Raw genomic sequence first — 72,089 nt, 5'->3', positions numbered from 1 at the left:
TATATGACAGGATATGGGTTAGGGTTATATGACACCTGCAGCGAGATCATTTATTGAATAGAACAATCAAACTTTCAAAACCAGAAAAATAAAAAAAGCGATCAAAACCAGAAAAATAACAAACAATGCGTATAGAATATGCGTATAATGCGGTCAACAAAAATACATCGCTCCCCTTTCTCTCCACTACCGCCATGCAAGATGCGCAGGTGCTTAAATTACCTTGCAATATCACCCCCCATAACCATATGACTTCTCAATACGGTGATCAAGGCAATAAACAAACAATCAAAGTAAACTCACAATAAACCCATTAGCCTGTTATACTAAATACCCCCCTACAACACCTCAGGCAGACTGAAAGGACACACATTGCCTATTTCATTACTTTTCTCCATATAACGTCGTCGGATGGGAGGGATGGGAGTTAGAATCGGTGGTCTATTATTCTACCTAGCCCAGAGTCCCCGGATGAGTGCCTCCAAAACTGAACTCGTATTTTGAGTAAAACTGAATTGTATTTAGAGAACTGAATTGTATTTTGAGAAAAAACGAATTGTATTTAGAGAAACTGAATTTGAAAACTGAATGAAAAGAATGAAAACTGAATTGAATACAATTCAGTTTGTGCTCAGATTCAATTCAATCTGTCAAATACAATTCAGATCTGTGAAATACAATTCAATTTGTGCTTATATTCAATTCAATCTGTCAAATACAATTCAATTTCTGATGGCACTAAAATAGCTCCATATACCTAGCCTATAGCAGCAGCCTAACGTTAGCATTAGCTAGCATTTTGACGACAGGTTTGCTAGCAAGCTGAGATCGGATGATGAGAGACCAGTAGCCTACTACAAAATATAATGTTACAGCTAAAACGTTTTAACCACTAGCACAACACCGTAGCCTATATGTAGCTATGCAAAAGTCTAACGTTATTAATGGTACTCACTAGGGATGCACGATATGCATTTTTCCCAACCGATACCGATACCGATGTTTACCCGCTTCTCGTGGCCGATAACCGATATGATAACCGATATTTTTTTTCTTTTTTTCTTTCCTAGCACCAGGGGAGCCCCCCCTCCCACATTTCGTTGTTTGGTACCTGTACTATATCAATGACAATAAAGACCATTCAGATATAATTTCACAGTTGATAACCTGTAGTTCATGCACACCTGAAGGTAAGAAAGGCTATGTAGTGAGCAAAGATTGATGATTTAATATTCCATAGTGATCTCACCAAATCTAACTTACATCACTATTGTTAACACAACAAAGAGAACACTTCTGACTCTTCAAATGTTCATTTATTATTTCCTCTAACAAACAGAATCTGTTATAGACAGTGCACAATGCTTTTTTTAGCCAAGATCTGGCCTCCTTTTATGAAAACAAAAAAGGCTCACCTAAGAGTAATTTATTACCGCGGATGGCTGTCGCAGTATGCGAACCGGAGAACTCCTGCGCATGCAGCAGTGTCTTCTTCATATTGAAGTCCTCATCCAGCCACTGGGCCGTCAAACTAAGCATACTGACTGGACTAACGTCAGAAGTCCATATGTCCGTGGTAAAACTTATCTGGCTTACGCTAGTATCGATCAGACTATGGATGTGTGTGGCGACTGTATCATACATAGCAGGCAGGCACACGTCTGCAAAATAGCGGCGACTTGGGAGTGTATACCGGGGCTCTAAATGTGAAATTAGCTGGCGAAATCCTTTATCTTCTACTACAGAGAAAGGCTGGTCGTCGAGGGCCATCAACTCCATTATTTTTTCATTGATTGCTTGAGCCTTTGAGCTGTCTCGAGTGAACTTCCTGCAGTTTTCAAATGCGTGTTCAATAGGCACAGCAGTTTTTTTTTTCGCGGCTAGGCTACCTTGTTCTGCTACTACTAGTGCTTGATATTCCTTCCATACAGTGTGCTTGCAATGGTGAATCTTAAGGTGACTTAAGAGATTCGTTGTGTTGTAACTCGTAGACCTTTGCCCTCCTCTCCGAACTTTTGTCGAACATGTATTGCAAATTGCAAACGCTGAACCTGCACTATCTGCCTCAGAAACTGTGAAGAATGTCCACACCGGGGAAGGCATGTTTCGCTCTCGTCTCGTCTATACACTGCGTGCCTGTACGCAGGCGCAGCAGCATGAGCGCCGAAACCGGAAGCAGAAATATTTCCGGCTTCATATTATCGGCTCTATATCGGCTACAATTTTATAAAACCGATAAATACCGATAAACATTAATTTCCCATTATCGGGCCGATAAATATCGGTGCCGATAATATCGTGCATCCCTAGTACTCACGTTTCTTCAGGAGTGCCAAGACCAGCACACCTCACCGCTGATCAAAAATGTGTTCTTCTGTTCGAAAAGTTCGTCTCGTGGCGCGAAGTGGCCTCTGCTCTGAGTGACTAGGCAGATAGCCAATCAATCAGGGTGGCACCTAGGGTGGCCAAGCAGATTTCAGGGGTGGCACGTGCTACCCCGGGCCACCCCCTGGACACGCCCCTGAATCTAGCAGACACATCACTGTAGGAAGAGGAGAATCTAGCAGACACATCGCTGTAGGAAGAGGAGAATCTAGCAGACACATCGCTGTAGGAAGAGGAGAATCTAGCAGACACATCGCTGTAGGAAGAGGAGAATCTAGCAGACACATCGCTGTAGGAAGAGGAGAATCTAGCAGACACATCGCTGTAGGAAGAGGAGAATCTAGCAGACACATCGCTGTAGGAAGAGGAGAATCTAGCAGACACATCGCTGTAGGAAGAGGAGAATCTAGCAGCCTTCCGTTGGAATGGGTGAACGCGGTTCGGGATTCCTCAATGTAATCAAAGCCATGTAATCACTTACCCAGTAGCCTATAGCAGACGATAGAGTTGATCCAATTCTCAAATTATAAGTATTTAGTGATCCTAAAACTGTTGTTGTTTGTTATATGGAGTTGGCACTTCAACACTTAATGTGAGGGTAGAGTGTATTTTGGGTTTCACTATGCTGCAGCAGCATCAGATGCAGATGATCAATAGCCTAGGTGCACAAGATGGCGTCGTTTGACTTCCGGCGTACGTCTACTGATGTAAGAACTTCCGGTCTGGTTTGTTGTTACAGAAAGAGATGGCTTTTTACACTGCTGTTTACAGGATCTCCCCAAAAAAATCACGGTCGATGACGTACATCGAATCGTTAGCGCTTCCTCTGTAGCCCATTCTAGCAAAAAATAAAAGGGATTCAAGATGTATATTTCGAGCTACCTCCACAACTATGAGGGTGAGTAACAGCATCAACTGCTACTTCCGGTGGCGCTGCTCTGTAGCGACTCAGGCCGGTGATACTGGTTTGCTTCAAGTGTTTTTATTTGTTTTGTTCGTTTTGTGTTTTGTGTAATATGTCTATCGGCAAAATTCTACTGCTGGTCTTAATTATCAGCGACCGTCTCCGCTGCCGTGCGACCAACACGCAGGGGGAATATGGAACTATACAGCACATCACATACTCCAGGGAAACGCTGCTGTCTCTCCGAGCACCTCAGCCACTACCGGACTTTGTGCTGAACTCCACCCAGCCAACAGACACCGGGCCACGGCCACAACGCAGGCGAGGTCGCCGGGGAGGCGTACGTGAACGCCTCCGTCGGCGAAACAACAAACCACCGCTGCCGTCAATAATCCTCAGCAATGTGCGGTCCCTGCTGCCTAAAATGGACGAGCTACGTGTCAACATGAAGGGCTGCTTTGAATACCGAGGCGAATCTCTTGGTTCTGACCGAGACGTGGCTCCACCAGGGAATCCCAGACTCGCTGATCAACCTGGATGACTACTCGTCCGTGCGCGCAGACCGCACCGCTGCAGCTGGGAAAGGACACGGCGGGGGGCTGTGTGTGTACGTGAGTGACCGGTGGAGCAGCCAATGCACAGTGAGAGACACCGTATGCACTCCAGACGTCGAGCTGCTTTGTCTGTCCTTGAGAGCCCACTATCTACCACGGGAGTTCGGTAACATCATCATAACCGCCGTCTATGTACCACCCAGCGGAAATGCAGGCAGAGCAGCCGCCCGTGTTGCGGAATGTGCCCATGAACAGCATGATGCTACTGAGACACTTAAGGGTAGCTTTCTGTGCACAGACTGGTCCATATTCCACGCACTAGAGCTGGATGAGGCCACTGTTACCATAACAGACTATATAAGATTCTGTGTTGACAATGTTGTCCCAAAGAAGGAAATAGTAGTTTATCCTAATAACAAACCATATATCACCAAAGAAATCAAAGATTGCATAAATAGGAAAAAACAGGCATTCAGAAATAAGGACAGGGCAGGACTGTCAGTGGTCCAGAAAGAACTAAAACAACTGCTTGTTAGTGCAAGGAAAAAACACAGGGACACAATGGAACAAAGTTTTTTGACTTCCAACTCTAAAAAACTATGGGACACAATGAAATCAGTGACCAACATGAACCCAACAAAAAGACAGATCATGACCCTAGACGAACAACAAAAAGCAAACGAGCTGAATGACTTCTGTTGTGTACCTACTGTGGTTAGTAGGCTACTCAAATAAACACGGAGAAACGGACTGTAGTTTACTAGTTTCTTTACTTGGAGAAATGGCCACGTTACATTGCATGTCACTTCCTACATAGGAATGCTGGGAGGTACGTCCAACAGGTACGTAATCACGTAGTGACGTAACATACTCAGGCCAGGTAGAATAAACAATGCTAGAGCAATAGATGCAAACCCAAATACTCTACAACTCCTCCCCTTCTAGATAACAACAACATTAACACCATAGCATTTACTAGGTTGAACATAACTAACAATACCCTTGCTTTAAACGGATAACTAAACACACTAGTGTCTTATTCAGAGAGATAGTTTGTCTGGAGGTCTGTGGGTGCGTGTTGGATAACGTCTCTCCTCCGGGGGTGTGACCCCCGGGCTCGCACCACCAGCAGGGAGACCCAGGCGTGGGGTCAGGGGCCGACCAGGGCTAGGCAGACACCCCGTTACACGGTCGGAGGTCGGCAGGCCCAGGCTCTCCTGAGCAGTGTTGGAGGTAGGCAGGCTCAGGCTCTCCTGAGCAGCGGTGATACGTGCAGCAGGATCCACCACCTCTTCTGCAGTGCGTACCTCTGACCTCCGTAGTTGGTCAAGGTGGCGTCGCCAGACAGTGTCAGGAGCTACTTCTACAGTGTAGGACAAGGGCCCTTGTCTTTCTTTGATTATGCCGGGCACCCACTTGTGTTCTCCACGGTAATCCCTGGCCAGCACAGTCTGTCCAATCTCTAGTTGACGTGTTTCCCTGTCGTGCGCCCTTAGACCCTGTCTGATCTGCCGATCCATTACAGTCCGCCGCAGATTTGGCTTAAGCAAGTCCAGTCTTGAGCGTAACCCACGTCCCAGGAACAGCATGGCGGGTGTCCGGTTGGTAGTAGTGTGAGTGGCGTTACGGTAGGCAAACAGGACATTGGCCAGCTTCTGACGTAGAGAGAGAGAGGCATCTGCCATAGCTCGCAGACCTTGTTTTAGGGTTTGTACGAACCTCTCGGCGAGCCCGTTGGTAGCCGGATGATAGGGGGCTGATGTTATGTGGCGAATTCCATTGAGCTTCAGGAACATCTGGAATTCATTAGCCGTGAATTGAGGACCATTGTCACTCACCAACTGTTCGGGAATACCAGTTCTTGCAAAGAGGCTTCTCAACACGTCGATCGTGTGGGCTGTTGTCGTGGAGCTCATGGTGAACACTTCTGGCCACTTTGAACATGCATCGACCACCACTAGGAATGTTGTCCCCATGAATGGACCGGCGAAATCAATGTGGATACGTTGCCATGGGGATGCAGGCCATTCCCAGGCATGGAGAGGTGCAACTGTCGGCTCATTCTGTACACGCTGGCAGCCAGAGCAATGCATGGCGAGCTGTTCTATCTGTTGGTCAATCCCCGGCCACCAGACGTAGCTCCTGGCGAGTGCTTTCATCTTCACCACTCCCAGATGGCCACTGTGTAGCTCTTCCAGCACCCTGGACCTGAGCTTGGTGGGGATGACGATCCTCATTCCCCACATAAGGCATCCAGAGTAAATGGTGAGCTCGTCCCTACGTCGGTAATAGGGAGTGAGGGGAGACCCTTCGTGGGTTGTCCAGCCAGTCTGCGTTGCTCTGTACACTTGTGAGAGAGTTGCATCTTTCCGGGTCTCTCTCTCAATCATTTCCGCCGTCACCGGGAGGCTTTCGAGTTGCATGAGTGTGAACATCTCCACCGGTTCCTTGTCCCCCTTTGTCGTTGTTGCTGTGTCAAGTGGCAGCCGGGACAACCCGTCTGCGTTGGCGTGTTGCAGTGTTCTCTTGAATTCGATCTTGTACCGGTGCCCTCCTAGGAACAGGGCCCAGCGTTGCATCCGTGCTGCAGCTGTCACGGGAATCGCCTTCTGGGGGTTGAATATCGAGACCAGCGGTTGATGGTCAGTCACCAGGATGAACTCCCTGCCGTACAGGTACTGGTTAAACCGTTTTACGCCCCAGACCAGGCCCAACGCCTCCTTGTCTATTTGAGAGTAATTCTTCTCGGCCGGGGCCAGGGAGCGTGAGGCGAACGCTATTGGTCTTTCGGTCCCATCCCGCATCACATGTGACATAACGGCTCCTATACCATACGGCGAAGCGTCGCATGCTAACTTCACAGGCAAGGAGGGGTCGTAGTGTGTGAGTACTGTCTCCGATGTCACAAGCTTCTTCACTTCCTGGAAGGCCTGTTCACATTCTGTGGTCCATTTCCATTTCCGTTCTGCCTGAAGTAGTTGGTTCAACGGGTAGAGCACCGTGGACAGGTTAGGCATGAACCGGTTGTAGTAGTTGATGAATCCGAGAAACGACCTCAGCTGCTGTACATCCTGTGGCTGAGGAGCCTCCATGACAGCCTCGATTTTCTCTTTGCATCTATGCAAGCCCTGTGCATCAATGGTGTGGCCACAGTATGTGATACATGATTTAAAAAACTCACACTTGTCACGTCTGGCCCGGAGTCCGTAGTCTTGAAGTCTCTGTAAGACCTTCTGGAGGTTCTCCAGGTGTTCGTTATCGTTGGCCCCCGTCACAATGATATCATCTAAGTAGCACTGTGTGCCTGGAATCCCTTGTAACACCTGATCCATGGCTCGCTGCCATATGGCCGGGGCAGAGGCCACTCCGAAGACCAGCCTGTTGTATCGGTACAGGCCTTTCAAAGTGTTTATCGTCAGGAACATCTTTGAGTCTTCTTCTATCTCCATCTGTAGATAGGCTTCAGCCAGGTCCACCTTGGTGAACCGTTTTCCACCGGCCAGGTTTGCGAAGATGTCCTCAATCCTGGGTAATGGATATTGTTCTGCTTGTAGCACAGGATTGATGGTGATCTTGAAGTCTCCACACAGCCTCACTGCCCCTGACTTCTTTGCTACTGGGACAACGGGTGTGGCCCATGGACTCCAGTCTACCTTGGACAGGATCCCATCAGCTTCCAGGCGGTCCAGCTCAGCTTCCACTTTCTGTCGTATGGCGTATGGAACTGGGCGTGCTTTGTGGAAACGTGGGTTGGCTCCGTCTTGGAGAACGATTTTTCCTTTGATGTGTTTTAATGTCCCGATGCCGTCTTGGAATACAGGTGCTGCGGCATCCAAGACTTTCTCCAGTTTCACCTCTGTGGACTTGTGAGTGGGGTTTGGCGCCACCTGCAGGCTCTTAATGGATTTCCAGTCCAGCTGCAGCTTCCTCAGCCAGTCTCGCCCCCACAACGCTGGTCCTCCTCTTCTTACGACGTACAAGTCCAAAATGCGTTGTTGACCATTGTGTTGTACATCCACAGGCAGTACTCCGAGGGGCTTGATTTTCTCTCCAGTGTATGTTTTTAGGAGGATAGATGATGGGTTCAGCTTCTGGTCTCCAAAGTACTTCACAAAGTCAATGTGTGCCATCACTGACACTGCAGAGCCGGTATCCAGTTCCATTTGTACTTGTTTGCCATTCACCTGTGGTGCAAGCCAGATAGCTTCCCTGCCGCCTCCTTTGACATGGTAAACATCCAAGCTATTGGTATGTTCACTCTCCTCGTCTGACTCGTCGTCTGCAGCCTCCTCCATGTTGTGCACTTTCCTGTTCTTTTGCGCACTCCACTGTGTCTTTTTTTCATTTTTGTACACTCTTGATTTTCCAGAGCGACACATCCTCTGGATATGTCCAGTTTTGTTACATAGTCTGCAGACTTCGTCTTTAAACCTACACTGTGATGGGGAATGTGAGCCCCTCCCACACCTGTAACACAGTTCTTGCTCTCTTGTTTGTGTGACGGTTGCCATTTTGTTTACATTTACTGCCTTTACTCCTGTCTGCAGTTCAACAGCATCCCTGGCTGCTGTTTCCATTGAGACTGCGATTTCCACTGCCCTTTTGAACGTGAGGCCGGCCTCTGTTAGCAGTCTCTTCTGTATGGCCTCACCAAGAATGCCACATACCAAACGGTCTCTCAACGCATCATTCAGTCCATTTGCAAATTCACAATGTTCAGTGAGTCTCTTCAGCTCAGCCACGTAACTGACTATGGATTCACCCTCATGTTGATTTCGTCTATGGAATCTGAAACGTTCAGCAATTAGTAGTGGTTTTGGGGATAAATGTTCTTTCATTACCTCCACCAGTTGCTGGAATGTTTTTACGGAAGGCTTTTCTGGGGCAGTTAAGCTGCGCAACAGGCCATATGATTTCCCCCCCATTGCACTCAGCAACACTGCAACATGTTTGTCATCCTCAATGTCATTTGCCTTGAAATACTGTGAAATGCGTTCCGTATATTCGACCCAGTCATCCGTCGCGCCGTCAAACGGGTCAATTGATCCAATTCTAGCCATCTTGCCACGCTGTATAACTGGATACTTTCACTACTCACGTCGGAGTCTCCGTTTGTTGTTCCCGCGAAACAAGTTCGGTCATATCAGAGACAGGGTTCACTTTCCAACCACCTCGTCGCCACTGTTGTGTACCTACTGTGGTTAGTAGGCTACTCAAATAAACACGGAGAAACGGACTGTAGTTTACTAGTTTCTTTACTTGGAGAAATGGCCACGTTACATTGCATGTCACTTCCTACATAGGAATGCTGGGAGGTACGTCCAACAGGTATGTAATCACGTAGTGACGTAACATACTCAGGCCAGGTAGAATAAACAATGCTAGAGCAATAGATGCAAACCCAAATACTCTACAACTTCTACCTGAGGTTTGACACACGGAACTCTCAGGAGTGTGACCGTGTGTTGCAGACCCTGCCAGAGACTGATGCCAACTGCTGGTTGGAGGTAAATCCTACCAGCATTCAACGTCTCTTTAGCAGGGTGTCTACCAACAGGTCCACAGGTCCAGACGGTCTATCAGCTTCTCTTCTCAAAAACTGTGCAGAAGAACTAACAACAGCATGGTGTCCGCTATTTGAAAAGTCCCAGAATACCGAGGTTCCAGCTCTGTGGAGGAAGTCAATTATAATCCATGTGCCGAAAAAACCTTGTGCCATGGAGAATAATGACTTCCGCCCCATTGCTCTAACTTCCATTGTGATTAAATGTTTTGAACGATATGTACTGTCTCTGCTTAGAAAACACATTGACCCACTGCTAGATGTTTTTCAATTTGCCTATAAACAGAACCGTAGCACGGAGGATGCTATTCTCTATATCACACATTCTGTATCCAAGCACCTCGAGAACAAAAAGGCCTATGCCCGAATTATGTTTGTTGACTTTAGTTCCGCCTTTAATACGGTACAACCCCACGTGCTCTTAGGAAAGCTCAAAGACATGGGTGTCAATTAGGGATGCACCGAAATGAAAATTCTTGGCTGAGGCCGAAGCCGAATTTAAGGAAACACTTGGCCGAATACCGAATACCGAATGTGTATCGGCAGTTTTTAATTTTATCATTGCATAAACTAAATACATTTTGCTTTTTATTCATGCTTCTCAAAGAAAGAAATTGAGATTGAAAAAAAATAACTTTTATTGAACATTCCAGCAGACATCAGTCTATACCAACAAAGCACAATAAATAAAATAAAGATGGCTGCGAAAAAGATGAGTATCTAAGAACTCTCCCACACTCTCACTGTAAACACTCATAATGGGTGTAAAAGGTGTCCTTTGTTTATTTATATATCTATATATTTATATCACTGAATATCTTCAACAAATTGCACTTCGTGTTCACACTGTAGAGAAAAAATCCAGTGCTACAAAAAGAATAATGAACGAATCTAACTCAATGAAATGTCCGTGTTCAGTTTATGAGAGATCCAGATCGGATCAGTATAGGTATTATCTTCGCCACTAGATGGCGCTGGAACTTCATCAAAACACGCCCACTATTCGGTGGTAAACATTCGGTGTTTTCACACATTCGGCCGAATACCGAATGTGCTTTATTTTGCGATATTCGGCCGAATACATTCGGTGGCCGAATGTTCGGTGCATCCCTAGTGTCAATAGTACTTTAATCAAATGGATCCATTCCTTCATGTTAGAAAGAGAACAGCAAGTGAAAGTCAATGGAACACTGTCAGTGACTAAACACTGCAGTACAGGTGTCCCCCAAGGTTGCGTTCTGTCCCCATATCTTTTCTCAGTATACACCAACGACTGTAAAAGTAACCACCCAAGCAACCATATTATAAAATATGCTGACGACACTGCAATTCTAAGTCTCCTTGATAAAGATACAGACCCCTCGGTGCTCCATGATGAGATTAACATATTCACTAAATGGTGTGACAGCAACCATCTCATCTTAAACCTCACCAAAACTCAGGAGGTTGTGTTAGACCCAAGGCAGGTAACTGACCATGAGCCTGTGGTCGTTAAAGACCAAACAATCATCCAGGTGCCCTCTTATAAGTACTTAGGTATTCAATTAGACAACCATCTCTGCTGGAATACACACTTAGACAGCTTATGTAACAAACTACAGCAGAGGCTTTATCACCTGAGGCGACTCAGACTTTATGGGGTGAGAAAGCAGATCATGAGAATTTTCTATCAGTCCACTGTTGAAAGTGTAATCAGATATGGAATAATTGTGTGGTTTGGCAACTTAACTGTACAACAAAAAAACAGACTAGTCAGCATTCACAAAACAGCTATGAAAATTGTAGGTGAAAGAGACTATGTGATCCTAAATAAACTATATGAAAAAGCTGTCCTGGACAAGGCTAACAAGATAATCGCAGACCCCCAACATCCGCTCTCCACAGAATACGAAGTTCTCCCCCTAGGTAGAAGGCTTCGCATGCCAAGATGTAATTATAAGCTCTTAAAACGATCATTTGTCCCATTCTCCATTAAACTAATCAATTCGCTCAAGCAGAAACGATGATTAGGACATGATCACCAGCACCTGCACTTTATCTTAGACACCACTTGAAGGGCCATGTGCAATATTCGAAAACACCACTTGAAGGGTTATGTGCAATATATATTTATACCAAATGATGCCATGTCCATGTGGAAACTGCTGCCAATGTCACTCAATGGAATGGAATGGAATGGACTTTATTTGTCATTGCTACAGTACAGGTACCAAACAACGAAATTTAGGAGGGGTGGCTCCCCTGGTGTTAGGAAAGGATTTTTTTTATTTTTTTTTTTAGAAAAAGCATAAAATCACAAGAAGGTAAGGAGCTGGTTTACATAAATAAAGGCTATGTACACAATCCACTGTACTATACTGCACAGATAGTCAACTAGGGTTGTCATATTGCACAAAAGTATTTTTTCACGTTATTTTAAAGTGTCACAGTTTGCAGGCTTGAAATGTACATGTTTGTGCCTCAGCACTAGCTGCCATACAATCCGTCCGGACTGTCCTGGGCCCAGAACTTAGGCCTTTGCTGTGTTCAGGGCCTTGACGGCCCTGTGGTAGAAGCAGTTCTTCAGTCTGTTTGTCTTAGCAATGTTTGTTGCTGTCCTGTTGTTTACTTTGTCTACTGTATGTTGTATGTATCGTCTCTGTTGCACTTGAAGCATGAAAGTACCATGCCCAAGACAAATTTCCCCTCGGGGACAATCAAGTATAATCAATCAATCATTAGTTAGAATACTAGCTAGCTAGCACTAACGTTAGCTTTTTAGCTGTGTTGCAACTACCTTGCTACTTTGTACTAGCCAGCTACATTCAAAACACAATATCAGTAACGTTACATTCTTGATTAACATTAACGTTATTATCTGTCTCTTTTTCAGTATCAAACAAAGATACAAGTGATTCAACACTGGTATCAACAGAATGAACGATTACCTAAGACTTTACGCTGTAAATGCATGCACTAATCTGCTACAGAAGAAGTATCAGATATAAAAGAATACTCAAAAATTTTTAGACAGTCTCCAGTTTTCCAAAACTACTCTCTCTTCATTGACCAGAAGCCAATCTCTTTCCCGCAATGGGCTGACAAAGGTATTCATATATTCCAAGACATATTAGGACAGCAAGGTCTCCGTGAATTCCATGATTTATAAAGATCTTATCATCTCCAGGGTACTTCCTTTTTCTTTTATTTACAATTGCGGTCAGCAATGCGCTCCCAGGGTGCCTCATGGGGAACGGATTTGGAAACTCACCCGCTCCGCTCCATCTGATCCTCAGCACAAAAGGCAAAAACAATGGTGTTGTCTCTGACCTGTATACATTTATAACTACTGCCTCATATAAACCTCTGCCACTTGACAGACTATGGGATATTAATACCTCCTCAGATTTGGATTGGCATACTATTTGGTTAAACGTCTCCCTGGCATCCAGGAATCCAAACCACCAAATGATACACTATAAATGTATCCATAGATCTTATCTAACGCCCCGAAGATTACAACAAATGAAACTTAGAGATAATCCATATTGCAACTTTTGCCCAGACAACACCATTGGCACTTTTAAACATATGGTTTGGCAATGCCCGGAGGTTAACAGATTTTGGGAAGAGGTGGCAAGCACTGTGTCCAACATTCTGGAGAGATCCATCCCTTGTACACAACGCTTGCAATTACTTAATGACACCTCCACTATGAAGTTGTCGACTAGTGACAGAGGGAATGGCTCTTTTCTTATCGCGATATCGCACAGCTGGAGCTTTCCACAGCGAGATTACATTATGCCAAAACAAAAAAATGTGACTTCATGTCTCGAGACAAGGTGATGGCTGGGTATGTTGCTGGTCCAAGTTATTGGAAAGAATTATGAATATTCCATTTTTATCTATCTATTTATTTTATTGCACTTACTATTCTCTTTTAAAATTATTATTATTATTATTTATCTTTTTCCTTAATCATATATGTGCAAGTTTGTGAATATGCGGACCTGTTTCAAACATGACACATAGCTTATGCTTATGTATATTATTTTGGTAGTTTCATGTGTATACATATATGTTATGTAGGAACTGCATTCAATCTGTCGATCCCATCATCGATGGGGGAGGATACAGTTATTTGGCTGTTCTATATGAGGCTATATCTGCTCATATTCACAAGGGTCAGGGGTCCACCCTGGGTGGGGTGGGGAGTTTTTTTTGTGTTGCCTTTTGTTGTTGTTGTTTTTGTTGTTGCTGCTGTTTGTTTATGTATTATGGGGGGGGTATTATGTGGAAGGTAAAAATAAAAGTATTTATTATTTGTTTTTAAAAGTTAATGCTTTCTCATTTAAAGGGTCAATCAGTAATTGGTTTAAAAACATTCACTTTCTAAATTAAGGATTTATAGCCATTGATTCTGGAAGAATATAACTTATAGATCAACCATCAGAACCCAACATGTTAATGTTAACCACTTAACATTGTTACCCCCCCAAAAAACTAAATCCTGTCCTGAGCAGACCATACATGAAAGCAATGATCCCTGAGTGAAGTCCCTGAGTAGGTACTTGTGTCTGCTACCACAGCCCATCACCATCATTTCTTCCCACTGAAGCCCAACAGCTGGCAGGATCCCCAAAGGACTTTCAATAACTCTGATGGACAGCAGAGAGATCAGGAAAAGAAAATGATTCAATTCATAGCTGTGAGCAAATATGGTTGTGAATATGAAGTTTAAAAGAACATATTGAAAAGTAGAGTAGGGACTTGCGCTGTGGTACTGATGTGGCCGGGTGTGTCACTGAGTAGGAAACGTTGAGTGTGCAGGCCAGCCCCAAGGTGCCCAGGAGGTGTGTGTGTCAGTCAGCTGATGGCCTGGGGCATATATACTCATCTCAGGAGAGAGAGAACACACTTTTCTGGACAAAACATACTGTATAGCTATGCAGAATAACCCTTATGCACCAGCACAACATGACACGCATGCACAAACACACACACACACACACACACACACACACACACACACACACACACACACACACACACACTCCAACCTGCCCCACCTTGCTCATCAACCAGGGCTGCCCTGCCTTGCTCATAGGAAAGCCACCTACAAAAACAAAACAGACATTATGTGGATTACATTGTTGCTAAACGCGTACACCTGTGTTGTTACCACACATGCCTGGGCAATGCAACCGGAAGGAAAGAGGGAAAGAGAGTGTATTAGGAGTTGGAGTGAAATGAGCTCTGGCATTCCCATGTCCATATTCCATATTATTTCATCCGGCGCTTGTGACGTGTCAATCAATTATGAATGAATGAATGGTCTTTATTGTCATTAATACAGTACAGGTACCATACAACGACATTTAGGATGGGGGGGGGGCTCCCTTGTTTTTTTTTTTTTTTTTTTACTAAAAACAAGGAGGGAAAAGAGCTGGTTTACATAAATAAGGCTATACACTATCCACTATACTATACTACTATACTATACAAATAAAACACTGTGCTGTACTCTATGCTATGCTATAAATATCCTAACATTTCCTATATCTGAACCTTCCCAGGTGTCTGTATCCAATCCAGGCTTCTTTGCAAGATTACAGACATTCGGTCGAAATCTATTCTTGACTTCTTTCTTCCTAAAAGACAAAAAACGGGCACGGGGGGCAGCTCATAAAGAAACGCCCCGAATTGCGGTCTGCAAGTCCACTCATCTCGACGGGGGTGGTGGTGGGTACAGATCCAGGGACCAGCGACACCCACCGGAAACCACCGTGTCTGCAGCGCCAGCGAAAAATGACATGGAATGAAACCTGATTTTTTTTACATTTATTTTTTGTATCTGTTTTTCGCTGTAATTTTTCGCACAAATGTACATCTGGCGCTTTCAGAATTTGCCCGATATTACTGGCAAATCCCTCGGTGTTATTGGTCTCTGCTACTACGCGTGATTTGGTTAAGTAGCTAGAGTGTTTAGGAAGCCTCGCCGAGGCTGTGTGGGAGGGAGGGAGGGGGCAGAGACACACACACACACACACACACACACACACACACACCCGGTTCATCCATGATCTGTTTCAAATCTTCCGTCGCCGGCGAGAAAATACACATCTAAACACCATGGAACAGTATCACGAGTATTCTTAAGAAACTAGTGTTACTCAACCAGGACCAGATCAGTTAGCTAACGGTTTCAGTATGCCCGATCGGCGAGGCTTTACATCGCCTCAATGACAGTGATCCAGGCCTGCTTTTCTCTCTCTGGAAACCTCCTGACGGGAGAAAGCCTCTAACAGGGCTGTCTGTCCTGGCTGACTAGCTAGCTCACCTAGCCACAACCAGGCTGTTCGCTGCATCCCCGGTGCTAACGATGCATTGAGTTTGGATGACGATCTCAGCTTCTTTTAGTAGATCAATCTAAGGACTATTTTACAGTATATTTTATGGGATTATCAGACAGAGACGAGCGGGTTTAAAAAGCAAACATGGTGAATTGGAGGCGGCTGCTGCGGGTGTCGAACCGCTCCTTCCTGGCCTTCATTTTCTTCTTCTCCATGTCTACGACATGCCTCTACTTCATCTATGTGGCCCCGGGGATAGGTGAGCTCCTCTGAAACACTACATGTTATCACTGAAATGACGAATGTAAATGGTTGATTAACACGATCAGCAAGCATTGCCTGGCATTATGTGTGCCAATACAGTATCCTCCCAACATCTCTGCCTGGCTGCCAACCAGCTGTGAAGCTAATCATCAGAGTTGACCACTACTTATCTTGCTGACAGTTATGGTTTTAGCATTTCGTGACGTTAGAATTATACGGTTCTATCTCCATTTTTGTCAAAATTGAGTTTTTTTACATAATCTGATCCATTAGGTGTTTATTAATGCCTGTGTGGTGTTATTTTTTTAAATGTTGACATTTTGAGTTAGTAATTCATAAAATACAAAGGTTCCATCTCACAAAACAACATAATGGAATGTAAAAACTTTGACGCTCAATATCTCTGAACTACCCTACACGGAGATAGAACCTTATAATTCTGAGCTCACGATTTGATGTAAGCACTAACCATGCCATGTTAGTTTGGGAAGATGTGTGGTGGTGGTCATAGGCTAATTGCTGCAGGCCACATGATGACTTCTGATACTAGTTGTGTTGTATGAGATATCTAGCTATGTCAAGTTATTTAGATTAATGTTTATTTCACCTGAAGCAACCCCACAAGTAGGCTTGTGTAGCCATAGTCTATAGTCTCACGTGGATAATTATATCCAATATCTATCAATAAAGGTATTGCCCAGGTAACTGGCTTTCAATCCTTTGCCAGACTTTCTCTGAGGCAAGAAAGAAAGGTTATGATGAGGCTATCTCCTCTTACAAATGTATGAAACTTAATATTGGGTCACAAGAATCACCACGAGATGTAATGACTTGCAGACAAGGACCACAACATGCATGTATGTTCTGTTTTACTAAGCCTTTGTTTCACCAGAGACAGGATGGAGAATGTGTCGATGTAAACTAAGGGCCTAAGGCCTTAAGAACCTGCTCACACTCCAAATATAGCTACTAGTTTCATTAGCAGAATTGACCGTCTTAGCCAGAGATATATCAGTAAATGCTCTGTTAATTGTATGTCCTTTGGCTGTATGTCCCTCCCACATACGCCCCTTAGTAACTGTGTGTACTCTAGGCATGTTTGTTTGTTTGTCCCATAAGTTGAAACCTAACCCTTGCCTTTCTTTCTTTGGACACGCCATCTCTGAGCAGCCAGTTCTCAGCCCTGGCCACAAGTGTACAATTTCAGCCAAGTGAACCTAATAGGCCAATTTGTAATTTTTAAACGGAGAGCAAAATCACCTGGTTGCTGCAGACGTAGCGTGGCCCGAGTTAGGTCTGCTCTTGGAAAATTACTTATTTTGAATTCACACACAAATAGGGGACTGTGTGACTGAATGTTGTGGGTTACTGTCTATTAGCAGGCTCTCTGTGGCTGGAAAGGCACGATAGAATCTCACTTCTTAACTCGAGTATTAAGCGGCAAGGTTAGGAGGATGTCAACAGGTAATAGCAGAAGCTTGACTAATGAAGTGAAGTGTTTTGTGGCTGTTAAGTTATTGTTCTGAACAAATGTTTTGGATGTAGGCCTATAGTAACTTTAGGAGAGATTAGACTTTGGATAGGCCAATTTCAATTACAGTTATAATGGTAACCTGTCTTGTATGCAGTTTGCAAGACCTTGGATTGGATTAATATCATGGAGAAGTCTGGAGATTTGAGATTTTATCCCCATGACCTATAGAATACCGGCATTATCTTGTATTCCAGGCTATCCTGTGTATGGTCAGGGTGTACCTACCTACCTTGTTTTATTTTGTGTGTTCTAGGCTCTGGTAGAGGCAGTTTGTCCAGGGATTGCTATGCATCTGTGACAGGATTGGATGAGGCAGGATTATATGGTCGCAGTTGGTATTATGGTCAGGCATGGTCAGCAGCAGCGGTCTCTCTGTCTGCTGTGTGTGCACGCGTTAGAGAGAGAGAGTGTGTTTGACTGCTGGAACCACCACATATTGCCTACACATAAACTCTCCACTGGAGTGTGTCTGTGCATCAATAAGTGCCTTAAATGCCATGACAGGCTACTCCGCTATGGGTGTTAAGTTGGCACTTGGCATTATTTTGCCTCTCTGTGTCTCTAAATTTATGAAATTGATATTACTGTTTAATTGTAACAGCCTGCAGAATGAGCTTGGACATGACCAATCAACCCCTCCCTTCATCCAAGGTAGTCTGGCTGCTTTCTGATAAGACCCTTATCGCCTTTGAGCACTCTCTCTATCTAGTGGAGTAGACGCACACATACACATGTGTATTTAGTAATGTGTTTGGCCTAGCACTGACTAGCAGACACAGAGAGGTGGGCTATTCTCTGGTATCTGTCATTCAACACTCCCATTGTATGCCTAGCACTCCTATTCAGCCTGAGATCAAAGAGCTGACACACTACGAGATCAACATGAGGTCCTCTGTACATGTGTTAGAGTAAGGCATGAAGGTATGGGGGTGGGAGTATCAGTCCCCTTAGTTTAGCTTTGTTCGTGTGTATGTATAGTTTGTGTGTAAGGTGAAAAGATGTGCATGTGTGTAAATGGAAGAGCCGTGTGTGCAGTGTGCACCCTGGTTTAGTGCAGTGGTGGTGATAAATGATTCAGGGGCTCTAGCTGTGTTTGGCGCTGGCCCTGCTGTCTGTAGCCATTGGAGACAGTGATTTCCTGCCTAGCGGGGGACTCTTATCTCGCTGTTTTGTCGTCTGAGTTAAACAGTGGCATTGGTTGACAGCTAAGGTTGTTCCTTGGCTTTTATGGCCAAGAGGGGCAAAGCTTTTACACTGATGACATGAGAACATGGTTAATTTACTGGTACCGAGCTTAGTCACTATACTGTTACGTGAGAGGGGTGTAATTGAACGAGTGACTAAACTTCTCTCTTTCTCTCTCTCTCTCAGCCAACACATACTTCTTCATGGTGCAAGCCCAGGGCATCATGCTGAGGGAAAATGTGAGGACCATTGGCCAGATGATTAGATTGTACACCAATAAGAACAGCACCCTCAACGGCACAGGTGAGTGAGACACTCCCAGACCTCACTGGGACCTCACTACTCCCCCTTACAGCTTCCATCTGAACTCTCCCCTCGCTAAAAACTCACCCACCACTAATGTGACTTCTAATGGCTCTTCCTGGTCTTCAAAGGAAGACTGAAAGGTATTGACTTTATAAGTACTCTTGTTGATTGTTTTCTTGTTTGTTCTCAGATTATCCAGACGGCAATAACTCCAGTGAATATCTGGTCCAGCCAACCACATACCTCCCTGAGAACTTCACCTACGCCCAGAACCTCCCCTGCCCCGAACGCTTACCTTCTATGAGTGCGTATGCCATGACAAGCCAAGCATTTCCCTTCTTACTGGCAGGGCTCAAAATGAACCTTTCCCACTTGGGAACAACAGTGCTCCCAAACTAGAACATTTAGGAGCACCTCGCAACTTTTAGGAGCACTTCCTAAACACAGGGGTTTGAGTAAACAATACTATACAGAGGTGTAGTAGATTGTTATAGGCCTGCTATAGAGTGCTATAAATAAGTATTTAACTCATCACCAATTTTGTCAGTCAAAGTCAGCTTTATTGTCAATCCAATATATGTACAGACATACAGAGGGCTGAAATTGCGTTTCCCTCTCATCCACGGTGCCTATAGTAAACAAAAACAATAAATAACAATATAATACGACAAGATTAAAAAATAACTATATATACAAAAATACTAGATAAAAGATGTGAAATGTGTGGTACAATGTACAGGGGTGGAATACAATATGAACAATGACAATAGTGCAATAGTGGTGATTGGCTCAGTATAATAGAGTAAAGTGGCATAAGTACAGGTATGCTAAAGTACAGGTTCAACATACATTAATTCAACATACACTGAACAAAAATATAAACGCAGCAATTGCACGCTCCCTCAAAACTTGCGACATCTGTGTATAAATATAATTCCACAACTGGATACTACCGGTACTTCATTTCCAGTCATAGTTAGCTAGCTTACTTACTTATCAAATGTACATTTTGTGATATAGACGCATTACGGAGCAGTGAGCACACACACCATCTCCTCCCACAGCTGTGCTGCATCGCGCAATCAGCTTGTATTATGCTTACCGTCACCAAGTTCTCCCATACTGTGCTTTTGGACTAGAATAGTATGTTTATATCAACGGTAATCAAGTGCTTTAGTTGGCGAGCGAACTTCTTAATGGTAAGCATAATACGAGTTGACTCGCTGTTAATTTAATGTGAGAAATATGATAAATACATATAAAACGGAGGTATGATATATTACATATATGTCGCAGTCTCACACGCCTGTCTCGTTCGAATTCACGTCTACTACGTTCCAGTTCTGCATCCAGTTGAACGCGTGATTCAAGTAGCTTGTGCAAACCCGGGACGTTTGCACAAGCGGGACGGGACGGGACAGACAAACCCAGTGTGGAATTTAATCTTCCGCCATTTAGCTCTATGAACGGCGAAAATCACTGGCGGATTCCATGTAATTTACAGGGTACTACGTGTAAAGTAGTGTTTAGTTAACTAGGTAGGAGTGGGGATTACTCACCGAATCCATTGCATTGCAATATTTTGGCTTGACTAGCGATGTTGAAATGTATTTCAGTTTTTCTAAATAAAAGTGAACATTTTCATTGGTTGCCAACCTGTTCCTCCTTTCTCCAGCCGCTGTCACATATGTGACACGCTCTAATGCTTTGGTCCTCATATCGGCAACCAATCAAAATGTTCAGACTTTTCATTTGAAACATGGAACTACGTTTCAACGTTGTTGAGAATCACAACACAAACTCGCTAGCCAAAATACTGCAACGCAATGGATTCAGTGAGTAATCCCCACTGCTACCTAGGTAACTATAACCAGGGGTGCACATAACTGGTGCGCCAGTGCGCATGCGTCGCCAAAATGCATGCTGCGCGGCAGATCAGCGGCATGAACGCGCTCTTGCGAACCAAAAGCTGGAAGCGCTGGGAGAGGAATTTACTTCCTCAAAATACAACTGCTGACTGCTGACTGCTGCATCACTGCAAGCCCCACTAAGTAACTATTTGCCGTCCCCTCAGCAATCCATCACAACAGTCGACTGACGACGACCACGGCGACTCCCCTCACGAAAACATTCGGAAAGTATCGTAACTCGTACTTTCATTCCGCGTATCGCACGGTTATCACGGTTATCACGGTTATCACGCCGCACGTGAAAATTCAGTCCCGAACGACTCGTCGCTAAAAGGAAAAACAACACCAAGGGACTTCACGTTTCTTTTCTCTGAAGCTTTCAAACGTTCAGACGTTTGTTTTACAGCTTCATTATCGCACCTCGACCCCTGACCCAGGGAATATGGTTGGGAATTCTATTAGAAGAAAAAAAAAAAACTTTGTTGCACAATCAAAATAATGAGCTATTTAAAGTGATAGCCTACAACATCCTCTACCATGGTTGAAATTGAGGACAGTATTAACAGCAGTCAAGAGAGCAGTGATGATGATGATGATTAAGCTTGTAGCATAAATAAATGCTTAGGCTGTAACTTTTTGTTGAAAAGTTGATTTCGGTGTTTACAGAACAGAGCAGTGCTTAAAGAGATGTCAGTTGATTTCATTGTGTTTAAAGAACAGACATTCAGTTAGTGCTTAAAGAGATGTCAGTTGATTTCATTGTGTTTAAAGAACAGACATTCAGTTAGTGCTTAAAGAGATGTCAGTTGATTTCATTGTGTTTAAAGGAGTCTGACAGACTTTAATGCTTAAAGAGCAGTCATTTGATTTTGCATTTGTTTCTTTTGTTTTGCACACAATCATTTGTTCGTTCATCTTTATTTATGAACAAATGTCGTTTTGCTAATATAAGTTATCCATGTATCCCTTTTTCATCCATCCTGTGGGACGGGTCGTGACTCGCGAGCTCGGGGAGCACCAAGCAGCATCCCTAGGTGCTCCTCTGAGCACTGGCCCCAAAAAGTTATGTGCACCCCTGACTATAACACTACTTTACATTGTTAGCAGGCTCACAAAACAAGCTGCCCCTAACAATTGGACAGATTATGGCCGTTTTCATAGATGCCTTCAGTCATAAACTCTATATTGTGATTGTTTTCGAAATGTTGCCTCTGCCGACGACTGTTTGTTGTGAATGAGAAGTTGTGTGAAACGCTTTCTCAAAAAAGAATACCTCCAAAAGTATACCTAAAATAGTTTGCTTACAAAGGTTTAGTACCAAGTTGCACTGCACATTTTTGGGTTGCAATTTAGAGCCCTGCCTTTGGGTTACCTGGTAGACATTGTGCTTAATCTCCCTTTCAGGATTAGCCTAGAGCACTGATTGGATTTCAATAGAACGCTTTCTAATCCTATGAAGCCCTAACATAGTTTACGATCAGGTCATATTATTACGTAACGACTCCATGGGTGCTGCCTTCACTCATCTGATTAGGTCTGTCTCTCTCTCGCTCTCTCTTACACACTTCCTCTCGCTCAGGGTTTGTTTCCTTATCACAATGGGACCATTGGCTACGTTTAACTGTATTGTATTACCCATAATCCCTGTTCTATCAGTGAAATCTGAAGACAAACTGAAGGGCTGTTCTAGTGAAGTGGGATAGGGTTTTTAAAGATCTGTTTGGTTGGCCCAGACTGAAGAGAGACACACCATATGATCAGACCTCTCTTTGTCTGCCTGCCTGGGCCATTCACTTCTGTTCCAGCTCCATCTGATCAGATAGTATTTAATTGGAAATCACTCAGTCTTTTCCAGCACTATCCGCTTGTTAAGTCGTGACGTGTTTCCGGGTCCAACGTTGGCTGAGGCGCTGTCTTCGAAATGCCGAAATAATAATAATAATAAATTATATTTATATAGCGCTTTTCCGAGGCTCAAATACCCTGACAATATGGAGAAAACGGGAAAGTATTGTGTCCCTTGTTGTATGAACAGATCCGAGTCTAAAAAACGATTGAACTGTCATTCTACCGCTGTAGTTCACAGGTATTCTGGTGCGGGGAATTTCTGGTTTGGACTCGGAAATGGCTAAACGTCACTTGACGTCAGACTTAACAAGCGGATAGACTAGATTCTTTGTATCTGTCCACCTCTTGTCTCCAGACCTCCCCCCTCTGTATGTCCCAAACCATCACTGCATTTAAAGGTCCCATATTATGAAAAACTCAGTGCTTGTGCTCTACATTTGGGTATCTGATGACCCTACTGACACAGAAAGTGTGAAATGAAGGAATTCGGTCAGGTTTTTTGTGGGCTGCCTATTTCGAAAAACATGCGATTCAACAAGCCATTCAGATTGTCTGCCCCCTGCTACGTAGTGTGGGGTCTCATGGGGAGCGGCTACGTAGTGTGGGGTCTCATGGGGAGCGGCTACGTAGTGTGGGGTCTCATGGGGCTACGTAGTGTGGGGTCTCATGGGGCTACGTAGTGTGGGGTCTCATGGGGCTACGTAGTGTGGGGTCTCATGGGGAACGGCTACGTAGTGTGGGGTCTCATGGGGAACGGCTACGTAGTGTGGGGTCTCATGGGGCTACGTAGTGTGGGGTCTCATGGGGCTACGTAGTGTGGGGTCTCATGGGGCTACGTAGTGTGGGGTCTCATGGGGAACGGCTACGTAGTGTGGGGTCTCATGGGGCTACGTAGTGTGGGGTCTCATGGGGCTACGTAGTGTGGGGTCTCATGGGGAACGGCTACGTAGTGTGGGGTCTCCTGGGGAGCTTGATTGAACATTTCCCCTGCCGTGCATTCATACATTCGAAGGGAAACTCTGATCGTTTCCATTTAAATGGTTTGGGATGACTTGTTTTGTGGGGAACACAGGGATATTTTGTTTTGAATTTTATTCCCCCGGAATGTGTTTTTTGTTTTTTTTTACGCTTTGCCACACAGCGAATCTGCAGAAAACCGCAGATGATTTCCCAATTTGCGTGTATCCGCATCCATGGGGAATACATGGATATTTATTTTTACATTCCCCTGTGAACGGTGTGTTTTTTCGCCACGCTGCCACACAGCAAACCACTGATGATTTCCCGACCCGTGAAACAGCCTGTCCAGAAAAGGAGTGAAACAGAAACAGAGGCGCTTAGAGGCATGCTGGAATGCCTTTAGATTACAATCTGAGTGGTATTTTCAGCAAAAACGTGTTTTGGGGACCCTAGAGACTTGTGGAACAAGAGCATAATAACTCTCCTTTAAGTCTGGGCTAGACACATTCTTTATTAACAGGCTTTCGTTAAAATGCAGTCTTTTTGTTGTGGTCTTTTGTTTGTCCTATGCAATGTTTCTAGTCCTACTATACTTTGTTTGCCTCCTTTTTAGGCTATGATTTATTGTAGTATAGTCCCCTATCTGTTTTTAATATCTTGCTTAAAGCTTTTAGCCTCTTTAAAAAAAGAAAAAATAATGTTTTCCCCTAGAAATCCTTTTTGATACACAAAGCTTTTGATTACTTTATGAAATGAAAGGCGCTCTACATATAAAATATATAATAATTATTGTTACTATTATTGTTATTATCTGCGTACCCTTTACTAACAGGGTATGAAAATATATTATTGATGAAAGCTTGTCATCTGTAGTAACAGAAGACTGCTAAATACAGTGCGGCTCAGATGCGTTTGCTGATGTGCTGTTTCTGTCTTGTGTGGCGCCTTTGTGTAGAGGGTCTTATGGATGTTAACATGACTGAGGTTCCCATGGAGGAGATCGACCTGAAGTTCTCCAAGTATCTGGACGTTCAGTTCGGGGGCCACTGGAAACCGAAAGACTGCAAACCACGTTGGAAGGTTGTGTCTGTGTGTCTGTCTGTCTGTCTGTCTGTCTGTCAGTCAGTCATTGGTTTTAGTGTCCTCCTTTTAATAACATTGTTCTTAAGTTATGAAGTGTGTTTTGGAAATCATGTGAAATGTACTCAAGATGAAGTTTGAGTATTTAGTTAGTAGTAGTACGTGCGTACATGTATTAAGCGCACATGGGCTTCTACTTACTGTAGTTGTGTGGGGATGTCTCCCCTCTGTCGTTTCCTCTCTTATCTTTAGGTGGCCATTCTCATTCCGTTCCGCAACCGCCATGAGCACCTGCCCATCCTGTTCCAGCACCTCACCCCCATGCTCCAGAGACAGAGGCTGCAATTCGCCTACTACGTCATCGAGCAGGTACAGCTGTGTGTGTGTGTGTGTGTGTGTGTGCGTGCCACCCACCCACTGGTGAGATACAGTAGCGTGCCATTTAATGTCTGTGCGTATACAGTGGGGGAAATAAGTATTCAACACATCAACAATTTGTTAATTCAACATATTTCCATTGCAGCTATTCACATGACATTTAGACCAGACATTGGTATTAACTCAATAAAACTACACAGCTAAAGAAATTGTAACATTCCAATCCATATTTTTTTTTATGTGCAATAAAGGGGAATGACACAGGAAAGAAGTATTGAACACACTAAATGAAATGTATACTTGGTGGAGAAGACTTTGTTTCCAATGACAGCTGCAAGAAGCTTCCTGTATGAAAAAACTAATCTCTCGCAGTGATCAGGCGGGATTCTGGCCCATTCTTCATCACAGGCAGTCTGAGGATTCTGGGCGGCCCGCGGGTGCATCTTGATCTTCAGTTCCTTCCACAAATGTTCTATTGGATTTAAGTCTGCCGATTGACTAGGCCAGTCCAACACTGTGTCTTCTTCTTGAACCAGTTGAGAGTCTCCCTTGTAGGATGTTTTGTATCGTTCCCCTGCTGTCCCACCCTCGTCTCATCCTCATCATTCTGTTGGATGGCATCAGATTCTTCTCAAGAATTTCCCGGTACATGGCTCCATTCATTTTCCCTTCGATATTTTGGATTCCACCAGTACCATGTGAAGAGAAACAATCACATACCATGTCCAAGATGGCGCCGTCCATGGCAGCTGTGGTACTGTGGAGTGTTGTTTGGTGTGTCTGTATGTCTGGATTTGTGTTCTGTGACATCTCTTATACAAGAGAAGAACTCTTATGTCTCAGGGATTCCACCCCCTTGGACATTGTTCCTATTTTTCTCACCCGATCTACGGAAGTGCTGGATATCCTGATCCGAGGAACCGCAATCTTCACCCAGGCTGTGAGGTGGCTGAGACGACAGCGGGGGAAGAGAGCTGGGGCTCTCGCTAGACTGAGAAGACGCGGCTCCCGCACTCCACTCCCAGGAATATTTCTAGCCAATGTGAACTCCTTATGTAATAAAATGGACGAACTCCGGTGCCTGGTAGCGAAAAGCAAGGACTACAACTCTTCAGCAGCTTATGCCATCACGGAGACCTGGCTCTCTGAGGACGTCCCAGACGCAGCAGTACAACTGGAGGGCTTCCAGCTGTACCGAGCCGACAGGGACACACTTTCGTCCGGAAAAGTCTGCGGAGGTGGGGTATGTTTTTTCGTTAACGAGTCCTGGTGTACTGACGTGACAGTGATTAAACAACACTGCTCGACTGCCCTAGAACTCATCATCATTAACTGTCGCCCGTTTTACTCGCCCCGTGAGTTCAGCTCTTTTATTCTTGCTTGTGTGTACATCCCACCAGACGCTGCTGTCGAAGAGGCACAGAGCGCATTAGCTGAGCATATTATGGAGACTGAACGTTTATATCCGGACAGTGCTGTGATTGTGTTGGGGGATTTTAATAAAGCAAATCTGAGCCGGGCTCTGCCCAAATATCGGCAGCAGGTCAAATGCCCCACTCGGGGGGAGAGGACGCTAGACCACTGCTACTGTACCATCAAGAACGCCTACCACGCTGTCTCCCGAGCTGCGCTGGGCAAATCTGACCACGACATTGTCCATCTGATCCCATCCTACAGGCAGAGACTAAAAGTGTCAAAACCTGTAGTTAAGTCGTTCAGAACATGGGACAGCGAGGCTAAGGAGAAAACCAGCGCCTGGTTAGAGCGGGCTGGCTGTGACGAGGGCTATGTGGAGTGGGCGGGGGCTGAGGCCGGTAACGACTTGGATGCGTACACTGACACTGTGACGTCATTCGTCAGCTACTGCGAGGAAGCGTGTGTTCCAACTCGGACCAGGGTCAGTTATAATAATGACAAACCCTGGTTCACAGCCCAGCTCAGAAGGCTGAGGTTGGAGAAGGAGGATGCCTGGCAGAGGGGTGACAAGAACAGGTTTAGAGACGCCAGGTACAAGTTCGAGGCAGCTGTTAAGCAAGCAAAACATCGCTACTCTGAGAAACTGCAACAACAATTCTCAGATGGCAACGCTTCGCCCCGCTCCCCTCAGGCAGGAGGGTGCGGTCCCTAAATACTGTGAAGGCCCGACATACAAACAGCTTTTTCCCCACAGCCATCCGGCTCCTAAATGCCGCTGGCCCCCCCCCACCCCCCCCTGACCTGACCCCTATCTATCTACCCTCCCTCCACCCCCACCCAGAGAGCTTTGGACTGTCTGGATATGAACACTTGAACACTTGATCTTTGCACTTTATATTTATATTAATTATGACTCTTGCACTTTGATGTTGGTTTGCACTGTCTTGTCCTGTCTTGCACCTGTCCTGCTGTAAACCGTGCTCCATGGTACCAAACCAAATTCCTAACATGTCATGGCAATAAAAGTCTTCTGATTCTGATTCTGATTCTGATGCTTCCACTTCCGAAATTCACTGTTGCGATGGTATTTTTAGGATCCTATGCAGAGCCGTTTCTCTTCCAAACATGGCGCATTGTATTGTTGCTGAAAAGTTCGATCTTTTTCTTGTCTGACCAGACTACATTCTCTATGTAATCTAAAGGCTTCTCCAAATGTCTTCTTGAGTGATCGCAAATGGAGGCCGTGGAGGTGGAGTGCGTTGCCTATTGTTTTCTTTGTGACAACTGTACCCGCTACTTCCAGGTCTTTCTGGAGCTGTGCTCGAGGGGTCCTTGGCTCTTGGGCTACTCTGACTAACCTTTGATTGTCAGAAATCTTGCGAGGAGCTCCTGTGTGTGGCTGGTTGGTCGAGTGATGTTCCTTCCACTTGCGGATAATGGCCCCAATGGTGCTTATAGGAACATTTAGGAGTTGAGAAATCTATCGGTAACCAGTGCCATTACTATGCTGCCCAACAGTCTTGTTGCGAAGGTCTTGGGAGAGCTCTTTGCCTCTACGCATCATGGGATGTTTCTTGTAGGAAAGCACGGTGATAAATGATTTGTTTACTTGCATTCAGAGGTGTGAAACCCTTTTTCAAAGAGTGGAAGTACTTACCCACCAACATGCTCTAATTAGCACAGATAGGAGAACCCATTAGTGGCATAAGCTGGTTTAATGTTTTTTCTTACTGCGTTCAATACTTTTTTCCTGTGTCATTCCCCTTAACACACAGCACATAACTTTTTTATGGATTGGAATATTTTGTCCAGTCCATTTTTTGAGTTCTGTAAGGAATGGTATCAGATTTGGCTTATTTTGTGGTTGTTTTTTTGTGTCTGTTTTTTGCAAACAAACTAAATAAACCAAAGTGAATACCAAAGCATTTGTAATTTGCAACAATCTTCTTGGAGAAGTGGTACATCATCTCTAATAAGACAGAAGAGCAGGGGACGCCAATATTTTTGGCCATGACTGTATAATATTGCCATTTAACAGATGGTGCAAAAGCCACTTTCAGACAGTAAGTGCATACATTTAAGAATGCAAACAGTTCAGTTGAAGACACACTGCTCACATCTCTGTCTCTCTCTGTCAGTCTGGCAACCAGCCCTTCAACAGAGCCATGCTGTTCAACGTGGGCTTCCGGGAGGCCATGAAGGATCTGGACTGGGACTGTCTGGTGTTCCACGATGTCGACCACATCCCAGAGAATGACCGCAACTATTACGGTTGCGGTCAAATGCCTCGCCACTTCGCTGCCAAACTAGACAAGTACATGTACATGTAAGTCATCCAAACTTCAAAACCTGCCAAACCAGAGTTACACCAGCCAATAACAGACGGCGTACGAGTGATCTAGTCAGGTATGTAGCTGCACGCAACTGAACACACCTGGCGCCGGTGTGACAAACATTTCAGTGTATTCCTCCCTCAAGAAGGTTAGACCTTGCACTCTGCTTTTAGACAGTGAACTGAATGAGCTGTGGAGAGGTGATGCTCTCTCAGAACATGTGGAGTTCTGATGCTGCTCCGGAGCGAGCCACCGCTGTCACTTTTGTTGACATTAACTGCTAGTTAACCATGTTTTTATTTCTGTTGAGAATTTCTGATTTTTATATTTTACCTTCCTTTTCTTTCTTTGCAGAATAAATTTTCTACAGCAAAAGGAATTAATTTTTGTGGTCCTTATTATTTCCATGCTTTTGAGTTCAAGCTCTTGAGTTGAATGTAAGAGTTAGGTGTCTCCATCAGCTTTTGCAAGATCCTTGAGTAGGGTTAAATGAACAGATTTCACGGTCAGGTTATGTGTGGGGGTGTGTGTGTGTGTTCTCAGAATTTGCCAGCTGTTTTGCAAATCCCTTGGGACATATGACGTGTGTTTTTGTCTACTGGTGTGTTGTAACACAGCCAGACTTGTGCTTTGTTACCTGGTGCTTTCCTGTGATACTGAATGGTAAGGGTGCTTTCTTTTGATTTTTCCTTTCCTGTCGTTTTGTTTACTTTCTCCCCGGGCAGAGCTAGGCTTTGTTGTTGTGTCCCTCTGTGTTTGCGTGAGTGACGTGTGTTAATGACGTGTGTTAAAGACGTGTGTTAAAGACGTGTGTTTGTGTGTTTAACCCTGTGCTTTTTTAATTTTATTTTTAATTTTATCTTTTAAATTTTTTAAACAGACTTCCCTACAGTGAGTTCTTCGGGGGAGTGAGCGGAGTGACAGTGGAGCAGTTCCGCAAGATCAACGGCTTCCCCAATGCCTTCTGGGGCTGGGGAGGAGAGGATGATGACCTGTGGAACAGGTCAGTGACCTCCTGTAGCGAGTCCATCAACCATCCCGCCCACGCTCACTCCAAGCCTTGTGTAGAGGGTATGCATGTTACATTCTTCTTTCTTCCTCCTCCAGAGTGCACTACGCTGGGCTCAACGTGACGCGGCCGGAGGGAGAGATGGGGAAGTACAAGTCTATTCCGCACCATCACAGAGGGGAGGTGCAGTTCCTGGGAAGGTTGGTACTTTGTAGGCGGCATCGACAGGTTCACTATCTGTATCTCTATATGTTCAACCCTCAGTATCTGTGTCTGCATCCGGATCATTATTTGGGGTGGGTGTGGCTTACACTGGAATTGTCAGGAAAAATCGTCTCCTTTTGAGTGTAACCTTTCCCCTTGAAACATGACGTGGTATCAGACAGTCAACAAGAACACGGCTTTGGCTGAGACTAACCAACTATCAAACTTCTGAGGTCATACTTGGCCGTGCACACACTCCAACAGTTATAGTTGATAGATTAGGGGTTGCTTACCGGAGTGGTGGCAGGGTTTGTGTATGTGCGTGGGTGTTGTTGTTGGCTGTGCCAACATTGAGGAGGTTTTAACCCTCCGTTCAATGGCCAAGTCCCTTTTGCCTTTTGTACAGATATTTAGATAACGCTGAACAAGTTCTCTCCCCCAGTGCTTGAGGGTTTCCCTTTCTAGATACAAGTGGATTCATAATCCTTCAACACTAACCCCCCCCCTCCCCTCCTCTCTCAGGTATAACACTAAGGGTGAATCCCAATTCACCACTCTGGCTCCGTTTTCAGCCCTAATCTCCTTTTTGCGCGTTCACGTGTAGCCGTAGTGGCGTCCCAATTCATTACTCATTTAGGGTTAGGGTTAGGTTTAGGGTTAGGGTTGGCTCCAAACTGAGAAAATCTTGACCCTCGTTCGATTCGGAGCCATGAGACTCCCTTCCGGCATGCATTGCGAAACATCTACAGAAATGTTATTTTCGCTCTCGTAATACGGAAGCGAGCCTGAAATGTCATTTACTTTTTCTGGAATTACTTGTAATTAAAGACTTGAAAAAATATGATAACCATCGTATTATCTTAGTTTAATGTCATTTCAATGCATCATAGACCTTTTCTTTACAACAAGCATAACAACAAAAGATCGCTATTGTGCCTATGCAGGAGAGCCCCATTGAAGCGTCAAGCACAGCCTTCACATAATATATTATATTATATAATAATATAAGGAGCGCGATTCACATCGAGATGTGCATTCCTGTTTAGAAATAAAAGATTACCTTTGGCGTTTGACAGCGGATGATGATAGACATATTTAATGTGAAGTTATCTATCTAACGTTAGGCTGATGTGTGCGTGATAGACGCGCATGACATATTTCCATGTTTTATTTACAGCTATGGCACGAATTAAACCAAAACAACCCGCAATCCTATCCGAGCAGTTGTTATTATGTAATATTGTTAATGGGTTATATAATTTAATGTTATTTCAATGCATTATAGACCTTTTCTTTACAACAAGCATAACAACAAAATCGCTGTTATGCCGAGGTGCTTAACAAAGTTCCACAGTCCAGCGCGCTTGGGACAGCGGGCAGGACAACGGAGCGCGTTTGTCACAGGCTGACAGTCACTGTGTTCCCCCCCCCCCCCCTTGGTGGTATATGACGCTATAGTTGTTATTATACCAAAACAACCGGCAATCTAATCCGAGCAGTTGTTATTATGTACTATTATATATGTAGTTAATTAATGCAGTGGACAGCGGCTGTTTCTCCAGCGTTCCTGTCACATCGGATTTCGTCATAAAATTAAATCTGTAAGTCATGCATTTTTCCATGTTTCCCTTTGATGGCATATGACGCCGTAAATGTAACTAAAGTTCAGCCTCGAAGTTGTTGCACTGTTGTCCTAAATCAAGCAGGGTTGGGCCGTGTTAGTACCTGGATGGGAGACCGCCTGCTGTAAGCTTTTCGTTCCTCCACGTTACCGAGGAGAGCCGTGTGCCGCGGCCGAGGAGAGTGTACTCTTTCCGGATAGACATTTATGCATGCTCTCGGGGTTCGAAACATAACTTCCCGGGGTGCCAGCGGGTTGGTTGATGGCTCAAAATGACCGTATACCGATGGTGGAGTTAGCAAAGCAGTATTGTGTTTTTACCACCTTCATAGCCGGTGTTATTCACGGACAAACACGGTGCCCGGAGGCACCCTTTGCGGGTTAATAACTGTGATTTACCGTGGGTTAGGATAACAATTCAAACGTGTCCGGATAGGGGAGAGGACAGGGAATCTGAAACCATTTGAATGGTGTTGATACGACACAAATCCCGGGTAGAACTTCTCTCCCCCATGATAATGAAGCATTATTCTTTTTTATTTGATGACTTGTTTGATCGATTGATAGCGTTCAAGTTCATTCAAGTTGTGAATGAATCGCGAGCGTCAATGCTTTTCTACGATACTGCGTGTAATGTCTCTTGGACATAGAATAATAAGACACTTGAGTCTGGGTTCAACAAAGGTATAACCAGTATACTTCGGTTCTCTCGACACCTGTCAGTCACCTAGTGGTATATCATGAACTCGCTCTAAGGCGCATGCGCTGTCCTGACTATGAATTAACCCATTCATTACACTACGGATGACGTATTAGGGTTGTCCCATGAAGGGTTGTCCCATTTCCCCCGGGGAACCACTACGGCTCTGGCTCCAAAACGAGTGACTCCAAAACGAGTGACTCCAAAACGAGCCGAAGTGGTAAAAAAGAGATTCGTGATTAGGCCTAACCCCCCCCCCCCCCCCCCCCTCCTCTCTCAGGTATAACACTAACCCCCCCCCCCCCTCCTCTCTCAGGTATAAGCTCCTGCGCTATTCCAAAGAGAGGCAGCACCTGGACGGCCTGAACAACCTGAACTACACCCCTGAGATCTCCCTGAGCAGCCTCTACAAGAACATCACCGTGGACCTGCACCCTGACATGGCCCCCATAGAAGACTACTGAACTGCCCCCTTCACTGACCCACAGAGGAGGAGGGCAGGGGGATGGGGGGGGGATGGGGGGCACACCATGTAACGCTGCCAAGAAACCTCTTTAAAAAAACACAACAAAAATATGTGAGGAAGGAATATAGGGTCTGTTAAATCGAACAATTGATTGTGTGTGTGTGTGTGTGTGTGTGTGTGTGTGTGTGTGTGTGTGTGTGTGTGTGTGTGTGTGTGTGTCTCACTGCATGTTTATGTGTCCATGCTGGCTTTAGCTAATAAAATTCACATCACACTTCATATTTGGAGGGAGGGGCAGGATTTCAGATCTGATGTTTACTGCAAAGCCTTAAAGTCCCAGGTTCAGAACCCCACGGCTCCCTCAGCTCCGCAGCGCTTTCTCACTATCACCTTAGAAGCCAACAGACATTTTTTTGTCTCACTTAATATTAATTTTTACAACATATCATTATTTTTAAAAGCTGAATAATATTCCTTAAGAGGAGCAAAAGAAAATGAAGGTGTCTTATTTGTCTGTGATGTAAATGTTTCATATGTTCCATTTCTTTGTGTTTAGTTTCATTTTTTTTTTTTTTTTTTTTTTTTTTTTTTACATACATTTTAAAGCACTCCTGTCTGTGTCACATGACGAGCGTTTGCCGTTCCTTTGCTGCACTGCTGAGACTGCATGCACAGAACACATGTAAATACTGGCTTCTTAAAGCTCGAGCACAGAACACGGATGTAAATATTGGCCTTTTAACGCTCGAGCATTATTACAGTTATATTCCAGTGGATTTGAATTTTGTTTTGGCAGCTATCTTCTTTCGGAGGATTTAACAGTGAGTGGTTCTTCCAAACGGGAAGATGTTCTAACATAGGAGGACGTTTTGGCTTAAAAAGAAAAAAAAGAAATCAGTCATCTCTCGGTTGACATTATCTTTTGCATGCCTTAATTTATTTTGTTACCAGATGTTTTTTTTGGGTTTATTTTTTTGTTAATTTATTTTTTATCATTTCAAGATGTGTATATTTTAAATGTTTGCCTTTGTTGTGTAGTTTTTTTTTGTTAGTTTAGTTTTTCTCTTGAGGAGGTGCACTGTGTGAAAAACACTCAACTGACAATAGTGCTCCTCAGCAGGAGCAGACAGGACAGTAGCTGCTAAACGCTGAGACGTTCCTGACCGTCACTCTTCTTTAAGTGTGTGTGGATCCTGCCATTACGGCAGGAGTGTGTGCTGCAGACCAGTGCATCTGGTGCAGCATTGTTTGTGTGTGTTTGTGTGTGTGTGTGTGTGTGTGTGTGTGTGTGTGTGTGTGTGTGTGTGTGTGGTACTTGACCATGCGTTTGAGCGTATGTTTGGCATTATGGGCTGTACCATACGGTAGTGCGCGTGGACTTTGCAGTTTGGACTGGTTGGTGTTTTACTGTGGATGTGTGTCTGAACTGTGGTGTGTTCCTAATAAGCTTTGTGAGGCAGTGAGAGGGGCCAGAATGAGAGAACAGTTAGCTGATCCTATGGCGAAAGCTATTGCTGTTCTTGAATGGCACAGACAGAAACTTGGGCCATGAAGACTTTAAAATTGTTTAAAGTTTTGAGCACTACAAAGATAGCTGGAAAAATTAAGTAAGCAGTCGATTTTTTTGTACCTGTTGAAAGCCGTTTTTCTCCTCTTGTACATAGTTTATATTTTTACCCATACATTTCATATTTAAGATGTTGATTTGCTTGTGATGTTGAGTTGATTTTTTCTAATGTGTGTCTCTATGAAAACAGCCAGGGGCCCTCCTCCACAGCGCTGTGAGACTGCTGGCTAATGAGTGGGATGTGACCAGGACGCTCCGGTCCGTCCGACCTCTCTCTCCCAGCGCTCCCACAATGCTAAGGAGCCTTCCTGTAGGCGTTTACAGAGTAACTTCTGCTTAAGCTAAGTGGCTGAAGCAACAGGCTAAAGTCTGTGTTTGATTTGGCCCTGTAGCTACAACGGTTGCATTAACCTCAGTGTGTGTGTGTGTGTGTGTGTGTGTGTGTGACCAATCAAGTGAGGTGAGGAGGAGAAATTGAGTCGTGAATAAGACATTCTATCGGAGGTGAACTGTGCCAAAGTTCTACTTCTGCCACCCATCATTCTTCTGCCTCATGCTTCTTCTTCTACTCCTATTTCCTTTTTCTTCTTTTGCCTCCTCTTTCATTCTGCTCCCCGCTCCTCTGCACCTCTTCTCTTCAGTGTTGAGACCAATCAGATAATGTTACGGAAGGTGTTCCGGGGTGTTCCGGGGCTGTTGGTCAGTGTTCAGGAACAGGGGCTTCTCTTGTGCTATGCCTTTTGCTCAGTAACAGATTTTGCATAAGAGGATACGAAATACCCTTGTTTTGTTTCCTTATAAACATGACAAGATCTCGACAGCCTCGCTGTCCCCCTCCTGAGTACACTATAAGCTGAGTTGCTGTAGCAGGGACTGTGAGCGTTCTGTCTGGATCCCCCTGATTTCCTTTGCTGGAAGGGATCCATTTTTTTCTGTGAAGTGTCAGACTATATGTGCTCCGTTCAGGGAGCAGTGTGAAGAGTATTAAGATATGAGTTAGAGAAAGCACCCGTCACTAGATCTGATCTAGGATCAGTATTATGAGTTACTGTTCTCACCTCTGAGGGGAGCTCGAGGTGGGATTGGGGGCAGGTGGGGGGTTGCCGGGCAGTGTGCTGGCTGCATCCGGTCATTGGGAGGTTTACACCCAGCCTACCTGGGGGAGCAAAAAACCCTGACCCCCCCCCCCCCCACACACACACACACACACACACACACACCTACACACACCTTTTGGCCTGTATTGGTTGTTTGAATATCCAAAAAGTAGATAGAACATTTCAAATGATATTCACCATTACACAATTGTAATGTAGAGTATAACATTTTTGCAGTATTCATATCTGTGCCTTGAGTTTATTCTTTTTTTAATTCTCATTTAGTTTTTTTTCTTTTAATTTCAGACTGTTTTTCGCTTTTCTGCATTCTTGATTGAAGGGTAAATATTTGGATTGTTTTAAACTGAAGTTAGAGTGCAAATGTTTTTTTCTTTTTTTTTCTTAAAATGTTCCATTCTCAGTCAGGAGCTCTGGTTGAGAGGCATGAGACATTCCCATGACAACGGGCTGAATAGAATTCCAAAAGGAGCCCAAAAGTGCTCCTATCCTGTCTGTGTTGGTGTATATCACTGATTGGCTGTATCCAGTGTTTCTGCTGTCCAATCAGAGTTCTGTACTCTGTCTGCTTTGACCATGACATGTACAATCTTTGGACTCAGTTGTCTGGTCTCTTCGCTATGCTCTGCTCTGTCTCAGCAGAGACAAATAGGCGGAGTGAGAGGGTAGACTCTTGTGTTACTACCGTCCGCAAGCAAGTGCAGGAATACTTAGACCAAGTTATGACTTTTTCAAATGGACGTCAATGGAAGTGTCAAAATGGTCTACAAATCATCTATTTGCTCATTAAGTATGTAAGGCATATGCATTTCACTTATGGGGTTTGTAATTCTAAGATTGTGTGGAAATATGAACTGGAGAACTTGTCAATAGGAGGGGAAAGGACCTTAATTCAATGTAGCGCCCACATGCCAGTTTCGCAGCTTCATCTTGTTCTGCAATTCATTGGCTATACGCATGTGCTAGAGTTCTGCCCCACTCAGACAATGTGGACAACTCTACATAATGAACTTAGCTATCTTGTCAATCTTCCACAATTCTTTGGTAACAGCCAGTAAAATAGTCTAGAGTTGAACTGTTGGACTTTGTAATTTTTTTTTTTTTTTTTGTCAACAGAAGATGAATAAACACCTTCATTGCCATGTTCTGAGAAACACTCCTGAAGTATCTGACTTTTCCTTGTTTGTCTCCATCTACCATCATTACTTCCATGGTAACACTAGGCACTAGTGTGTAAGCACCCAGAAACGACACTTGTCAACTTTATTTGCTCACTTAAGTACCCTGGTACACAGTGCTGAAATTAAACAAGAATAACCAGTTAGACAACGTCAGTTGTTGACCTGTTCTTTATTTGGGTAAGCATAGTTAGGGATGTAAGTCGGATGGGTTCATCACGACTGCTGTTGTAGTGTAAGAGAAGGGACTAAGCAGCAGGGCCAAGGTGTAGTGGCGATGACCATCTGCATGAGCCTCGAAAACAACCTGTACACACACACACACATACACACATGTTTACTGCTCCACCCCACCACAGACAGAAAAATAACTTGTAGACAATTTGTTCTGCAAACTGTTTCCAGACACTGGACAAAATAGCATTGTGGAGTAGTACACAATGAGCTACTAGTAGTACACGACTTAGCGCTGATGCTTGTGTGAATTTCTCTCATGAACTTCTACTAGAGGATAAAGAGCGGGTTATACTCACGTCAGCCACCTCGTGGAACGGCGTGCGGTTCTCTGCCTTCCAGTAAGCCTTAGTATCAAACTCGACACGGTACACCCCTGACTGGAAGTCCTTCTCTGATATTAGGTTATGTACCTCACCTGTTAAATCTGTCACACTGAAATGGAGAAGAGAAAGAGGGAGAGTGGATACATACAATGTGCTAGTTTAGCAAAAAGAATTAGATAACGTCAGTGCCCATGAACCTGTCATTGATTCGAATGAACACATACACACAATGGATTCTACTCATACCCGTTAGCGACCTGCGTCCACGCTCCATCAGCTCCCTGTCGGGACACCTTCAGTGCCACTGAGCCGGCTGGCACACCCTTCACAGCATCCAGGATCTTCACCATCAGAGGGCACTTTGCGTCTGACTCGCCGTGCCTGTCCTGGGTCGCCAACACAACCAGCACAGTCACCGACACAACCATACACGGTCACACAATTTCACACACACACCGCTAAACCTGTATGGGAGATACTGACCACAATGTAACCATGAAGTCACATGTAAGTCTGAGCCTTGACTGTCATACCTTTGCCAGTAACACAGCATGTACGGTCATACGACGCACTGAATGGTGGTCAGAGACACGGTACACATAGACAATGCAGCTGTTACTGTAGTAGCACAAGAAGGTCAAAGTGCAGATCTTTGAACAGAGTGGTCAGGTGGTTATGAAGAGGAGTTGTGAGGTCATTGACCTTGATGGCATTCCATCCCCCACAAGAACGGAAGGTTCACAGCACTACCCACCCCAACCTTTTGTTTCTCATTCTCTCTTTCAGTCTTGCACTCTCTCTTACATACACACACACACATACACACACATTCATGCTGTTACTGATAGCATCTCAATTTCAAACACAAGTTCCACTGTTTCAAACAAAAGCAAATAGTCAGGGCTTTGTTATGTTATCCTTATCTCAGGCAATTTACACAGCTAACAGTTCTAATCTGTTATATTTATATAGCTTGCTGTTGTCCTCTGGCATGATTTACATTGCATAGCTGATCAGAGTAAATGCAGAACATTTACATTAACCACCTCACTCAAGGCCACTGTTCCAGGGTTCTGACCTAAACCTTCTAACTGAATAAATGGGCTGTGTGCTATTCGTCCATCTCGGAAATTGCATTCAATATTACTGTATCAGGTCCAGTCATTGAGGATCAAAGAGCAGATAAAGGTGTGGAACTGTGTTCATTTCAGTATGTCACTAAAATCATATGCTCTTGATTCATATAAATCCCCTTACTGCTCCATACCAATTTCCAGCATTTTTGTGTGATAAATTTAATTGAATGTATACATAAACACAAACAATACCAATCTCTAACATGCCTTCTCGTCTTGCAACCAGACATGGGCCGGCATGTGCTGATGAAGCAACCCCATGCACCTGTTCAACTCATGCCATAACAAGCTTACATTTAGGAACATCTTCATCACCAGACAGACGCACGCTCACACACTCACCACTGGGGCAGCGCTGCAGAGCAGGACAGCAGAAGCCAGAAGCACACAGAGCAGTGATCTGACCATCCTGGGGCGAGATGATTAGGCAGGCTAATGCAGACAGACGTACAGACAGACTGGCATAGACAAAGTACCACTCTCAGAGGGCTTTATACCCAGTCCCCTCACCACCCTGGACTTCCATTCTGCTGCCAGGTCAGCTGACCAGAGAAGCCCGTGCCTGAGTATGTTGACTGAGTCAATAACGAGAGAATGAGTAACTCACACAAAACATGCTTTGTAACAATCTTATTAAAAAAGAGGATTAGGATGGTGGTGGGCACTAAGAGGATAATCTGCCAGTCTTCTCATATTACGTGTCTAATCTCGAAAAAAAATCGAAAAAAACAATGGATTGGTCAAATTCAACGGGGGATATAATTGCAGCATCTAACAACTAAATAACACTGTCTATGCCCAGACATGCCTGTCATTAGATGAAAAAATCATGCACATTTTGTATGACTAATTCCAAAATATAATTGACATTTTGACTCATACACAAACAAAACCAAAATCCAGAGAGGCCCTGGGGTAACTACATTACGATCTGGGAAACTGTTTTCTTATATATATTATATAATTATGTGTTATATATGGCTTTTATGTCATGGTCCAGACTTGCCTAATGCCATGCTGTTCCCTTTTGGCTTGTGATGAAGAGGATTAACTCAAATAAACCATAAATGTGTCAAATGTGAGGCATGGAGCAGTAGACTCATAGAGTAATCTTCTCATGTTGCCTGCAGGTGGAGCCAGAGCATGTGAAGCTGATGGTTAAGCTTGTTAGTGATAAACCTGCGCTCATAGAGATCAAACAACCACAACTAAATAATTGGAAATAACTGAGGAATCAGATGATGGTGTACTGAAGGAAAAAAAAGCCACTATGATTCCTGTGTCCTGTATACAATTGCTGCCACTTCAGAGGGAGAGAGAGAGAGAGAGACTCATATTTTTCAGTAAAGGACTCCAATGTTGTAATTCAATAGGGACTCTATGTAACTTCATACGGCATCTGTAATCTGTATTGTGTAATGTGTATAGAGTTCAGAATTCAATTAATCACACAAGAAATGCTAGTATGCTTCCATTCATGCCCTGAATTGAACTGAATTGTCAGTTCTATCAGTTTTGTGTGTGAGTTACTCATTCTCTCGTTATTGACTCAGTCAACATACTCAGGCACGGGCCTCTCTGGTCAGCTGACCTGGCAGCAGAATGGAAGTCCAGGGTGGTGAGGGGACTGGGTATAAAGCCCTCTGAGAGTGGTACTTTGTCTATGCCAGTCTGTCTGTACGTCTGTCTGCATTAGCCTGCCTAATCATCTCGCCCCAGGATGGTCAGATCACTGCTCTGTGTGCTTCTGGCTTCTGCTGTCCTGCTCTGCAGCGCGGCCCCAGTGGTGAGTGTGTGAGCGTGCGTCTGTCTGGCGATGAAGGTGTTCCTAAATGTAAGCTTGTTATGGCATGAGTTGAACAGGTGCATGGGGTTGCTTCATCAGAAAGCATTATCATCCTTATAATACATGAAATACCAGTAGAACCTTGATACCAGTGTTATAGTAGTGTGTACTGTATACCACATGCCGGCCCATGTCTGGTTGCAAGACGAGAAGGCATGTTAGAGATTGGTATTGTTTGTGTTTATGTATCAATTCAATTCAATTCAATTAATCACACAAAAAAATACTAGTATGCTTCCATTCATGCCCTTGAGGATTGTCAGTTCTATCAGAGTTTTCCAATTACTAAAGGAAATGGTGAAATTGACACTTCTCAAACCTGGACCACATCAAACTATACAGCATCCTCTATTCTAAAAAGTCAACGAGACACATATTCACTGTGGAATTTCAAAAATATGAATCAGGAGACCAGAGGTTTGTTCCTCTTCCATTCAAAGTCAGTGGGAGGAAAAGGAGAAGGAGTGGGTGTGTCTATCAAGAAGAGAATAAGCATCAACCACACTTTTACCCTCAAACTGTCTTCTCATAAGGCTAGCCCACAACAAGCCGTTAACGTTTAGCAGCCAGGTTTAAATGAATGTTTTTCATCTCCCATAGAGAGATCATGCATAATAGCTGGATGGCTGGACTGAGAGTTTGGATACAGCTAGATGTTGTTTAAAAAAAAAATATATATATATCAAAGATACAGCTAAGATGAAAACTCTAAGAACTAGGCCTGTAGTATTTAGGGTTGAGAATTTACAGGCAGGTCTAGTCTAAAAGAACAACAGATTTTTAGAAGAGAATAATCTGATACCTAAAATGTGAGTGGATTCCGCTTTAAAAACGTAAAAACATGACACAAGACAAACACTTCTCTGTAACTTCATATCAATGTAATGCTAGTGCTAACAACTATGACTTTGAGAACAAAGCCAAGAAAAAGAGAGAGAGAGAGAGAGAGTTTAGTCACATTCACTCGTTCAGTTACACCCCTCTCACATACCAGTATAGTGACTACGTGAGAGAGAGTGTGTGAGACGTGTGTATCTGTCATATGGTTTGGACTAAATTATTTTGCACCTGAATACCATGTGTTACAAAGCAGATGTAGAGAAGGGAGGTGACTGATATACATGTCGTGAGTTTAGAATTCTAAGGTTCTATCTCCGTTTAGGGCAGTTCAGAGATATTGAGCGTCAAAGTTTTTACATTCCATGATGTTTTATAATTTTAATTAATAATTTTGCCATTTAGCAGACGCTTTTAATCCAAAGCGACTTACAATTAAGAATTACAGGGACATTCCCCCTGGAGTAACTGAGGGCTAAGTACCTTACTCAAGGGCACACTAGTAGTGGTGTGGTTTCAGGCGGGATTTGAACTCACAACCTTCCGATCACAAGTCACTATCCGCTAGACCACCACTACCCCAATACCCTGTTTTATGAGATGGAACCTTTGTATTTTATTAATTACTAACTCAAAAATTTCAACATTTTAAAAATAACACCACACAGGCATTAATAAACACATAATGGATAGATTATGTAAAAAACTCAATTTTGACAAAAATGGAGATAGAACCTTATAATTCTAACGTCACGATGTGTTTAACAACTTGTTTTTGTGTGATGCCAAGCAGTGCAGTATGACTATTTCTTGGTAGCAAGTGTGTGTTTTTGTTATCTGTGTTTCTTTTGGCCCATGTAGGAGAGTTATGTGTAGTGTGATGTTGTTCTGCAGGTATCTGCCTGTTGCTGAGAATCAGGAATCTCATCTCCTAACCCTGAGGGTGAAACCGACAGGATCCTCTGTGACACCTGTGGGAAAAGCAGAAGCTCAGCAAAATGATCGCAGTCAAATTAGTCAATAAATATTACCAGCAATGAGTCAACAAGATGAAGTAACTTTCAAACATATTATTCGTGTTTATTAGGTTGGTAAAAAGGCAAATGAAAAGTGCAACAAGAGTCTTAAACATCAAAACCCATATACTGTATCATTGTCTACCGCCTCAAGTGATTTACATGTAATTAACTGAAACACAGTAATTCAGATAACCAACATGTCATTTTTTTTTACATTAAGTTTCCGCTGAACAAGTACAGTCAGGTATTTAGGCACACTAATGCCTTATTAATTACCGAGGAGAAGTTAAGGTACTATTACACCTGTGAAAATGAAAATACATTTCAAAATGGGACTCAATCTTCTTTCAAATGTAGCCCTAATAACACATTAACATGGGAAAATAAGAAAATTGAAAGACCAAACATACTATTTCACATCAAAATGTCCATAGCTGAGAACACAGACTATACACGCACTCTCTTCATCCATGCTGGGACTGAGCTCTCATTGTTGTTTACACTTTGCTGAGGGACTCTTGGGGCTCTTAGTGGAGCCCTTTTTGCTCTTCCTGAGTTTATTCTGGGTCATTTGAACCATGGGTGCTTGGCCTTGTTCTAACCCACCAGAGGCCTCACCCACTGCTCCCCCAGAGACCTCATCCACCACTCCCCCAGAGACCTCATCCACCACTCCACCAGTGACCTCATCCACCACTCCCCCAGAGACCTCATCCACCACTCCACCAGAGACCTCATCCACCACTCCACCAGAGGCCTCATCCACCACTCCACCAGAGGCCTCATCCACCACTCCACCAGAGGCCTCATCCACCACTCCCCCTGAGACCTCATCCACCACTCCACCAGAGACCTCATCCACCACTCCACCAGAGACCTCAACCACCACTCCACCAGAGACCTCATCCACCACTCCCTCAGAGACCTCATCCACCACTCCCCCAGAGACCTCACCCACCACTCCACCAGAGGCCTCATCCACCACTCCACCAGAGGCCTCATCCACCACTCCCCCAGAGACCTCATCCACCACTCCACCAGAGACCTCATCCATCGCTACATCAGAGACCTCATCCTTCACTCCCCCTGAGACCTCATCCACCACTCCACCAGAGACCTCATCCACCACTCCCCCAGACACCTCATCCACTGGTACAACAGAGACCTCATCCACTGGTACATCAGAGACCTCATCCACTGGTACAACAGAGGCCTCATCCACTGGTACATCAGAGACCTCATCCATCGCTCCCCCAGAGACCTCATCCACCACTCCACCAGAGACCTCATCCACCACTCCCCCAGACACCTCATCCACTGGTACAACAGAGACCTCATCCACTGGTACATCAGAGACCTCATCCACTGGTACAACAGAGGCCTCATCCACTGGTACATCAGAGACCTCATCCATCGCTCCCCCAGAGACCTCATCCGCTGCTCCACCAGAGGCCTCATCCACCACTCCCCCAGAGACCTCATCCACTGGTACAACAGAGGCCTCATCCACTGGTACATCAGAGGCCTCATCCACTGGTACATCAGAGGCCTCATCCACTGGTACATCAGAGGCCTCATCCACTGGTACAACAGAAGCCTCATCCACTGGTACATCAGAGGCCTCATCCACTGGGACATCAGAGGCCTCATCCACTGGTACAACAGAAGCCTCATCCGTCACTCCCCCAGAGACCTCACCCACCACTCCACCAGAGGCCTCATCCATCTCTACACCAGAGGCCTCATCCACCACTCCACCAGAGGCCTCATCCATCTCTACACCAGAGGCCTCATCCACTGCTCCACCAGAGACCTCATCCACCACCACCCCTACAGCCTCTAGTTCACCTTGGGACTGACTACTAACAGCCTCCACCACTACCTGCATGGTGCCAGCCGACTCTAAAGCCACCTTCACATCTGATGACACACCTGTGATCAGGGGACTGTCCTCTACTTCTCCATCCTGTGATACTGAGAGGTCACCTGTGTCGCCCACCTGGGCCTCTTCCCCCGGCAAAATCACTCCCCCCCCAGCTGTCAGTGTGTCAGAACTCTCCTCCTGCCCAGGACTCTGAGACTCTGTCAGCTCAGCCTCTGGACTGGAGTCAACCTCACCCGCTACTACCTCTCCTGCCAACCCATCTGTAGACACTGCAACTGTCTCTGTCTCTACCTCTATAACGCTGTCTGTCTCTGCTACTGAATAGGTAACCTCTGTATCTACCTCCTCTAGTAAATCAGAATCAGCTGTCACAGCTACCGTACCAGCTACAGCGGGACCATCCTCTAATTCACCTCCCTCTGGTGTTCCCTGTGTTGACTCTGATGGTAAGGCTTGCTCTAAACTCACCATCCCCTCTTCTTGGCCATCATTCATGTCATCTGCTGCGAGCTGCTCCTGCTGTAATTCTGATTCTGGCATCACTTCCTCCTCAGCATTACTCTCTTCTTCCTGGTTATCTGCTATTTTGTCCACTGTGAGCTGATCTAACTGTGATTCTGACTTAACTTCTTCCTCAGCATTAGTCTCTTCTAGGCTATCATTGATGTTTTCAAGACCTGACTCATTTTGCTGTGACTCTGATTCCAGAATCACTTCTGTCTCAGTATTACCCTCCTGGATATCTGTGAATTGATCCACTGGTAGTTTGTCCTGGTATGATTCTGAATTCACTCCCTCCTCTTGAATCCACTCTGTCGACTCTTCTTCCTCTGTCTGATCTGTACCAACTACATCTATGATATCTGATCCAGACACAGATGCCTCTCGCGAGGAACATTGGGCAACCATGGATGCATCTTCATCAGAGAGGTCAACAGAGGGGACAGACTCATTTTGAGGCTCTATCTCCTGGTGTCCCATTTCTTCAATGACCCCTTCAATGCTTCTGAGATCTTCCATCTCTTTTTCTACAACCTGTACCACAAAGCTTGAGTCAATGGGTATTTCCCTTTGTTTTTCCTCCATTGAGTCAGATTGCTCACACTGTTCTGCAGATGGCTCTAATGCTAACGTAGAGTCCTCCTCAGTGCTCTCAGTCACAGTAGGCTCAGGTGTCTGTGGTAAAGACTCAGACTGTTGTGTTTCCTCTATTAGATCAGCCATGATTGAATCCTCCACATTGAGTGCGGTTTCTAGAATGGGCATTGTTGGTATTTCATGCTCTGATAACTCTAACTCAGCCTCATCATCAGATTCCTGACCTGCTTCACTGTAGCCCTCAAACATTTTTTTCCTCTCAAGCTCAGCAGCCATTATAGACTCAACTGTCTCAGATGTTTCAATGATGACCTGATTCTCAACTACCCTGTTGTATTCTGGTGAAATTGATGGAGTTCCACCCATCCACACTGCCCCATCCAGCCCCCTTTGTCCAGAGATATCTACTCTCTGCGGGATGCCCTGCTGCCCCCACATGGGTACTCCCATGGGTACTCCCATGGGTACTCCCTCCTCTCTTATAATCTGGCCCATATTGTCCTGTCCTACCCCAGCTTGCCCACCACCAACCTGCACCATCCTAACTGGCCCACCCCCAGCTTGCCCACCACCAACCTGCACCATCCTAACTGGCCCTACCCCAGCTTGCCCACCACCAACCTGCACCATCCTAACTGGCCCACCCCCAGCTTGCCCACCACCAACCTGCACCATCCTAACTGGCCCTACCCCAGTTTGCCCACCACCAACCTGCACCATCCTAACTGGCCCACCCCCAGCTTGCCCACCACCAACCTGCACCATCCTATGTGATCCCAGCCCAGCCTGCCCAACGCTAACTTGCTCCAGGTTTCTCTCCACCAACACAACATTTCCCCCCCTTGTAAGTGTGTGTCCTGGCAGAGTGCCACACACACCACCCTGGGCTGCTGGTCCTACAACCCCCTGAGGGGGAACAGCCTCTTTCATCAGGAATGCACCTCTGGGCAAAGTGCCCTGAGGTACCCCTGGATCAGACCCCTGTGGTACCCCTGGATCAGACCCCTGTGCCTCCCCCAGACCGGACGCCACCTGCCTCTCCACTATCACATAGTTACCACCAGAGCTTGGCCCTACCATGGACAAGCCATCTCTGGGCAGAGACCCCTGGTCCCAGCCTGGGCTACCGGGCCCAGGCCCCTGGACCCAGCCTGGGATACTGGGCCCAGATCCCTGGAGCCAGCCTGGGATACCGGGCCCAGACCCCTGGAACCAGCCTGGGCTACCGGGCCCAGACCCCTGGAACCAGCCTGGGCTACCGGGCCCAGACCCCTGGAACAAGCCTGGGCTACCGGGCCCAGACCCCTGGACCCAGCCTGGGCTACCGGGCCCAGACCCCTGGACCCAGCCAGGGATATCTGGCCCAGACCCCTGGACCCAGCCTGGGTTACCAGGTCCAGAACCCTGAATCCAGCCTGGGCTCCCGGGCATCAGCATTGTGGGGCTGGTTGGATTAGTGGAGCTGGTGGGGGAGGTAGAGGTCTGTGTTATGACCCTGTTACCTTGGGTGACCAAGCCTCCAGACCCATTGACCAATATTATACCCTCTATGTTGTGAGCTTGTGGCTGTAGTACGTAGTGCATGGGCTGCATTACAGGGGTGGTGGTGTAGTACACAGGCTGCTGCTGCTGCACCAAAAAGATCTGGCCAGATGGGCGTGGCAAAGTTGCAGCCTGACTGACGTTAGTAACCTTGGTGATGGGAGCGGTGGGAGCTGATCGGGCCAGGTTGACAGTGGATGATTGGTTGAGGTTGATGTTGCTAATGGATGATTTGGAAATGTTGACATTGCTAGTGGTGATGGTGTTCTCTCTTTTGATGTTGGTATGTTTTGACTCAATGACACGCTCAACTTTAGGTTTGGGAGGGGAGCAGATCTCGGCCAGGGTCTTGAACTTTGGCCCCAGGTCGTTGAGGAACTGGAGGTCGTTGTCAGATTCCAGAAGGCTGCAGCAGCCCACTGAGCCCACAGGAGAGCCCTGGCCTTCGTAGTCATACACCAACAGACTGTCTTTCAGTGGCGGGTTTTGTGTTGCACACATCACCTTCTGCAAGAGAGAATAAGAGACATTTTATAATAATGCCTCCTTTTAACTTAAGACTATTTATCAACATTCACTGCATAGTTTTTACAACGCAACAAATTACCTGTGAGTAGTAGTCATCCAGGAAAGAATTAGGTAGTGCTATGTCCTCATACATGTCTTCTTCGGCATAGGCAGCCTGGGTGTATCTGGTGTGCATGGTGTTGCCAAGCCCCATGCTGTAGCTATCGCTCTGGAGCCCATAGGTGTGGTCCACATCCATAAGCCCAGAGCCAGGGCTGGAACCAAAGCCAGGGCCAGAACTAAAGCCAGGCCCGGAACTAAAGCCAGGCCCGGAACTAAAGCCAGGGCCGGAACTAAAGCCAGGGCCGGAACTAAAGCCAGTGCTAAGGCCATACCTGGATTCACGCAGTGTTTCATCATGGCGCATGATAGATTCACTGGTCTGATATGTCGCTTGGGGTCTGGATGACTTTGTAGTCACATCCACCGCCTGGATTGTCCCTACATTCCTTTGGTCACTCATAGGAATGCTGAGAAGGGGCACCTCCTACCGAAACCAAAACAAATAAACTAGATATTATATCCAGCTTCACAGACACTCTGCCTTCACAGACACTCTGCCTTCACAGACACTCTGCCTCTTCTACATTTGCATTCCCCCACTCACCTTATCCTCTCCCTTGCCCTCGGTGTGGTAGGATATGAGGTATTCTTTAGCATCAGCAAATGGAAGGTCCGTGAACTGATCAGCGAAGGTCTCAACTCCCCCACATTGACAGAACAGCATTAGGAGAGGCAACACTGCAACACGTAGAACCAAGGAGATGAAAGACAAGGAACCAGACATTTAGAATAAATCATGGATAAGTATGTAGGCATATGTATGTTTGATGAGATTGGAGTGTGAATGTCTTTAGCATAGCTCCACTCACATAGCAGCAGAGCACAGGCTGTGAGAAGCAGGCTAATGGCAGGGGCAGACAGTTTGGAGGAGGTGGTCTCTAGCTTGCTGGTGTAGCTCCGAGAGCTGCAGTCCTCGTCCGACACACAAGTGCACACATGCACCGTGAACACCTCCTTCTCTGGGCAGGTCAGGCCCTGCTCATCTGCCACCTCCACCACAATCTCATACGCACCTGGCCACAGGGGCACATGGGATCGCAGTGCAGCCGTGGTCCCTGGAGAGAGAGAGAGAGAGAGAGAGAGAGAGAGAGAGAGAGAGGGGGAGGAGTGAGATGTGGATGCCTACAACACAATAGTATGCATGCAATGATTTGTCTTTGTTGACATAACATACATATTTACATACGTCTCCTTATATTGGTCACCACCCGGGTCTTACCGTTGATGGGTTCCACCTCCCACTCGCCACGCGTCCCCTCCGTTGCCACGGTAAAGGTGAACGGAGCTGAGTTGGGTGTAACGTCCTCATCAAACCCTGTCACATAGACTACACGTTTATCCGAGCACACATTCTCATGGGTGGTGGTCAGGGTTGGGCAGTGGTCATTGGAGTCTTGGACTTGGATGGCTATGGTTCCTGTAGCTGTCTTAGGTGGCATATCTGAAAATCATACGTGAAACAATAAACATCACAAAAGCAGAAACATTTGTTTTTATTGTGACTTTGGTTTGATAGCACATTTGATTAAATTCCATCTCTTCAAACTGAACATATTGTTATGTAAGTAAAACAAATAAAATAAAATAAATAAATTGTATTGGACCATAAACACATTTGGGGAGATCAGTTCAGAATTGATTTGTTTCATGCTGTTATTGCCATGCATTTTGAGCACATAGTGCCCTTTGCTGAGGAGACACCCTGAATTGTTAAGCAGTTGGACAGGTTCTGTCTCTGTATTTTCCAAGATCATAAATCACCTGAAGATACAGTATTTCCAACGACTCCACCTAAATGTTTAACTCATTGGGGTCTGTATAGAATGGAACAAGTCCAAATAGAAAAAAAGTTCATTGGCTGGAATGGGCCAACAGTTATGAAGACGACTAGCTAATTTTGAATTCATCTTGAAAATCATCTTTGACAGGTTATTGTCGAAGCCTAACTGATATCAGGCTTATTATTCTACTGAGGTCAAATTGGTTTTAGAATATTGTTAGTATTTACTGTAAGTGAATTTCAGTGTCAAAGATGGTACCCTAGTAATAATAATAATAGTTTTATTGTCATGCAATCAACTTGTTATTCAATTGTTGGAATTTGGTATTTTATGCTCTAGGAAAGGAGCAATTAGAGGTTCAGTATCTTTGTCAAGGACACCTCGACACATGGCCAGCCGGGATTCAAACTGTCGACCTTGCAATCATTAGACGCCGGCTCTATCTCCTGAGCCACTGCGTCCCCTTTGTGAGTTTACCTTTGGTCATGCAGAGTATCTTGGCATAGTATGTTCCATTCACCAGGAACTTGGACTCTCGATCTGGCTGCTTGACCAGTTTAATCTGAGCTGTCTCCTCATCAATGGTCACCCAGTTGTCTGGGTCATAGGCTTTGGCATACCTGGAGGAAGGATTTGTGTGAGGAACGCTACTCAGATGCATTTCCTATTAAACAAATCTGCAGAATCACTTAAATCTGGGTCATTGCTGTTGCCTTTAATCACTGGAATATACTTTATATATGAACCTCACTCACCTAACGTCCTCAGCAGGTTTTCCTGTATCGTCATCCAAGGCAGGGAACGAGGTGAGCACTCCATCCTCCGGCATGTCGGCAGGGTCCTCTGACACAGGGACAGGCTTTGTCTTGGGCTTAAACGCCGGGGCCTCTGGCATGTTGTTCACCGCAATGTTAATTGGGTAGCTCTTTGGCTTTTTTTTGGGCTTTCCAGAAGGACCAGGCCCAACACCCGGCTTCAGACCAACTCCAGGCCCAACACCCGGCTTCAGACCAACTCCAGGCCCAACACCCGGCTTCAGACCAACTCCAGGCCCAACACCCGGCTTCAGACCAACTCCAGGCCCAACACCCGGCTTCAGACCAACTCCAACCCCAACCCCAGGTTTAGGCCCAGGTTTAAGCCCAGGTTTAGGCCCAGGTTTAAGCCCAGGTTTAAGCCCAGGCCCAGCCCCAGCCCCAGCCCCAGCCCCAACATCGACCCCAACATCCACTCCCAAATCCAGTCCCAAATCCAGTCCCAAATCCAGTCCCACATCTACTCCCACATCCACTCCTACATCTAAATCTAAATCTAAATCTAAATCTAAATCTAAATCTAAATCTACAGGACCTCCCCCTGCCCCTGCCCCAGCCCCTGCTCCAGCCCCAGCCCCAGCCCCAGCCCCAGCCCCACCTCCTCCCCCACCTCCTCCCCCACCGGCTCCCGCTTGAACATCCACATCCATCTTCACTGCACTCCCTACTGCAAAAGGAGCGACATTCGTAATGAGCAATCCAAGCTCAAGTGTCTGGACGCTCTCAAAATCAACAGCCTGTTAGGTTGGGTGTGGTGGTTAGAGAAGAGGAGAAAAAAGAGATGAGTGAGCATGTAGAAATAGGTCAATAGTATGTGAAAACAATAATCTGATATTATGTTCTTAAAAGTAAGAACTAAAGATGACTGAGTAGTACCTTTATCAGCTTGAGAATTCCTTCATTGGTCTCCTTGTCTGTATGGATGGAAAACAGTCCATTCTCGTTCCCTTGGGTGATCTCAAAGACAGTTAGCCAGTTATCTGTGTGCTTTAGGTCTTTGTCAAGAGCTTTGATTTTCAGCACAACAACATCCTCAACGTTCTCATCAACACTCCCGGAATACTGAAGGAAAAATGATAGAACTCAGTTATGGACACATTAGACAAGTACTGCAGTATGTATAGTACAGTATAGTACTGCAGTATGTTCCTGTCAAAGGAACATTGATGACTGATGAATGCAAGGTTAACATTGATAACAGACCTTAAAACAATCTGTGAATGAAAGTAGGATAAATGCATAGTCCATCATTCCAGACATTACTAGCCTGTTACCCCCTGGGACAGGTTAAAACTACAGATTGGCTTTTCACCTCATTCTTTTCCAGTGTGGGGACATTGTCATTGATGTCCAGGACCTTGATCTCCACCGTCCCTGTTCCTGAAAGTCCGCCAGGTTCCCCGCCCAAATCCATCCCTTTTACAACTAGTTTGTAGAAATCATGGGTCTATTGGAAAAAGAGCAATGGTACTTTTAGATACAATCATAATTCACATAAACAAGATACTATGTAGTCACATAATTGGAAGATAACATATTATATTACTGTAAGCAGATCGTTTTAAGGCCTCACCTCTCTGTCCAGTTTGTTGTCTTTTGTATACAGTTTCCCTGTATACTTGTCTATGTGGAACATGGGTCCATGACCCTTTGGCTCCTGGCTGATGATGCTGTAGGCGATCAGGTCATTGGGGGTCCCATCCTCATCTGCATCCATCCCAGTGATCTTCATGACGAAGCTACCTGATATTCACAGGGCAGGGGACAACAGGAGAGGACTCCATCAAACATGACCACGACAGCCTGTGTCTTTATTATGTGTGTGGGACACATGGATATCACACTTAGGAGAAGCGCATGCCTCGCGTACCTTCTTTGCTGCACTCTGTGATGTTGCCGCTGTGCATCTCAAAATAAGGCGGGTTATCATTCTCGTCGAGGACTGTGATCACAAGAGGAATACTTGGCTCTGCCAATGTCCCGTTTCTGTACGTCACCATTCCAGTCAACTGCCAAAAGAAAGAAGAACGAAAAATGTACTCACAACAGCTAGCTTAAGGATTAAGTGTGTTATTCCATATCCAATTCCATTGTTGAGGAGACTCACGTTGTAGGTTGCTGCCTGCTCACGGTCCAGGATGCCAGTGATGCTTACAAAGCCGTTCGCAGGGTTGATGACAAATAGGTTATAAGGGGCCTGGTTCGCCCCCTTACCAGTCAGAGAGTACTCCACCTTATCAACCAGATCCTTATCAGAGCGGATCTGTACAGAGGAGACGCAGACTCAGACATTGGTAAAGGATGATATGCTCTATATGGCTAAAGCAGCTCTCTATAACAGTGCTAATGGGGGCTAGAATCTAGCCGCTAGGTTACTGTAGCTCGACTGCTTGATTATTGATTTTGTTGATTATTAATGTGCAACAGGTCCCAGATTTATGTCTGCCCATATGGCTCTTTTAAAAGCCATCTCTCGTGTGAAGAATAGTGGCAGCTGCATCAAGTTATGGGTATGTTTGTCACTGTCAGGGACTGGGGAGTTTGTCAGGATCAAGAGAAAATTATGAAATTGGTAGTGACATCCTAATCTACACAGTGTATAACTGATTCCTATGCAAATCAGAGACCCTATAAAAGGTATTCATATGAATTCAACAAATTAATACATGAACTATTATCCTTGCATTAAGATGGATGAAATTCAACTTATTGAATGTCCTAGCAAAGGGTCTGAATACTTATGTACATTAGGTATTTCTGCATTTACATTTTTATAAATTGACTGAAATCTCAAAAAACGTGTCTTCACTTTGTCATTCTGGGGTCCTGTGTGTGGACTGACGGCAAATCATTTTAATTTAATACATTTTAAATTGACTATAACACAACAAAATGTGTAAAAAAGTGAAGGGGTCTGAATGCTTTCAGTGTTCAGTAGTTGTTTATCACCAAGCAAAGTGTATTGAAATTCCACATTAATTGAATCAAGTAACATGACAGTATAATAGAATAATCGTATGCTTAAATTAATTCACTTCCAAGGAAATCTTTCACAATCATGATGCGTGACTAGAACAAACAGTGAGGTAATCTGAAATTCCAGTTCACACTCTCTCAGTGAACCTTTCCCACATCAGACAGATTCTTATCACACATTCACTGCCATAGAGAAGCATCACAAACCAGTTCCTGGTTTCATACCTTACAATGTTGTTCATGCCACACAGAAGAGTTTAGGGTCAGGGTGTGTCTCTCACACCCAAATACCACAATCATATAATTACATTAATGAGATTCTGTTTGGTCGGTTTTGTTTACCTTGGCAATGAATTCTCTTTTAGTGTAGTCCTTATTCTCTTTCAGCTTGGCAGGAGGAAGGATCCACTCTCTCTTCCTCCTCCTGGATCGCTCTGCCTCTGCCTCAGCGCTGGCAAGCTGAATATAAAGACATCACAATTAGAGTTAGGATTATCTTATACAAATTGATTTTCTTTGTTGAAATTCTTATGATGAGAGGAATAAGGAAGGGCGTTGGTGTGGGTCTGACGTATGACAGGATCGACTGCAGAGCTCCTTTCACACAAGTCGATTACACCACACACATATGTTAAATATCACATCGAACGATGTTACATTACACACCCATACTAACCTAAATCTAATTTAGCAATGGATGGAAACTGCTCATGCAGTTTAATAACATCAAAGTACATGTATTCTCTGTATGTATTCCCCTCAACAGTTGCTACCAATAATATTTGGGCAGGTTTCAATTATGCATTTTCCATTCCTTCAAACCTGCTCTGTCTCCCTACCACCTGACAAGTCCTAAACCAGCAGCTGAGTGCGAGATTGAGGTTTAAGTGGTAATAATAATAATAATAATAATAATAATAATAATAATAATAATAATAATACATTTATTTTATAAGGCGCCTTTCAAGGCACTCAAGGTCGCCCATACAACAAATTTTAAAAACAATTACAAAATTCAAATACAGAGAAATATACAGTATATACATAGCTAGCAGCAGAGCAACACGGGAACAGTAAGTCAACGTAAAACAATGACTAACAAATCAATCCTGACATACACTAAGCACAAACTAGTCTTTTTAAATATTTTTTTATACTGGAGAATACACTTCATAATGCTATTTTTCCTAATGTGATATTGTCTGTGATGCTATTTTTCCTAATGTGATATTGTCTGTGATATTGTCTTTCATGGATTGTATAAGGGGTAGTGGTGGTCTAGTGGATAGTGAGTTGGACTTGTGATCAGAAGGTTGTGAGTTCAAATCCCGCCTGAAACCACACCACTACTAGTGTGCCCTTGAGTAAGGCACTTAGCCCTCAGTTACTCCAGGGGGAATGTCCCTGTAATTCGTAATTGTAAATCGCTTTGGATTAAAAGCGTCTGCTAAATGGCAAAATTAATTAATTAATTAATAACTATAATGTATATACTGTATGTTATATGAGGAAGTTCTACTGTATAATGTACTGTACTTTATTCACAAAACGTTATGTTTTAAATGTTTACGTTAATGTGCGGTTTTACCATAAGCACTAGAGGGGTTTCTTACCTCACCTACACAGATTTTAAATAAATGGTATACTTATATACAATACATACATGTTTCTTCATGTGTGTGAATAAAATACTGTATAATTTGTAGGCTATAATAATTTGCTTTTGAATGAGCTGCACTGAAACTAATTCAACAACCTGTGTGATTGGTAATAAACTCTTGAACTTGAACTTAGATACTACCACAGAATTACTGAACCCAAAAGTGAATGTTACATTTAGCAGATGCTTTTATCCAAAGTCATCTGTCCACCAGTCATAACAGGAAAAATGTATCTATGCTCGAGCGAGGGGCTATTGGCAGCCGTAGTGCTTTTTAAATTACATTTTAAAAATATAGAATGCATTTTCTATATAACAACAGGAACAGGAATAATATACTCAGGATTCTTTTTGGCTTATGGTACTGTATAACATGAGGGACAGAATATGACATTTTCATGTCCATTATATAAACTGACATTGGGAAAAGACAGAACTAATGGTTACTTTTTGTGAAGATATGAGAGATATCAGAAAAAGATGCACATTTGATGTTGTCTCTGTTCTTTTGCATCTCAGATTTATGTATGTGGATGGCTATAGGCATTTATCAAAGACACCTCTCTGTTTCTGTGTTTGTCCAATGCATGACATGAGTGAAAATCACATATTTTCCCTTGTACACAGTATGTCCATATGAAAATCAAACATGAAACATGTATATTTTTTCAGTGCGTGAAAAAAAACCTTTTGGCCACTTATAAACAAGAATGCATGTGTGCACAATACTGCATGTCTGGAATTGTACTGCATTCTCTAGTCACGCTAGACAGAACACTTTGTCCTCTCGTGTCCACACCTCTCTCTTTGCTGGACAGAATGTTTTTAGAGCTTCATTCACAGGGCTATCCTACTTCTGCCTCAAGGTGAAGGGCTCTATGCCTGTCTCTCCATTTTACATAGCAGCAATTTGTTTTGAGAGGTTGGATGTTAATGACTTATGACTCGATTACAGTTTCAGCTGTTCCCATTCAGTCTGTAGTAATCTAATACTCAATTGGAGTCAAGTTCCGATGCCCAAAAAAAAAGTTAACCCTAACCCTCACCTCTAATCCATGCACTTGTAAACACTTCAGATCTATCAGTTATTGCTAAGATTCTAGCAGCAAATGGCTATGGCAACAATAGAAATAAAAGTTAAAAGTTAAAAATAAAAGTAACAATACTCCTTATATTCACACCGGCCTTTAATGACAGCCCTGCCTGTAATGACAGGTTCCACTCAGATCAGCTTGAGGGGGTATGTACTCACCAGGCCAAATATCGGCAGAAGCAGCAAGCAGACTCTTGCAAAACAGACCCTGGCCATGTCTTAACACAGAAACAGCACCATACAGACGTTAGTGACCTCTATCTCCTCCGATCTTTCCCTCTGAATACTGATGACTTGAGGACGGGTAAGGTAAGGGGGGTGTTAAAGATGAGTGAAGGGAGGTGCCTTAAGTACTTTCTCCTCAGGATACACCTTTGTCAAAAAACTGTGCCCACCCTCCGCCTCACAACCACACCCCTCCACACCCCTCCACACCCGTCTTGGAAACCCCTCCTCCGTTTCCCACAACCTTGTTTCTCACAACCTTTCCCTCAGTTTTTTTTCACAACCCCCCTCAGCCTCCCTCCCCCCTCAACCTCCCAGTGGATGCTTTCGGAAGGTGTGTTTGTGTTCTGTTCTGTTCTGTGTGCCTTACAGCCTGGGTGGGTGCAGGTCCCCAGGCGCTAGCACTAACTAGCTCTATTACAATCAGCTGATAAGTAATAACAAATGAAAACAGAGCTTAGGTAAACGTTTCTGATGTCAACAATGAACACTGCTGTGCTCTAGTGATGCTGTTTTGACATGTTCCTTTCAGGTTATTCAAATACTGTATATAGCCAATAAGAAAAATAATTTGAGGCGCAATGATCTCATCATCAGGTGGAGAAATGTTAGTGGCATACGAGTGACTAGGTGACATTGTTTGTGTTTAAACAGGATCAGCTGTTGAACAACTGGGCCCAGTATTTCAAAATATTTAACAGAATGATCCAATTCTTTTTTGCTACCCATGTTCAGATCTATATAAACGATTTCGAGTACTACAGGAGAAATCAGCCAGTTCGATCTGATCCTGGATAGCAAAAAAGAATCAGGATCATTCTGATTCTAATCTGCATCAGATTGATCCCGAGTCTTTTTTGCTAGCCAGGATCAGATCCAGCTATCTGATTTCCCCTCTATGACTCAATATCAGCCAGATAGATCTGATCCTGGATAGCAAAAAATAATTGGGATCATTCTGATTTAGATTAACATTTTTGAAATACTGTGCCCAGGCCATATCAGGTGCCAGAGGTTTCCCCATTACTCCTGAGAATGTGACTTTATGTTAATAAGTTTAACTTTATGTTAAAACTTAAAATTCATTCTATGTGAGTTTTATGAACCAAAACAACCTAAATGTCTTCTGCTCGTCTGAAATCCGAACCACCAAGAGGAGGCCGTAACAAAGCCTTGCCACATGCTAATGCTGATATCCCACTCAATGCCGAAATTACGATGGACTCCCTGAAAGCTGACATCTGTGGGAAAATGTACTCTTCCAGTCTCTGTTCTGAGATTTCCTCTGTCCAAAAATAATTAAAAGAGCCGATAAAACCAGAACAACACAGGCAAACTATGCTAGAGCTTGAACTAGCAGTTACAGATCACAGTGGCCAGATAATGGAGTTGGAGGCTATGGTTGACTAAGCTGACGGCTCAAGTTAAACATCTGGATGAACGATGCGAGAACCTGGAGGAGAGATCCAGAAGAAATCATATTGGGTTGTGTGTCTACTGGAGGGGTTGGAGGGGCCCTGTCCAACTACTTTAGGAAATACTTCACCTGGATGAAAAGCCCCTGCTAGGTCAAGCTCATCGTACGCTGCGGGACAAGCCCAAAGCAGGAGACGCACCCCGACCATCGTGAGATTCTATGTCGGCCCGAGTACTATGACGAACTCTCTCCTCGGTTGACGACTTGTTCCCGGTTTCACCAGCTGCTGTCACAATTTCAAAAAGATATGGGAGCCTTTCTTAGCCAATGCAGAGACATTTACCTTCCCAGTTATCCCGGAATAATATTCCATTTTATTTACTTTTTATTTTTTATTCTGACCTGAAGGGTGAGGGTATTATGTTTACTGTAATATGTGAAATATGACCAAACTGACTGTGTTGTGTTTTCCTTGTAGTTGCTATGTATTGTATGCTTTTTTCTGTAATTGACACTGTAATTCACTAGTGCTTTAAACAACAAGCTTCACACATCTGAAGTACTTGACCTTCTCTCCTCTTTTGGCCTTACCCTATTCCACACTCCTCCGACTCATAAGGCGGGCAATCAGCTCGACCTTGTCTTCACCATTCCTCCCATAGCTCCAACCTTACAACTCTCCCTCCCCCTCAAACCCACCCCCTCCCAGTCAGTCTCTCCCCACACTGCATCCTCTCATCGCAGCCTGTGTACCCTCTCGCTCAGTGCCTCCTTCAGCTCAGGCGGCAGAAGAAGTTTGGCATGGGGGTCCAAGACCCTGCGGGCCTTCTACAGATGCATAATCAAGAGCATTCTGACTGGGTGCATCACTGCCTGGCATGGCAACTGGCATGGCAACAACCACAGAGCGCTACAGAGGGTGGTGCGGACAGCCGAGTGCATCATTGGAGTGAATCAGTGGATGTGAGCTTCCTGTTAAGCCTGAACCAAGCGGTCAAATGTGGCAGAACCCCAGAACAGACGGACACAGAGACACACAGAGTACAATAATAAGGATTTATTAATAAGGAGTAAGGACAGACAAAATAATAAACCTACACTAACTGGGCCTACGTGGGGGGAGTGTGTGGGTGCCTGAGACGAAATGTAAGTGAGGTGTGTATTGGACTACTACTGTATGTGTCTGGGCGCGAGTGTCTAGCGTGCAAAAACTAATGTGGTGTAGGTATGTAAATGTGGAGGCTGTTGTTCAATGTGCGTGTACTAACCAGTCCAGAACTGTGAGAGGGTTATCCAGGGAGAGGGGTCCGGGAGGATTAGCAAGGGGGTGAAGTCCGTCCGTGATGATAGGGGGAGAATCCAGAGGGTGGTACGTTGGGTGAGAACGGAGGGAGGTTGGGAAGGCTGTCCGGGGATGATGGGATGGAATGGTGGAGGAGCGGGGAGTGACACTGGGATGCAGGGGAGGAAGGTTCCTTGAATGGTGAGAGAGAGAAAACAAACAACGGTGAAAATAATAAAACGGCTGAGAACATAAACAAGTATAAATACGGATATAGAATACACTAGAGATAACACGACAAAGCGAGACGACTAACCACATGGGATCAGAATGATCAAGCATCAGACGGCAGGTTGTGGGGCTTTTTATGCTGCTGGTTTCTCCGTCTGAAATTGTATGCACCTGCTGGAGCCGGCGCAGTTGTCCCAGATTGGGCTTGATTAGGCTCAACGAGCGGTGCCGAGGTGGGAACGAGTGGAGCCGAAGAGGGATCCACAACACTTCCCTCCATCCAGGATATACAGTATGTCTATGTAACGGAGTAGAAAGGTCAAGTTCAATTATAGCTAAAATAGGTATAAACTGCGCCCTCTAGGGGTTTAATGACGTGGTATATCCGGGGTGTGTCCGTGACCCGGATGCTGTGTCCGTGACCCGGATGCTGTGTCCGTGACCCGGATGCTGTGTCCGTGACCCGGATGCTGTGTAAATATAGCTGGACAGTGCAATTGCACGGGACGTAACGTGATCTCCCTCAGTTCATTCTTAACCACTGATGCGGTAAGGTCATGTTTTCTGCAGGGTCTGAGATCGCATATAATTTAAGAGATTATTAATGTACCTATGTTTTATTTGAATGGTTGATAAGTAAGATAGCTGTTTTGAGTTTCCCATTCATAGTATGTTAGTTTGGAACATATCACAAGTTTGTTAATGTGAGTTTTCTGTTGTTAACAATGATGGCGCTAACGTGAATGTCCGTGTGTAACATCATTTTAGAATGTAGCTCGATGACCCTGCAAGTCCCGTGTCCAGAAATTGATGCACTGTTTTCTACAGGTAATATTATTATTGTTGTGTTATTATATGTCTGTTGTTCTGTTAGTAGACCGTATTGTATGAGGTTGGGTCTTCCACCTCGCTAGTTTGCAACACGCTCGCGGCTTACCTAGCAGTCAGGTTGCAGCCATTGTTGCACGTGGTGCGCATGCGTATTCCAAGTGCGTGGTTTTTCCATGCATTTGGATGTTATGATTTCTTGTTGTTGTTGTTAAATGAATACCACTATATGATCACACAAGTGAAGATTTATGTAGTCTACACATTTTGTATTTTTGTTTCATATTATTGTTATAATTTGTGTAGTATGAGTGACTACTGTATGCTCAGTTCATTCTTAACCACTGATGCGAATGTAGCTCGATGACCCTGCAAGTCCCGTGTCCAGAAATTGATGCACTGTTTTCTACAGAATAAATGAACGTGAGCCATCCAGCTGAGAGTGATTCATGAAAAAATACACCCCGTCACATCAGCAAAGCCCGGAGGGTCATCAAAGATCCCAGCCACCCCAACCACAGTCTGTTTGAACCGATGCCGTCCAAAAGGCAACGCCACTTCTGGAGCCTAAGGCCCAAACTCTGAGGCAAATCAACAGCTACTTCCCCCTGGTGATCAGACTCATGAACAAGCCTACTGTAGACAATTGACTATCATCCCCAAGCACACCCCATGTATATGGACTACCTAAAACTTAAGCTCACAGCCATTTTACTACTTGAACTATCTATTTTATTACTAGCTGTAGTGCTAATTGTATCCTGTCTTATTTGTCACTTATGTCCTGTACTATTGTCACTTTTCTTTATCTTGAATTATTGCCTATTGCCTTATTGTCTTGTGCTGCACTGTCAGGAACCGAAGTCTAAGGATTTTACACTCTTACACTCATGTAACAACAATAAAACTTGCAACTTGAAACTTGAAACATGAAACCCTACAACTCGTAGAATAGGGCTCCGGGCAGCTAAGAGGAAATGGAGAAAAACCAGTCTCCCTGATGACCTAAAACCTTATCTCACCTTCCTCTTCACCTACACCTCCTCTGCATCAGCTGCTAAAGCCTCTTACTACCATTCCAAAATCCCCAAATCCTGCCTCTTACCCAAGGAAACTGTTCTCCACATTTTCCTCACACCTCAACCCACCTCCTCCCCCTCCTCCCTGTCTGCGGATGACTTTGAAAAGAAGGTTAATGACATTAGCAGCTCTTTTTATTTACCTTTAACCAACACTGCCACCACTCCTCCCAAACCCCCTTATCAACCCTCTCCCCTGATGATATTCTAAAACTGGTCACATCCAAGTGGAACCATAATAAACTCCTCTCTATCCACGGGATCTGTCCCAGCTGCCTTTAAGACAGCTAGAGTCAAGCCTCTTCTCAAGAAACCAACTCTTCACCCGACTGCTGCCCTACAGACTGGTATCCCTTCTTTCCTTCTTATCTAAACAGGGGAGGCTGGTTCATTAGGGGCAATTGGACAATGCCCCACCAAAGGGAGAAGAGAGAGATTTTTTTTCTATGACTTCTAGACAGTGTTGCTTCTGAATATCATAGTCCAATCAGCTAGTGTTCTGTGGAGTATATCATAGTCCAATCAGCTAGTGTTCTGTGGAGTATGTTCCAATCAGCTTCAAGTCCCGCCCCTTTCAGGGCAACTTTCAGTCTACTCGAAGTTGCACTAGGCTGTTCTCGTAGACTTGCATGTAAAATCTATTTTGGTAACTTCAGGCCATTCGGTCATTTGTCTATGGGGTTTTGGGACATGCACAAAGAATCGTACGTGCTTACGTCATGTCATACGGCCGGCGTAGCTAACCTACATTTCAGATCACGTTCGTTCACCTGCGTCACCATGGCTATGGGGGCTAGTAATGTTTGCTTCGTGTTTTTTTTTTTTTTTTCGTTTTGTGTTTTGTGTAATATGTCTATTGGCAACATTCTACTGCTGGTCTTAATTATCAGCGACCGTCTCCGCTGCCGTGCGACCAACACGCAGGGGGAATATGGAACTATACAGCAAATCACACAGCAAACCACTACCGGACTTTGTAAACAAATTGAACAAATGGATTAGAAGGAGGCATCTTTTGTTCCCAACTTGATGATATTGCAACTGGACCTATTACCGAAGTCAAACTTGTGTAAGTAAGTGAATCATCTGTCCTTCAGTCATGATAGGAAAACCAAATCGATGCTGGGAGAAGGAATGGCAGACTGTATTCTGATTGTATCTTCTATGCTCTTTGTATGTTTCTATGCTCTTTGTATGTTTCTATGCTCTTTGTATGTGTCTTGGTGTAGGAGAAACGTAGGACCACGTTGGAAACAAGTGTTTCGGTACACGTTGACGTGTAGAAACTGTAGAGAGAAAATTGTAGAAATTGTAGAGAAAACTGGGGGGGTAGAGGTGATGAAGAGGTCTGTACAGGGGGGGTAGAGGTGATGAAGAGGTCTGTACAGGGGGGTAGAGGTGATGAAGAGGTCTGTACAGGGGGGGTAGAGGGGATGAAGAGGTCTGTACAGGGGGGTAGAGGGTATGAAGAGGTCTGTACAGGGGGGGTAGAGGGGATGAAGAGGTCTGTACAGAGGGGTAGAGGGGATGAAGAGGTCTGTACAGGGGGGTAGAGGGGATGAAGAGGTCTGTAGAGGAGGGTAGAGGGGATGAAGAGGTCTGTACAGAGGGGTAGAGGGGATGAAGAGGTCTGTACAGGGGGTAGAGGGGATGAAGAGGTCTGTACAGGGGGGTAGAGGGGATGAAGAGGTCTGTACAGGGGGGTAGAGGGGATGAAGAGGTCTGTACAGGGGATGAAGAGGTCTGTACAGAGGGGTAGAGGGGATGAAGAGGTCTGTACAGAGGGGTAGAGGGGATGAAGAGGTCTGTACAGGGGGGTAGAGGGTATGAACAGGTCTGTACAGGGGGGTAGAGGGGATGAAGAGGTCTGTACAGGGGGGTAGAGGGGATGAAGAGGTCTGTACAGGGGGGTAGAGGGGATGAAGAGGTCTGTACAGGGGGGTAGAGGGGATGAAGAGGTCTGTACAGGGGGGGTAGAGGGGATGAAGAGGTCTGTACAGGGGGGTAGAGGGGATGAAGAGGTCTGTACAGGGGATGAAGAGGTCTGTACAGAGGGGTAGAGGGGATGAAGAGGTCTGTACAGAGGGGTAGAGGGGATGAAGAGGTCTGTACAGGGGGGTAGAGGGGATGAAGAGGTCTGTACAGGGGGGTAGAGGGTATGAAGAGGTCTGTACAGGGGGGTAGAGGGGATGAAGAGGTCTGTACAGGGGGGTAGAGGGGATGAAGAGGTCTGTACAGGGGGGGTAGAGGGGATGAAGAGGTCTGTACAGGGGGGTAGAGGGGATGAAGAGGTCTGTACAGGGGATGAAGAGGTCTGTACAGAGGGGTAGAGGGGATGAAGAGGTCTGTACAGAGGGGTAGAGGGGATGAAGAGGTCTGTACAGGGGGGTAGAGGGGATGAAGAGGTCTGTACAGGGGGGTAGAGGGTATGAAGAGGTCTGTACAGGGGGGTAGAGGGGATGAAGAGGTCTGTACAGGGGGGTAGAGGGGATGAAGAGGTCTGTAGAGGAGGGTAGAGGGGATGGAGAGGTCTGTAGAGGAAGGTAGAGGGGATGGAGAGGTCTGTACAGGGGGGGTAGAGGGGATGAAGAGGTCTGTACAGGGGGGTAGAGGGGATGAAGAGGTCTGTAGAGGAGGGTAGAGGGGATGAAGAGGTCTGTAGAGGAGGGTAGAGGGGATGAAGAGGTCTGTACAGGGGGTAGAGGGGATGGAGAGGTCTGTACAGAAGGGTAGAGGGGATGGAGAGGTCTGTACAGGGGGGTAGAGGGGATGGAGAGGTCTGTAGAGGTGGGTAGAGGGGATGGAGAGGTCTGTAGAGGTGGGTAGAGGGGATGGAGAGGTCTGTAGAGGTGGGTAGAGGGGATGAAGAGGTCTGTAGAGGGGGGTAGAGCTATTCTCATGCTAAAATTGACTGTAAATCCAGATTTTAAAGTTGATATTCTTCCCCGTGGAGCATGCCCCCATAACCTGTGCCCCACCCAAACATTTTAGCACCAGCCGCCACTGTATCTAAAACCCTTGAACTGTCTCTAACCAATTCTCACTATCCCCTTCAGAACATCCTCCTTGACCCTCACCAGTCCGGCTTTAAGGCTGGGCACTCGACTGAGACTGCTCTCCTTGCTGTCACGGAGGCTCTCCACTCTACTTCCTCCCTCTCATCTGTTCTCATTCTTCTGGACCTTTCTTCTGCATTGGACTCAGTAAACCAGCTGATCCTTCTCTCCCCCTGGCTCTTACCAGGGTTCCCCAGGGCTCCATCTTAGAGCCCTTACTGTTCTCCCTCTATACCAAATCTCCTGGCATATTTCCTCACTTGGTTTCTCCTACCACTGCTATGCAGATGACCCTCAACTCTATCTCTCTCCGTCCAGACACTTGTGATCTCCCGCCTTGACTACTGCACCGCACTCCTGGCTGGGCTCCCCGCCTCCGCCATCAGACCTCATCCAGAATGCTGCCACATGTCTGGTGTTCAATCTCCCCAAGTTATCCCATGTCACCCCTCTCCTTCTCACCCTTCACTGTTTCCCGGTAGCAGCTTCACATCAGATTCAAGACCCTGGTGCTTGCCTACTGGGTGGCAAAGGGAACAGCCCCACCCTACTGGCAAGCAATGGTCAAACCTCTGCCCGATTACTCTGCTCTTCCACCTCAGCTGGCCGCCTGGCGCCGCTGCCTCTATGTGGATGCAGCAGTTGTGCCACTTGGTCACAGCTTTTGTAAAAATCTGATGTTTGTGGTGCTGGTGGAAAGCCAGTGGGTAGTACAGAAAGACTGTGTAAGGTAGGGAGATGAAAAGGATATGGAAAGTTAGATCTTTACATGTTCTTTTTACTGTTTCCCCCTGCTTTTATATTCATTCTATGCATGTATGTTTTTATATATGTTTTTTATTCACTTTCTGTTCTTATTCCTGTTGTAAAGCACTTTGAGCTGCATTTCTTGTATGAAAGGTGCTATATAAATAAAGCTTTACTTACTTGCTTACTTTTTACTGTCCTCATCTCTTCAGGTTACACCTTAACTGCCCCTCCTAAAGACCTCTTCATCCCCACTAACAGTTTCCCCTGTACAGTTTCTCTACTGAAAATAAACATGAAAACATTCTTTAAAAAAAGAAGTAATTATTTTGGCCCCTGGTCCTAGCATAGATTTGTTTTTCTTATGATGACTAATGGATTCACTTACTTTGACAAATTGATTTGTTGTAAGTCGCTTTGAATAATGTAATTATGTAATTACATGTAAATATAAATATTAGGTGTCAAATATCTTCATAATCATTAGGTTTGTGAGTTAAGTAGTTTCTGGGTTAAGAATAGTGTGAAATGTGTTAAAAATGGCAATGGTCTTCTGATATTTATTCAAATGCTCAATGAAGGCATAAGTTGCAGGTTATGTATGATTAATGCATTTTCGGAAAAAATGTTCAATTTCACTCCAAGCAGTGTTACAACTAAACCAGGAGGTGTCGGTCATTGTAACATTTCACTCCTTGTATTTGAGACAACATCTAACCTTGTCTTTAGTGAGGTATCTATAGTATACCAAAGAAAAAATAGTGATGCATATTGGCATTAGCACCACAAGAGGGTGCTCTCACCACAGAGCGTGCACCTCTCATGTCGCTAGACAAGCCCACAGTTCTTGGGCGTGTGGATCCAAAAAAGCTCTCTCTGGCATAACTTCCTGTCAACATCACTCCCTCTCTAAAGAGTAATCTGCTCTATACCCTAGAACCTAAGGCAGGAAATTATGTGACACTTTAAATGAATGTGCAATAACACTATGTGCAATATGACAACCCTAGGGTACATAAGGTTCAGAGAATAGGAAATGTTAGAATAGGTATAGCATAGCATAGAGTACAGCACAGTGTTTTATTTGTATAGTATAGTATAGTGGATAGTGTACATAGCCTTTATTTATGTAAACCAGCTCCTTTCCCTTCTTGTTTTTTAGTTTTTTTTTCTCCTAGCACCAGGGGAGCCCCCCCTCCCAAATTTCGTTGTTTGGTACCTGTACTATATCAATGACAATAAAGACCATTCATTCATTCATTCATTCATTCATTCATTCATTCATTCATTCATTCAAATGGGGTGGGAGTGGTTATTAAAATGACAGGCTACGGGGTAGTTTACAGTTTTGCGTCTTATGGAACTTTTGTGTTCACTGATTCTTTGTTTGAGGGGACGGGTGATACACAAGTACACAACATTTTTTGTATTACATGTCATAACTCCCCTTACTGGAATCTTTCCCCTATTCTAGGGTGTCTAAAATCATTGGTTTTATGAGTATTATGGCACTGGGCACAGTTGCCACAAGGGTAGCTTCCCTGTTTAAGGGGAGCCAGAAGGGTCTGTTTTGGATTAGGCAATATGTTGGCTCTAACAAATGTATTCCGGAGGTTAGGTCCTCTTTTGTAAACAAAAAGAAAAATAAATGTTGTAAAATGCTGGGTGAGGACTGGCTCTGTGGTCAAGATATGCCAATATTTCATGATAGTGTTCTTAAAAATGCGAACCTGAGGAGTGTAAGTGGTGATACAAGACACTGAATAATGTTTTTCTTTTTTGACACTTTTTCTCAATAGGGCAGATCTAGGCTTAGTAGAATAACCCCTTTCTAGGAAGCGTTGTTTAATCTCGAGCCTTCTCTATATGAAGTTTTCGTCAGAATGACAAAGGCGTCGCAATCTGTAAAATTGACTTTTAGGTAAGCCATTCTTTAGAGCTCTAGGGTGGGCACTGCTAGCTAGAAGAAAAGTGTTACAGTCCGTAGAGCTCTATGTTTTTTGTGTGTAGCCTACAGTGTGGTAATGAGGCTCCCATTATTTAACTCAATCCACATATCAAGAAAAGACACTCGTTGCAGGTCATACTCAAGAGAACATTTTAAATCAGGGTAAACACCAATTGATGACACAAATGACACAAATTCCAACAGTTCCTCAATTTTTCCCTGAAAAATGCAAAACACATCATCCAAATATCTTTCCCATTTGAGGATTTTTTGACAAAAAATATTGTTGTCAAGGTTGAAGACAAAGTTGTGCTAAAAAAACATATAGAGATCAACGTAATCTGGAGCAAAAATAGAACCCATAGATAGATAGAAAGAAATCCCCAATACATGAAAAGTAATTGAGCTTAAGAACTATAGAGGCTAATTCACAGATGAATTCACTGGGAGAGAGGTAAAAAACATGAAACAAAAGTACAATAATAATAATAATAGTAATAATACTACTAATAATAATAATCTGTCATGAACAAATCACCATGATTGAGGCTAATCATGATTACAAAGGAGCGGCTATGGCTTAGCAGGTAGAGCCGGCGTCTAATGATCGCTAGGTTGGCGGTTCGACCCCTTGCCTAGAGCATAAAATACCAAATTCCAACAATTGACTGACAAGTCGAAAAAACGATTCTTAATTATGTCATACAAATACAAAAAGAGCAAATAAACCCCCCCAAAACATAACAAACATAACCAAACGAGGGCTTCTTCCAACATGAATCTATTCTGGTCATTGAGTTAACAGAGGAGCATATATCACTGTCTCACTGCTATACATTTCATGCACCTCATGAGCGGCCCCTATAGAGAGCTGCTGGCCCTCTTCATTGAGCCAGTCATACGACTATTATGGTTACTATCACTGTCAATAGAAGAACATCCAAAATCAGTCAAAAAAACTGTTGATTATGCTAATGAAAAATCAATCAGAAACAAAATAACACGAGTGGAAATTAGAACCCTTGCACAAAATAGAAAAACATACACCCATATTTACCCACAGAAGACATTATGCTAATAGATAGCTCGTACAGATACAAGCCATGCAGTGATACATACTATTGTCAGATAAACACAACGATCAATATTGTCTCAAGTGTCTTTACTTTATTACTTTCCGTGAGATCTGTTCTCCAGCTATGCCTCCAGTGATTACATCATTGTCCCTGTGACAACCTATACCATGAGTTACTCTGGCTATGCCCCTGGGCAACATGTTCACCCCTCACCTCATGTGGACCATCCACCTGTCTCTCCACCAACACCACACTCCCCACCCTAGCTGGTCCTGGATGCACTGGTACTGAACCTGTTGCTACTGCTGGACCAAGATTGACGGGACTCAGAGGTACTGCACCCATAGGAATAGGACTTAGAGAGATTGGACTCATTGGGCTCTCCACCATGACATGACCACCACAGACCTCTCCCTCTATCAGCCCTCCCTGGACCATCTGCCCTGACATCACCTGCTCTGACCCCATTTGACCAAGCATTACCTGTCCACCTGTCAGCATGATATTCTGAGGGCCTGGGAATGTCCCCATAGAACCATGGAATTGGTTCAGCATGGGCTCACCCCCTACAAGCACCCCCTGGCCCAGTCCACCACCCCCCATAAGAACCACATTCTCTCCTCTGCTCAGAGTGGCCTGTCGTGGGCCACTGGACATCAGCATCTGCCTCCCAACCTGGTTCTCCTCTACAATGACCATCCTCTCACCCCTCTCCAGGGTACTGTGTGGTATGGTGAACACACCAGTGTGGCCCTGCTGTGTGGTGTGTTCTGTGTGTCCAGTTAGTGTTCCATCGAGAGGGCCGTTGAGCAATATCATACCCTGGTTGGCCTGAGCTGGGATGCCAGACACCAGCTGCCCTCCCTGCAGTACCTGCCCCCCCTGCAGTACCTGCCCCCCCTGCAGAACCTGTCCCATCCCTATCTGCCCCGAGCCCACAGGTACGTGCCCCTCCACCACCATCAGGTTCTGAGAGCCAGTGAAGTGCCCTCCAACCCCACTCCACTGCTGCCCCTGCAGCACCAGGCCTTGAGCAGCTCCTGCCGGAGGCCCGTTGAGCACTACCATATTCTGCAGGTTGACACCAGAGGGCCTCTCTGCCAGCAGCACAGTGTTGTGAACCTGTGGCTCCATGACGTACTGCACTGGCTGCAGCACAGGGGTGGTGGTGTAGTACACAGGCTGCTGCTGCTGCTGCACCAGGTAGGTCTGGCTAGATTGGCGTGGCGGAGTGGCAAACTGACTGATGTTGGCGAAGTTGGTGACAGGGCTGGTGAGAGTTGATTCGGTGATGTTGACATTGCTGGTGGATGATTGGTTGATGTTGACATTGCTGACGGATGATTGACTGATGTTGCCATTGCTGACGGATGATTGACTGATGTTGCCATTGCTGGTGGTTGATTGGGTGACGTTGGCAATGTTGGTGACGTTGCTCTCTCTTTTCATGTTAGTATGTTTGAACTCAATGTGCTCCACATCTGGTTCGGGAGGGGAGCAGACCTCGGCCAGGGTCTTGAACTTTGGCCCCAGGTCGTCGAGGAACTGGAGGTCGTTGTCCGATTCCAGGAGGCTGCAACAGCCCACTGAGCCCACAGGAGAGCCCTGGCCTTCGTAGTCATACACTAACAGACTGTCCTTCTGGACGTGGTTCTCTGCAGCACAGATCGCCTTCTAAATATAACAGAATTAGAAAACATTGAAAGGTATTATTTCACTCTGCTATGAGAGACACATTATTGCCCATTATTATCATAATTCCAACCAATAAAAAATGAAATGTGTCCAGGTTCTGAGGGCTCACCTGTGAGAAGTACATATCCAGGAGTGTATCAGGGAGGGCGATGCCGTTGTAGTCGAGTCTGCTCTCCTCCACAGCATGGGCATACATGTCCCTCTGATCCATCGACTCCATGTCCTCCTGCTCAGCATGGTCATAGAACATGCCACCCAATGCAACCTCTGAGGTGTAGAAGGGGGCCATATCGAAGCTCATGTTAGTGGTATTAAGGGCCATGTTAGGGCTAGCCATAGTCGCACGGGCCATGTTAGAGCTAGCCATAGTCGCACGGGCCATGTTAGAGCTAGCCATAGTCGCACAGGCCATATTAGTGCTAGCCATAGTCGCATGGGCCATATTAGGGCTAGCCATAGTCGCATGGGCCATGTTGCTTGTATACATAGTTGCATTGCTAGCCATAGTCGCAGGTTTGGCAGCCATCCGAGAAATCTGCAGGGGGGCGTTGAGGAGAGGAACTTCCTTTATTGGGGAGAAAATGACAGTTGGGGATATGTTAGAGGACGTGGTACATTATTAACAGAGACACTCATTCAGAGTGGGCACAGCACATGTATCACATGTAAAAAACATATTAAACAAGGTTTGTGGATATATTTCTAAAGGTAAAGGTCCCATCTCTGGTTGCTGTATGTATTTTACCTTGTCTTCCCCCAGTCCCTCTGTGTGGTAGGAGATGAGGTGTTCTTTGGTATAAAACGGAAGATCAGTGAAGTTGAACCCCCCTGCAGCTCCACAGGAGCAGGTCAGCAGCATGAAAGCCACAACTGAAAACACAACCCAGGAAAAACACACAGGAGTTCACTTCCAACCTTCAGTATGACCTGGATGTACGGGAATTCCCATGTACACGCTCTAAACCCATACTCACTCAGCAGCACCAGAAAGCCCAGGATCAAGAGGCCTATTCCCAGTATTCCTAATGTGGATGAACTTCCTTTGACAGCAGCCATCTTTCCGTCTATCCCACTCATCCCACAGGTCTCGCCCTCGGAGCAGGTGCACACCTGCAACTGGAGTCTCTGAGGGTCTGGGCAGGCCAATCCCTGCTGGTCCTGCACAATGAGTACCAGGTCATAGTTGCCGGGCCACAGGGTCTCCGAAGTACTGAGGGAGATGCTCGTATCTGAAAGGCAAGAGGAACAGGCATGAGTGATGACATCACAGCTTCCAGCAGGAAGGCTAGTCGGGGGGGGTATATCAAGTACATCATCTCTTGTATCGATAGATAAGGGGGTCTCCAGCAGCCCACCCATATTTCTACCCTGTGCAGAGAAGTGTTCATACCACCGCGGGGCTCCACCTTCCACTTTCCCTTGGTCTCTTTGGGCACCAGGGTGAACTGAAAGGGGGCTCCGTTGGGTTCTCCGTCTGGGTCTTCTGCGGTGACGTTGACCACATCAGCGTCAGAGCACAGGTACTCTAGTGTGCTGGTGATCATGGGGCAGTTGTCGTTAACATCCTCCACCTGTAGGGCGATGGTCCCTGTGGCTGTCTTCGCAGGCACATCTGAGGGGAGAAACAGAACATCAGCATGATCCATTCCTCTCCATCATGCTGTCTCTGTTTGTGGTGCTGGAAATACAAGCCCTGCTGATTCATTATTGATGAATTAAATATATAATATGAGTTTAATATGACCACTTGTTAATGTATCCTTAGCAGGCCAGAGATAATCGTTCCACACAACTCTATTTCACTCATTAAAAATGTTATACACCCATACTGTACGTATCTGCTGTGAATTTGTGTGATAGAAACATTTTAAAGTCTGGCCACTGATGCTACTGTATGTGACTTATTATTTGTCCTCTTGTGTGGTGACTGAACTTGCCCTCCGTCATGCAGAGTATCATGGCAAAATATGTTCCGTTCACCAGGAACGGGGACTCTCTGTCTGGCATCTTGTTGAGTCTAATATCAGCTGTCTCTGGGTCCACTCTTAACCAGTTGTCAGGGTCAAGGCCTTTAGCATACCTATGGCAATAATGTAGACAAGGAGGAGAAGGAGAACATGTAGGCTTTACACTCAGCAGCATGATTCCAAACTTGAATATCATAATGATGGTCATTTTATGAGATAATGAAAATGCTAATTGATCTTCAAATTGAAAAGTAGGTCCAAAGTGAACTAATCTCACCGGACGTTTTTTGCAGGCTCTCCTGTATCTTCGTCGATGGCAGGGTAAGTTGTTAACACGTCTGTTAACACGTCTGATAACGGACGGTCACCTGCTTCCTCTGACACGGGAACAGGCTTCACCTTGGGCTTAAATGCCGCCCCTTCTGGCACGTTCTTCACAGCGATCTTCACTGGGTAACCTTTACCAGCCACAGGTTTTTTGCCCGGCCTTTTGCCTGGCCTGGTCTTCGGCCCAGTCTTCGGCCCAGTCTTCGGCCCAGGCCCAGGCCCAGCACCAGCCCCAGCACCAGCCCCAGCACCAGCCCCAGCCCCAGCACCAGGCCCAGGCCCAGGCCCAGCACCAGGCCCAGGCCCAGCACCAGCCCCAGCACCAGCCCCAGCACCAGCACCACCCCCAGCACCCCCTGCACCACCCGCACCTGCACCCCCACCTGCACCCCCACCCGCACCCGCACCCCCACCCCCGTCCGCATCCCCAGCACCACCCCCGCCCCCACCCCTGCCTCCATCCCCGCCCCCACCTCCATCCCCATCCCCATCCCCATCTCCATCTCCACCCTCATCATAAT

At 45.1% G+C, this 72,089-nt stretch overlaps 3 protein-coding genes and 1 long non-coding RNA gene across 4 annotated transcripts; 2 read left to right on the top strand and 2 right to left on the bottom strand.

The window, feature by feature from the left end:
- Positions 1-15,876: 15,876 nt before the first annotated feature.
- b4galt6 (UDP-Gal:betaGlcNAc beta 1,4- galactosyltransferase, polypeptide 6) lies at positions 15,877-32,950 on the top strand (the record flags this gene model as incomplete). The annotated part of the gene is made up of 9 exons (XM_080537342.1): positions 15,877-15,997; positions 18,908-19,024; positions 19,218-19,331; positions 24,701-24,825; positions 25,078-25,194; positions 28,758-28,945; positions 29,833-29,955; positions 30,060-30,161; positions 32,803-32,950. The coding sequence occupies exons 1-9, from the start codon at positions 15,883-15,885 to the stop codon at positions 32,948-32,950; spliced, it is 1,149 nt and encodes a 382-aa protein (XP_080393468.1). The 5' UTR covers positions 15,877-15,882.
- A 1,403-nt stretch (positions 32,951-34,353) lies between these two features.
- LOC308161500 lies at positions 34,354-36,780 on the top strand. Its single transcript, XR_013937535.1, has 2 exons — positions 34,354-34,559; positions 34,710-36,780. It is a non-coding gene; the product is annotated as an uncharacterized lncRNA (long non-coding RNA).
- A 185-nt stretch (positions 36,781-36,965) lies between these two features.
- ttr (transthyretin (prealbumin, amyloidosis type I)) lies at positions 36,966-39,010 on the bottom strand. The gene is made up of 4 exons (XM_080535888.1): positions 38,851-39,010; positions 37,619-37,758; positions 37,346-37,481; positions 36,966-37,119 (listed from the first exon to the last, which is right to left on the bottom strand). The coding sequence occupies exons 1-4, from the start codon at positions 38,914-38,916 to the stop codon at positions 37,003-37,005; spliced, it is 459 nt and encodes a 152-aa protein (XP_080392014.1). The 5' UTR covers positions 38,917-39,010; the 3' UTR covers positions 36,966-37,002.
- Positions 39,011-46,646: 7,636 nt separating this feature from the next.
- Positions 46,647-61,534, bottom strand: LOC308162442 (desmoglein-2.1; the record flags this gene model as incomplete). Its single annotated transcript, XM_080536594.1, has 17 exons — positions 46,647-46,655; positions 46,790-47,242; positions 47,343-47,471; positions 47,724-47,789; positions 47,910-48,043; positions 48,175-48,378; positions 48,585-48,806; positions 49,624-49,766; positions 49,902-50,698; positions 50,838-51,023; positions 51,274-51,408; positions 51,535-51,704; positions 51,832-51,970; positions 52,069-52,224; positions 53,280-53,396; positions 58,086-58,160; positions 61,523-61,534. The coding sequence occupies 17 exons, from the start codon at positions 61,532-61,534 to the stop codon at positions 46,647-46,649; spliced, it is 3,147 nt and encodes a 1,048-aa protein (XP_080392720.1).
- Between the last annotated feature and the right edge of the window lie 10,555 nt (positions 61,535-72,089).

The sequence above is a fragment of the Nansenia antarctica genome (genome assembly GCF_963989245.1).
Source record: "Nansenia antarctica genome assembly, chromosome: 7".
NCBI classification, from domain to species: domain Eukaryota; kingdom Metazoa; phylum Chordata; class Actinopteri; order Argentiniformes; family Microstomatidae; genus Nansenia; species Nansenia antarctica.
Note: the sequence above shows the minus strand (reverse complement) of the source record. Positions and strands in the feature narration are given on the sequence as shown.

Bases quoted from the DNA above. Each gene is read 5' to 3' on its own strand.
- ttr (XM_080535888.1), bottom strand. From the start codon at position 38,916: ATGGTCAGATCACTGCTCTGTGTGCTTCTGGCTTCTGCTGTCCTGCTC. The intron at 37,759-38,850 runs GTGAGTGTGTGA...TTGGCGACCCAG, and splicing joins TCTGCAGCGCTGCCCCAGTG to GACAGGCACGGCGAGTCAGA. The intron at 37,120-37,345 runs GTGAGTATAACC...GTGTGTGTACAG, and splicing joins CGTTCCACGAGGTGGCTGAC to GTTGTTTTCGAGGCTCATGC.